The 65,451-nt window shown below is 44.4% G+C and overlaps 3 protein-coding genes and 2 long non-coding RNA genes across 8 annotated transcripts; 1 reads left to right on the top strand and 4 right to left on the bottom strand.

Annotated features, from left to right (window-relative positions):
* EREG (epiregulin) lies at positions 2,079 to 10,252 on the bottom strand. The gene is made up of 5 exons (XM_021396464.1): positions 10,074 to 10,252; positions 4,948 to 5,031; positions 4,395 to 4,518; positions 3,696 to 3,842; positions 2,079 to 2,489 (listed from the first exon to the last, which is right to left on the bottom strand). Exons 1-5 carry the CDS (start codon positions 10,117 to 10,119, stop codon positions 2,429 to 2,431), a joined length of 462 nt encoding a protein of 153 aa, XP_021252139.1. The 5' UTR covers positions 10,120 to 10,252; the 3' UTR covers positions 2,079 to 2,428.
* LOC110398627 lies at positions 6,701 to 8,806 on the bottom strand. Its single transcript, XR_002438504.1, has 2 exons — positions 8,474 to 8,806; positions 6,701 to 8,351 (listed from the first exon to the last, which is right to left on the bottom strand). It is a non-coding gene; the product is annotated as an uncharacterized LOC110398627 (long non-coding RNA).
* Positions 10,426 to 20,146, top strand: LOC110398626. Its single transcript, XR_002438503.1, has 3 exons — positions 10,426 to 17,709; positions 18,251 to 18,380; positions 19,736 to 20,146. It is a non-coding gene; the product is annotated as an uncharacterized LOC110398626 (long non-coding RNA).
* Positions 24,661 to 35,009, bottom strand: EPGN (epithelial mitogen). 2 transcript variants are annotated; one of them, XM_021395149.1, is made up of 4 exons: positions 32,410 to 35,009; positions 27,208 to 27,328; positions 26,410 to 26,562; positions 24,661 to 26,121 (listed from the first exon to the last, which is right to left on the bottom strand). In XM_021395149.1, exons 1-4 carry the CDS (start codon positions 32,495 to 32,497, stop codon positions 26,067 to 26,069), a joined length of 417 nt encoding a protein of 138 aa, XP_021250824.1. In that variant the 5' UTR covers positions 32,498 to 35,009; the 3' UTR covers positions 24,661 to 26,066. The 2 variants fall into 2 exon arrangements, with proteins under 2 accessions (XP_021250824.1, XP_021250825.1); XM_021395150.1 differs by having other exon boundaries at positions 27,208 to 27,325.
* MTHFD2L (methylenetetrahydrofolate dehydrogenase (NADP+ dependent) 2-like) lies at positions 35,150 to 61,893 on the bottom strand. Of its 3 annotated transcripts, none has more exons than XM_021395148.1 (8): positions 61,501 to 61,660; positions 57,091 to 57,275; positions 55,990 to 56,112; positions 52,205 to 52,357; positions 51,342 to 51,449; positions 46,939 to 47,031; positions 43,550 to 43,675; positions 35,150 to 36,643 (listed from the first exon to the last, which is right to left on the bottom strand). In XM_021395148.1, the coding sequence occupies exons 1-8, from the start codon at positions 61,626 to 61,628 to the stop codon at positions 36,531 to 36,533; spliced, it is 1,029 nt and encodes a 342-aa protein (XP_021250823.1). In that variant the 5' UTR covers positions 61,629 to 61,660; the 3' UTR covers positions 35,150 to 36,530. The 3 variants fall into 3 exon arrangements, 1 of the variants encoding a protein (XP_021250823.1); XR_002438130.1 differs by lacking the exon at positions 35,150 to 36,643 and adding an exon at positions 44,121 to 44,368 and having other exon boundaries at positions 43,545 to 43,675; positions 61,501 to 61,893; XR_002438131.1 differs by lacking the exon at positions 35,150 to 36,643 and adding an exon at positions 44,121 to 44,365 and having other exon boundaries at positions 43,545 to 43,675; positions 61,501 to 61,891.

Here is a 65,451-nt window from a genome sequence, read left to right as displayed (position 1 = left end):
CCCTTCCTCCCTCCATCTTTTCTTCTTCCATCCATCCATCCATCCATCCATCCATCCATCCATCCATCCATCCATCCATCCATCCATCCACCCATCCCTCCCCCTCTCTCCCTCCATCTCTCCCTCCTTCCCACCCTCCCTCCATTCATCCACCCACCCATCCTTCCATCCATCCACCCATCCATCCTTTCTTCATCACAAACAAAGATTATTGCAACTGACCCAGCCCATATGTGCAATGAGTGCGTGACCTGTAAGTCTTTCCAGCCTGTTTCAGCTCCTCTCCTCCCTGTGCCCCAAATCTGCCCTTCTCACGAGCAGTACTGAGGTGAGGCACTCAGTGCAATCAGACTTGCCTCTGTGGGGATGACAACCAGCCATCCAAACATCCTCCAGCCCTGTGACGTAACCCAGGATCACCAGGGAGTCTTCCTCTGGCTCTCGGCACACTGGTGGAATCGCTGGCTGACACACTGCAAGGAAACCTGCTGGGGGGACACATGACTCACAGAGGCTTCAGATTGCCGAAGCACCTCCAGTGACATTACCACGAAGTATGCAAGACAGGACAGCCTCTGGCCAGAGAGAGGTCGGCCTCCCAAGCTGCATGCCTGCACCGGAGAGATGGAGGTGGTGCCAGCAGAAACCATGGGAGGAATGAGGGAGGTTCACTCTCAGAGAGAAATTACCCGGGTGTGTCAGAGGACCAGCCACGCAGTTGCGGGGCTGGTAGCCGCAGTCCGGCTGGCACGCTGTGAGCTGGCAGCCCGGTATGTGGCCCAGAGCTCACCGCTTGCTCAATTGTATGCAGGAGGGAAGAAAATACAGGATTTGAAGGGCTGCTGTGGGTTGGGATTGAGATGAGCAACAGCGAGGTGGGGAAAGCCCAAGCCAAACTAAGGCCGTCAGCTCAAAGTTAGACGTAAAAAAATAGTTCCCACCAGGGAGGCTGTGCAAGCACAGGGCTGTGGCTGCCATCAGCTGTCACCTGGCAGAACAGGTTCGTCTGAGACATTACAAGAGAAGGAGAGAGGAAGTGAAAAGCTGAGGAGCAGATAATGAGGGCCTGCGACACATCACCCAATTAGCAGGGATTGATTTGCAGTGCTCTTCTAAACTGAGTACCAGGGAGACCTGTACTGCCTCAACACAGAGGCTCCAGGAGCTGGTGGTACTTCTGCTGGAGGGACCATGAGTGCTGGAAGGTGAACAAAGCATACACTGAGGAGCACAAAAAGCACCTTGGTGCCAGGCACAGCCCTGGAGGCCATCAGGGCTTTCCTGCTATGCACTGCCAGAGGAATCCGCCACGAGTAATATCAGGCTGTGCTCAGATCTCATCTTTGTGTTGCTAAGCAGACCTCCTTCCTCCTCATTGCTGCATCCGCTGCCCACTGAGGCACCTGGGCTGGAGAAGTGCAACAAAAGCAGGCAGAACCTGGGCAGAACTGTTCCACTGCAGCCTGGCTCTGCCCAACCACACCTTTGCTTTGGTGCTCGTCAGTGAGAAGATAACAGAGAAAGTAAGACAAGGTCAGGAAGTGAGTACTGAGCTGGGCAGAAGCAGAGCTGTCATTTCAATGACTCATCTTTTCCAAAGGAAAGGGTTTGGCCACATGTCAGGGCACTGGGAAAACCCACCCCACCTAACCTCCCGACTTCCTTGGGTTCTTGGACCACTCAAGCGAGAGCTCAAAGTCTTGGCACAACTGCCTTCCCTTTTGGTTTGCTGTGGGTGGAAGAGCTTGCGGGTCCCTTTGGTGGCAGTCAAGGACAGGCTGACACAGAGATGGGATGGCACAAGGCAGGCCTAAGTCATGCTACCTCCGAGTTCACTTAGAACTGTTACTGGACAATATCGCAGAAAAACAAGGCCAGGCACCCTTTTCATTTGCTTCACTTCAAGAGCAGTTAAGAAAGGACAGCATTTATGGTGATGGAGAAAGAGGCGGCTCTGCTATCTGCTAGGTGAGCATCATCTCTCTCTCTACAGGCATGGCACCTTCTGCAGTAGTATTCTTGCTTTACAACATCTCAGCCAAGCCACGCTTCACTTTGATCAAAACACACAGATATTCTGACTTTGTTGAGAACTTTTATTTACAGGTGTAAAATTGTTCTGAGCATATTCACAAGAATAAATATAAAATTACTCTTCAGAGTAAGAAGACAACTTTTTACAAAAATATAACTCTTTTGCACAGAACCACTGACGTGGGGTTCTCATTAAGATATATTATTATTTAATAAAAAAATAAAACACTGAAAACAAAATGCTTGACCTATACTGATTGGATCACCAGACAATTGAAATTTGTAAAAGGATATAAATATTGCAAATATCGTTAATAAAAATAACATTTAAATAGTTGGGGAGCCACTGAGTCCGTCCAGACGAACAGAATGCTGCAGGAAGTCACATTGTCTTCTACAGGGCACCAACCTCCTTGTACTCACTGGTGTTGGTGTGTCTCTTCTTGTTTCGGTACCTGAGAACAGAGAGAAGTGTCATTTCTGGAAAGCCAGTCATCTCAAGGGGCTTTTTAGGGAACAAATGGAGGGAAGGAGGAAGACAGAGAACTCATCATGACCTCTTTGTGTTTGTTCCAACTCTAGTAGCTGGGCTCTGCCTCTGCTAGTTTCTGGTTCTGGGATAACTTGCATGCAGAACCTCATGTCTCAGTTTTGCCCTGAAGATTTCACACCTACGTTAAAATCTTGCTGCTAGTAGTGGGCTGTGAAATCCTGCTGCATCCTTGCCTGCACAGGGGCTGAGTGCCCCAACCAATGATACCATCTTCTCTCTGAGATGAGATGTGCCATCGAGACCTCAGGCAAGGAGGAGGAATTAAGGCAGCTACCACCTACCTATCAGATCTGTGAAGCCAAGATCTCCCTCTGGGGCTGTTCTGCCTTCTCGGCTCTCTGACTACACCTTGCAATTAGTTATTAGCACAAATAACAATTCCTGTTGCTCTTGTGTCTGTTGGTGGAACAGATTGCTGTTCTACATGCTCTGCAGCTAGCAAAATGATGCTTGCTAGATGGCACAGTCACCACAGCACAGCGGACAGCATTAGCTATTATAGGATGAGAGGGAATGGCCTCAAGTTGCACCAGGGGAGGTTCAGGTTGGATATTAGAAATAAATTCTTCTTAGGAAGAGCGGTGAGGCATTTGAACAGGCTGCCCACAGGGGTGGTGGTGTCACTGTCCCTGGAGGTGTTTAACGAAAGGATGGATGTAGTTCTTATGGACATGGTTTAGTGGGTAATATTGATGGTAGGTGGATGGTTGGATTGTATGGTCTTAGAGGTCTTTTTCAACCTTACTGATTCCATGATTCTATCCAGTTGCTCTCCAGTTTCTGATGACCAAGGAAATGGCATTACCAAGAGAAGAAACTAGAGCTTTCCTGCTCCCTGCCTGCTCTCTCTTTTACTCTAACATGCCCTCTAAGACAGGAGAACCAAACTGCTCAGTGATCCAACAGGATCAGAATGCATCTGCAGGCACTTGTGCCTCAGCATGAACTAGTCTTCCATTGGGGTTATGCAGTCAGCACATGTTTTTTTTGGATTGTGTCAGCAGGTTTGCTCAAACTACCTCCATGCAATCACGAGAGTGTAAGTACCTCTGTCCAACTGGACGTCTTACTGCACACACTGCTGAGCCACAAAGAAAAAGTCTCTTACCTCCTGCAGATGTAGTAGCCTGCGATAGAGATGGCGATGAGGAAAAGCAAAACGAGGATGACTGTCAGTGCCACATACTCTGTACTGAGGGGCTGTCGGACGAGCTCTGAATGCACACATCTGACACCAGAGAAGCCTACATCGCACCTGAGGATAAGAGAGACAGAATTGGAGAAATTGCCACGGGGTTACATTTCAGCATTCCACAAAGCATGCTGTGCTGCTGGCTGTTTCCTTAGGGGCAAGCAGTTCCAGCTTCTATAGCCAAAACCCTTGTGGGTCTAGGAATGCAAATCCTTCAAGAAAGTGAGGAATACCCTTAAAGTGCCTAGGGGGTCATTGTTTAGGAGACACCTCACTGCCTTGCCTACAATTTGGACCTCTCACTATTGTAAATGAAGATGAACAATGGGAGGAACATCACAATGAGTGTGCCATGCCTACGGTGGGTTGGTGACTAACCTCACCTGTCTCAGACTCTCACTCTGGTTTCACTGCAGCCAGCTCATATGTTTCATACTCGCTTAAATCCAGCTGAGGTCTGTAACAGATACACTGGTTCTCTTCAAGCTCTTGTGAGCATTTAAACACCTTGCTGGGTTGGTGGTCCCCTAAATGTCAGCAAGATCAGAACCACGTGCAGTTCATCCCAAAAACCATGTCAAGGAGGCTGCAGGGCGCACTGTGCTTGGTCCTTACCTGCAGTAGTGCTCATCCAGGTCCACTATGTACACACACTGTCCGTGGAAGCAGTAGTCCTGCATTTCAGGCTTGCACCTGGTTATCCCAACTTGAGCCACACGAGGACTGTTCTCTGTCTGGACTGCAGAGAGATTTGGTTAGCATCTCATCAGCTTCATTTTCCCTTTCCCCAAAAATATGCAAGCATTACAAGTCCAACAAGCCTGGCTACCAGCAGAGCTGCAATGCAGTGGGCACTGCAGCAGGTGAGCCTTCTGGGTAGAGTTAGACTTACACTGACTCTTCCCTTAGAAGACCCACATCAGCTATTTCTGCTTTCAGAGCAGTTCTCATCTAAGACACAGATACTATGCTGAAAAGTTACGCTAAAGAGAACACAGGCTTTAAGAAGTTTCGTGTTCAACATCAGCAGATACTCTGTGGGATGCTGGGAATGTGGTTCAGTGGTAACCTGTGGGTAGAGTTGAAGTGTTTTCCGGAGGCTGCCAGCTTGAGCAAGATGGCAACCAAAGACTTGCTATTTGCAAAGAGGGCTGTGCAGTACACTTACTTAGTGCTGTCGTGCAGTTTTCCATTTCACCAGGTGCACATAATGGGATCACTGTTGTGCCCATGACTGCTTGCAATAGGTAACCTACGAGAGAATAAAGTCAGAATTAGGTTCCTGTTGAGTGTAGTTATGCATAGGCACAACATGGAGAACTCCTGGAGTCATGGCTGTCCCTGCACAGCGGACTTCCCAGGACCCAGCAGTCAGCATGGTAGTGCCTCAGCATGCTGTGAGGGGTCAGTACTTGGCCAGGCTCAGGGCCCACCACTGCCCCAGAGACCATTTTCTGTCCAAAGGAAGATCAAAACAAAGCTGCTCTTCTGCAGGAGACAGCTCCCTCAGCCTCACTGCACTCTGCCTGAAATGCTGGACAGTTTCTGTACTGACTCCTCTGTCTGCTATTCAAATGAAAGTCCACTTGGAAAGAGCTAACATGAGACCCCAAACTCTCTTCACCTGCTCACTGGATCTGAGAGATGTTGACCCACTTACAGGTCCTGGGCCAGTGTCACTCATCTGGGGAGTGCCCTAGGAGGAAGTGGGGACACTGCTGTCCTTCCTCCACCACCCACACTGCAACAAGAATAGGATGAGAGGCAGTGGCCTTAAGTTGCACCAGGGGAGGTTCAGGTTGGATATTAGGAAACATTTCTTCTCAAGAAGAGCGGTGAGGCACTGGCACAAGCTGCCCATGGAGGTGGTGGAGTCACTGTCCCTGGAGGTGTTCAAGATCCATGTGGATGTAGCGCTGAGGGACATGGTCAGTGGGCATGGTAGGGATGGGTTGGGGCCAGACTCAGTGATCTTAGAGGTCTTTTCCAACCTTAACGGTTCTGTGATTCTAAGAATTGCAGCTCAGCAGGCCTGGCATGGGTACCAGCCACACTGAGAGGGACAGCAGCATGCGGGCAGAAGAGTCTGGCTACATTTCCCTGGGGAGCAGGGGCCCTCCTTCCCTTCTCCCACAGATGCACCCTATAATGCATTTTGACATCTTTTGGGGTGCGTGATGCTGCACAGGACAAGATTTCCAGCACTGGAATGAACATTTCCAAGAAGGATCTGAAGGCTCCATGGCTAGCCCACAAGGAGCAGAGAATGCTTGTCCCAGCTGACCATAAATCCACTTTGGGAACACCCGGGCTGTGGTCACTACCCAACCCGTTCAGACACCAGCCCCATGCCACAGCAGCCTGCAGGTGGTGTCTTCGGGCTGTGTGCCTCCATTAACTCATCAGCTCACACATGGCTAATAGGTGGAGCGTGTCTTCATAGTTTCTTGATCACTCCAACTGAACTCCACTTATTAGAAAGTTTCATTACCCCTCAGTGCTAAACCTACAGTGGTTTAGGAACTTCCTGCAGCTCATCCATGTCTGGGTGATCAGCAGGGCATCCTTTAAGATGCGGTTCAGTTAGATGCCAGAAAGGCAGAACATATGCCTCAGATGGACAGCTTTTTTTTGTTCTAAATACGTTTCCTGCACAGCCAGGTTTCCACTGGGCTTTAGAGAAAGGACACAGACTGGGTGCACCTAATCAGAGCTGCAGTAGCAGGGCAGTGACATGAGGGACCTTAGAGGAGTGTGCCAGAGACGGCTGCTCCTGTTTCATGACTCAGCAGGAGCTGCCTTGCACTCTGACGGGGCAGGACCTGAAAGTTTACTTTCAGGGTGGGATATTTTTTTTTTTAATTCTTTTAATTTTTATTTATTTATTTTTACAGCACTCTGAGTTCAGTATAGATTTCATCAGGAGCAGCAGGTGGTTGGGTGGATGGGTTATTTAAATCAGCAGAAGGTCTCTGTTCAGCCTACACACTTCTGCTTTGGCTTGCATGCTTCCTCCACCTGAGTGTGATCTGAGCAGTTCCTTTTCAGTCCAAAGCTCTCTGTTTGACAGATACCAGAACCTGGCTGAGAAACCCCAACCAAAGAGGACTGAAAGTACGACCGAGAGGCAGGCCAGCCCTTCTCTGTGCCCAGAGCACCACTGGAGACAAATCACTAGACTCTGTAAGGGACGGACTAAGGCACACCTGCTGACACAAAGCTGAGCAAAGCTTGCCCCATCCCAGCAGCCAATAACCTCCACCTGACTGTGGGCACAGGCCAGAGGCTGGAGCGCAGGTGTGGTATTTGCTGACACCCAGCAGTATTTTCGGCATTTGGGCAAAGTCCTTCCTGCTCTGCACCATTACATTTTGCCCTTTCCCCCATGCACATAGTTTGCCTCTGACATCAGTGGGAGGGGGATCCTGCAGGAGGATTAGGGATCCACATGCTGCAGTAGCAGAGGAAGACCTTTCCCAGAATAGTTATCAAGTGATGTATATCAAACGTAGGACCTGGGAGAGGTATTTATATTTTTATTCCTTTGCTGTTCACTAAGTAAATACTCCGCAGGGTACAAGATAACAGTAATGAGGTTGTTGGTATTTACTAATGCCTCGCAGGAATGCCAGTGCTATGCTGCCAGCACGCAATACCTGGTCAGGTCCTGCGGGTATCACTCTAAGATTAACTCTGTTTCTGGAATGGGGGTATTGCTGCTGTCTGCTGGGCCCTTCATGAAGGATGGAAGGAAAACAAGAGACAGAGAGTGGCTCCTCAGCTTCTTACAGCCTTTGCCAGAGGTGATGTGCTATGGTAATTATTGGGTCAGCCACTATGGTTTCCAGCTGCACGAAGAGGGATGTACATACCGAACCAAGAACTAGTCCCTCTGCAAGGTTCACAACACTTTAAGGGGAATTATTAGGTTCCTGAGAGGCGCTGGGTCCTCATCATCACTTCAGCTGGTTTCACTTGTCCCCAAGATCACTGGCCATGTACTGATTCACTTGCAGAAGACTCCCTAATGCTATTTCACATTTGGCACCTCTGTGCTCCTCCTGTACACTTGTTACTTGGGTTGCACTACCAAAGCAGTGCCAAGCACAGCGGTGCTCAGGTGACGTGCCCCCGGTGGGTTTCAGCCCATTTAACTCAAGGGAGAGATCCAGCTGTATCCCCATCATCTGGTTTCACACACTGAGAGCCCACCTGACTGCCTAAGGCCTTCTTTGTGCTGAGTAAGCAGGGAACATGGGCCAGCCTGTACAATGGGCTCCGTGAGCACTACTACCACCATCATCCAACTTCAGCACATCACCTTCAGTCTCTTCCTGCAGTGAACCTCTTTGCCCCACCACACACCTCTCCAGGCCACATCAGACCAAGCAAGCCCCTCTGGCAGTGAAGGCCAGGTGGGTGGCTGTGCTCCAGGTGAGGATCACAGAACCATAGGGTTGGCCATGAAAGCCTTGCTAGTGGCTTGCTCTGCTTCAACGTGTGGCTCTGCAACTCTGCCCTTGCACCAGCACCTCTAGAGTTTGGGTTATCCATGTACGCTGAACACATGGCCTGGGAAAGAGGAAGCAGTCATTTGAGATCATTTTAACCACTGCAGAGAGAGCACACCTCCTCATCCTCACGCTTGGGACATAACACCTTGCTTCTGCTTGGTGCCCCCATGTGGGATGTACCTGTGCTGGCTGTATGGCCATGCCCAGCAAACATGTGTCTGGCACTCCTCTTCCTGGGATGAGACACGCCAGAGGCACAGGCTGCTCTTCCCACCCTGTAAAGGAGATGTTGTCAGCTCTCTCCAACCCCAACTCCTCTATGTACGCACGGTGGTACGGAGAGAGATCCGAACAAATCCCCCCTAGGGCAATGGGCTGAAGCATCTGTGCATGTCTCTGGGAAGAAGTGTCTGCACTTCGTCGTGTTGCATATTGCACACACAAGTGCAGAACTGCAGACTCAGAGCCACGGATGCCCTAAAGCAGCCCTGCAGACAGCAGCCTACATGGGATGACCATCACTCCAGCAGTGCCTACACAATCCCCTTGAACTCTGGGCCAGGACTTACCCTTAAGAGGAGATTATGCAGATAATTACTTATTATGTACACCAATCATTTCAGCACCACTTCCACCCCCATGCAGACCTGCACACCAATGACTGGATTCACATACCATCCCTGCTTTCCACCACCAGCATAGGACAGAGGGCCCTACACTGGAGGAGGAGAAATCCATTATTGCTTCCTGTCAAACACACCACCTGCTGCTGTCTTCTGTATCTCCAGGCTCAGAGACCTCTGCAGTCAGCTCAGATGTGACACAGGAAACCTCAAGTTTCCCCCGAGCCAATGGCAGCCTGGATACAGAGCTAATGATGGCCACTGGAGTTAGGTCCTGCCTTGGGACAGTGAGACTCTGGAGCCTGGCACAACAGCAGCCATCACTCAGACTTCTCAGCTGCACCATGGACTTCTGCTTGGACAGCTGACCTGGTATAGAAAGGCAGTGAAGTGCTCCCTGCACTTGCTATGAGGCCACCTCGCTGTGACTAATCTGTCCCCGACCATTAGACTGTGCCTGCCCCGGAAATACATCAATCTGTACACAAATCCATGAAGAAATACCAGTTCCTTCCAGTACCAGCTGTGCGCAAAGCACAGCTGAGTCACAGGCTAAAAGATGTTGAACCTGCTGTCACTGTAGCAGCTGAGCCACGAGCCCTATGGAAACACCTGGCCAAGAGGAAAGACAGAAACTCCTGCTACAATTGGTCTTGGGGCTGGTTTTGAGAGCTGACTGCCCCATTGCCTCAGACCCTGAGCTCAGCACTGTGGGTGTGAGAACACTCTTTGTGATGAAAGTGAGTGCTGCAGGTCTCAGCCCTGCCTCAAGCGCTGCTGCACGCAGTGTGCATCACCCCATAGGGTCACTGCCTCGCAGCCCCAGTGGAGCTGTAGGGTGGCCATCAGCTGCGTGCTCTGGGACTCTGGGTGCTCTGAGGATGCCCTGTTTGGTGCCAGCTGTCAGGGGCACATGCAAAGCGAGAGGAGCTCGCTACAGGTAAGGAAGGGAGAAGTGGCAAGACGAGGGGCCCACAGCCTGCTCCGTGGCAAGCAGAGGTCCCTCTATTTGACCCCAGCACTGAGCTCACCCAGAGCAGTAGGACAGGACGAGGGGACTGAGCAGCTCCTGCTGCCAGGCTGGGAAAGGGGAACGAGCACACACCTTCCCCCGTCACATCGCACACCCCTGTGCATCCAGCGCTCCAAGCACTCACCGAGGAAGAGCAGCAGGCTGCGAGTCCACGGGCCGCCGGCGTCCATCGCTGTCGGGTCGCTGGTTGAGAGGAGAAAGAGGAGGAGAAGAAAGGAGAGGGAGGAAGGCGGCGGCAGAGCTGCGGAGCGCTGTGCGGCGACCGCGCTGCCCCGGTCTTTATGTGCGGCGGAGAGGCGGGGCGGCGCGGTGATGAAACCCGGCCAGGCTCGGAGCAGGTGCCCGTCCCCGCCGCTTCCTCCCGCAGCGCATTCCGTCTCCTCCCGTCCCCCCGTGCCCTGAGGCGATGCCCCGAGGACCGGGGGCACCCTCGGCCCGGACCCCACCCCTCGGTGCACGTGCTGCCCTTATCCCTCTTTCAGCAAACATTGCTGCGGTGGCCCTCCTGGCTGTAAAACAGGCTGCCAAGCGGGCCCGGGGGCTCGTGGTCACGGCTGAGCGCAGCATTCCTGGGGCTCAGGTGCGGGGCTGGGCCAGCGCAGGTGGGTGCAGAACCACTCGCATGGGGCCTGGGGATGCAGCATACCCCCAGCGCTGCCATACGTTGACCAACAGCATGGGTCAGGCAGCCACAAACTCGCTGCCCTCCCCAGTGTCCCACCTGCTGGCATTTCCCATCGCCCCTCAGCCCACGCATGCCATGAGCCGGGGCGCCAGGCGCAGAAATGGTCCGTTAGGTTCCAGCACAGGCCGCAGGAATGCAGCACCTCGCCCCCACCTCCACCTGCTGGAAGGGCTGGAGGCCACAGTGCACCTCCAGCACTCGGCAGCGTGGGCAGCCTCTGTGCCATCTGACTCGCAGTTGGCTGGGATTAGTCCTTCCTGCATTTTGCTGAAGGCCATTGCTGCGCTCCATTGCTAGGTGAAGCATGACCTCATTGCCCACACCATCAGAGTTGGGGGATACACCACCTCACATCTTTCTGTACGCGTGCCTGACAGATAAAATACTTTTTGCCTGAACTGCTCAGCAGCGGGAGCTGTTTCTTTTCCTTTTAAAGCAACACCATTACCTTTTTCTATCATCAAAAAAGGTAAGGTTATACTCCATTTATTGTGGAAGTGATAAGCCTACCTCATAGTGCAAGGAATGTGACTGCTGATAGCAAGGTGCAGTTGAGTAGCTGATAACTCCAGTATTCATAGTTTCTCTACTGCACTAGTGTTATTGATACAACAGAGTTCACTACAAAAGATACTGCAGAACATGACAGGGCATGCCTCCATGCTTGGATTCCAGTTCTAAGTAACAAACACATTAATTCAGGGAGTTTGGGAACAGATCTGGTACTTAGAGGTCACACTTCTGCTTACTTTGAGAGTGCTTTCTTAGATCCACAGAAGCATGGAGATGCTGAAAGTAAAAACTCAATGCATTACTACTTCATTACGTCAACACAACCTGTTAACTATGCAAACATAAGAGCTGGCAGGATTGAGCATCAAAAGCTCTGCAGGGATCCAGAGTTTGCTCCATGAGGAAGTGGGACATGATGTAACCTGAATCTTTTTCCAAGTCCATTTTTCTCCCTGCAGCACTATGGCCCCAATACGATCACTTCATTGCATTAAGGTGAGCAGGTGGTAGCTTTTCTGATGCCACATGACTGTTTATGTTGCTTCTTTAATTGGGGCTGATCCCCTTTATTAAGGACTTTATTGTCTGCTCTTTGGGGCTCACAGTGAGTAAAGGAAGTAATTGCAATCATAGGAAAACGTTTCTGCGTGTGGGCATTTTCCAGGATGCTTTAAAAGCAACATCATTGCAGAACTTCCACTTTATAATTAATTTCACCCTTAAATTCCTGTGTGATTTATCCTCTGAAAAGAGAGCATTTAATTATAGTTCTGTACCGGTATCCAGATACCAGGTAACGCTGACACCATTGAATCCATTCATTGGAATTTCCTCTTTCAGGTTTGAATATATGGGCAACAAGTACCACATATAGATCTTTGCTTCATCTTTTTGTAATTCTTTCTGTCTCGTGGTGTATATTTCCACATCAGCCATCTCCATTTGCAGGTTTCACCATCCTCTTCCCCCACATGGATGTGCCTCTTTGGATACTGCCAGCACACACTGTAAGAACCGATGTTCTGATTGCTACTCTTCACATTGGGTAGCACCTTCCTGCACTGATGGAGCCAATGTAAGGCAGATTCATTACGTCTCGTGGATTCAAGGGGAAAAGCAGAGGTTAGATGTACATTTTCCTTTGCTTGAGAATGCATTTCTTCATGGTGATTGCCTGTAGAAGAATACAGGTGCATTCCTAATAGTGAACTGTCACTTCATGTATGTGTTCTTGCATAACCAAACCCATACATGACAGGTGACTCCTACTTTCTGTAGAACCCACATCCAGTTTTACATGTTGCCATTCTGGGTACAGATATGCATTGCTTTTTGTCTGTTGAGAACGCCACCTATTTCCAAAAGCAACGTATTTTTGTTAGAAAGTGTTTTTGAAAATAGAAGAAAATCATGACCTTGCCTTGAAGCACTGGACACTTTTACATGAGAAATAAAAAGGTGAAAATCTTGACCACAAATGGCATAAGAAGGGAGATACCTAATGGGGATCCATACTTGAGATAGCCTACAGGAAATGGAGTAAGGAAAAAACCTTGAGCCAGACTTACTCTATAGAGAGGTCAGCCTCAAATCTGCTACGTCTGTGATGAGTCATTTAGGGCCAGTGTACTTAAACAACCAAGCTCTCCCATAAACGATGAGAGTTCAAAATGCTATCCCAAGGCTGAAAGAGGCTCTTCCTGGAAACGCAGGATGAGGTCAAAGCTCCTGGACAAAAGACATTTGGCTGTTTAAAATAACAATCACCCCAAATTTAGTGGTTTCTTGGGCAACTTCTTGGGTCAGCATTAAGCGGAAATTGGAACAAAAACAGAAAAAAACAAACAAAAGAACTCTAAATCCCATCTATCTTGATGCATCTCAGAAGATGGAAAGGTAAAGGTAAAGGCAGCTTTTCACTCTGTAGGAAATTTCCATTCCTCTGAGCAGCTCCTGAGTGTCCCAACACATGCCGCCAGCAGGAAGAGCTCCTTAGTGCTCATCTGCTGTTTTCCCTTTCCTAATTACAGCTCTCTGCAAAGTGGTTCATCCACCTCCAAGGAGATGGCGGCTTCTTTCATTTACAGGATCTTTTCACAGCTTTTGCCTTGATTTGCCGCTAATCAAACTTGTATTTGTACCCTTGTGAAGGGTACACTGAACCAGGTCCCATCCATGCATTTAGTCAGTGCAGATCCTTGCTCCTAATCATTTGTTAAGACTTTGAGTAGGACCAAGGTGGAAGAGCAGTGGTTTCCCCACAGCAGGTGGCAAGAATTAAGCTACTAGCCATTCAGTGTTCTGCCTTCCCCTAACCTTCATCTGGACTCATAACTGGTGCTTTCGTGCATACGTACAGCAAAGGCTCAGAGAAGCATGACACCACACTTCTGAATTGCCTTCCTCGTGATCTAAATGGATTTTATTGTTAGCAAACAGCAAGCACCATGACGTGACAGCATGCTGCTGGCAGCCAACCTCGTGGCACTTCGGCTTGTTGGATCTGAGCACAGCAACCCTCTGGGAGCAGAGAAATGGCAGCAAGAGCCACTGCTGCAAAGTGGTGTGACTCAGCGGCACTCATTGCCTCCCGTTGGCTTTCACCACAGCACTCAGCCCCAGCTGTGGGCTCTGCACCGTTTCCCTCCTCTTCTGCATCCCTGCCCCGGACAGCCTGGGGAGGACAGAGGGTAAGGAAGATGCTCTGTGTAATGCCACCATCAGAGGGAAGAAGACAGCTTGCCGTGGCCTCCGCATTTTGGCTGTGACTCAGTGGTGAGTGCCACTGGCACGCTTGGCCATGTGCACGGAGATGGGCACTCTCAGCACAAGGTGTGGCACTGGGGATGATGAAGTAAACAGCAATTCACTGGAACCAGATCAGCCAGCACTCATTCCCAACGTAGAACCTAGGAAAGCGGCACAGGTCCGCGGTGTATTTGTTTGGCCCAGTGATGGCTGCTAGGCACAGGAGCAGATGCGCTTAGTGGAATTCCCCCATCCACTGGCATTATGGGACACTCCTATTACTGTTCTTATAATTACTGTTAATCATTACTATTACTGCAGTGACCAAAAAGAAAGCAGTCGGCATCAGGCCGTCATTGGAGCAGCGTTGTCATGGAGGGATGATGAGACAGCCCGCCCCAGGGAACCCATAAATGTGGTGCCCAATTCATCACAGCAGTCACATTGCAAAGTAGGACACTGCAGTGCCCAACGAAGCTCCCCTACAACCTGAGCAAAAACAAACCACAACATTCCCTTGGGCTGAGCTATAGCAGCCTCATTTGTGTCTGCTTGGAGCCAGGATGTTGGCATCATGCTCTGTCCAAGTGTGGCTGGAGGGTGAGGAGCTGGCCAGGAACCCAGCACTCAACAAGATGTTTCCCTTCTATATTTTCACTCTGCAGGTGCAACCTGCAATAGAATCCCATGTGTTTGGTCTTTGTGAATTTCACATCACCAGCACCAAAAGCCAGCTGTGAGTCACACGATACACGGGAAGGCCCAGGGTTTGGGTGGGAATGACCAAGAGTAACTGAAATCATTTTCCAGTCACCTTCCCCTCCCATCCACAGTCTGAACACAACCTCAGGTATCCAGTTTCCTGGAGATGGTCTCTAGGTGATGGATCAAAGGAATGGATGAGAAAGCTGGGTCATGGGCTGGGTACCAACGGGGAGCTGCAGGGAGAAACTGGTGGCCTCTGTACAGCTGAGAAGGGTGGAGAGCTCCATCCTGCACAGGACCCCTTTGCTCCAATGTTAATTTCCTTCCACCACAATCCATTCCAATGTGAACTGAAGTTAAAGACGAAATGGCGGGTGAGGGAAGTGCACTCTGGGAAACACTGGACAAAGCAACTGAACAGACTAAGTTTTCTGAATCCAGTTCAATTCCTCAGCAACAATGGTCCTTCTGAAGGATATTCAGAGGAAGCAGGCATCAAAAAAACAATTTAAAAAATTTTTGTAATATTCCAAATGGAAGCTGTGCATTGGATGCTTGGGATGAGACAATTTCAGCCACCAACTTGCAGCATGCCTACAGCTGCGGTCACCCCTTCATACATAACACATGTTCCAGCTCCACACCCAGATTAATCCACCCTGCCCAACCAGGCATACAGGCAGCCTGACATCAATCACAACACAGAGCATTAAGCTAGCACCAGAGATGGCCTGTGCTCAGGTGGAACATGCCAGGCAGCAGAGCTCATGCAGAAAACAGCCCAAGTTTTTTGCTCCATCCACACCTCCCAGCCCTCCCTGCTTTGTTCTCGTAACATTCCCATGCGTGGACCAAGGAGAGCAATTTCCAGGAAGGACTACTGTATGCAAAGCTAATTGCCTGTCTTTCCAAATCAACCCCTTTAAAGGGCACGTGGGTTAGCTACATCAGAAAAGAGGTCTCTGCGCAATTCTCTCTCTCCTCTCCCATAGAGCACTCTTACACAACGCACTGCACACGGTGGCATGCATCTGATTACATTGGAGCAACTCTGATGACCATGTGCAGTAACCATGTGACATGCCAGCATCGCTGACTGCATTGCAAATGTGGGAATTGTCCTTTACATAGATCTAAATAAGGTTGGAGCCTCTAGGCAATGGCCTTCGATTGTTTACAGTTTTCATAAACAGGATGCTAACAATTTGTAAATATCCATTGGAAATCCATCAGCTGTGGATTTCCAAGTTCACGGTGGACCAGTTTGGTATATGTTCATCTTCAATAAGTCTATCTCTACCAAAACTTTATTGGTAACATTGCACGACCACAACAGCTGCCTCTAATGGACCTGTTAGAGCATGTCCAGAAGAGGGCCACCAAAATGACCCCAGGGATGGAACATGAAACACCTTCCCTACGAGAACAGGCTGAGAGAGCTGGGGCCGTTCAGCCTCGAGAAGAGATGGCCCTGAGGAGACCCGAGAGCGGCCTTTCTAATGGGGAAGGGGGGTGACAGGAAAGAAGGGGACAGGCTCTTTATCAGAGTCTGTTGTGATAGAACACAAGGAAATGGTTTCAAACTAAAAGAGGAGAGATTTAGATTGGATGTAAGGAAGAAATTTTTTTTACAGTGAGGGCGGAGATGCACTGGCACAGGTTGCCCAGAGGGGCAGTGGAAGCCGCATCCCTGCAGACATTCAGGGTCAGGCTGGAGGGGCTCTGAGCACCCAATCTAGTTGTACCTGTCCCAGTTCATTGCCAGGGAGTTGGACTAGGTGGCCTTTAAAAGTCCCTTACAACTCAAATGATTCTATGATTCTAATTGCATGTACCAGTGATTCTACTTCCTAGCTTCCACACATTGATTCTGGAGTTGGTACATCTTCAGAACATTACCTGGGGAACAAGGAATCAAAGAAATAAAGTACTATTGTTGTCATCATTTTCCATATTCAGAGATAGCAAGGGAATTACACAGCTCTAAATTCCCATTGCTATGCCTTACCTAAAGGGTTTGTTTGTTGTGTTACCTTTTGTTCTTCACAAAAACATCCCTTCAGCTTAACAGAGATGGGGACACGTGAGTGTCCATACTAGCACATGCACGTGGAAAAAGTCTCTCTCTAAAATTTTCCTGGGACTTCCTTGAGTGTTGCAGAAGAGAGTGCTTTGGTGGTCACTGAGTAGGAATCAGCCTGTAAACTGGTACACTGTCACTCCTAGCACAGGCATAAATAACCCACTGCTGGGCTTGCACTGATGCAGAGCAATCTGACAACACATCCTCAGCTCCAATGCAAGTGCCTTAAGAAACTGTAACTCCAGGCAACAGCTGTAATTGGTTAAGGTCAGGTAACAGCAAAGCATTCAAGAAACAATAATTGATCTAACATTCAATGTTACTTGAGCACATGAAGTAGTCCTCCTAAGAATATATTGTTATAAAGCCCTGATGCCACTTGTTCTGTGTATTGCACTATGAACTCAGTTGGGCTTCAGACAGCTTTGCAGATAAATCAGGAGGAAACTAACTTACACCCACTATGAGTGTATCTCCAGCTAAGAAATGAGATAATTCAATGCCCTTGGGGAGATACGAGAAGCATTTAAAGCATAAAAATTGCTCACCTTTCCCTTACCTGGTAAAGTGATAAACAGAAACAGTACTGCTCAATAGTACCTGAAAGTCTGATGCAAGCCTTCAAAAGCAAAGGAGACTAGGAGACGGAGGCAACCATGATGCAAGGATGTACAGCCCCAGTAACACAACATTCCAAATCAGCAGCCACCAGGTGCTGACATAACACAGTGCATATGATGAAAGCTGCAGAAGAGCAAAGCATTCCTAAAACCACTTGGTTAAAATTACTAACACCTGAAACTGCCCCCAGCTGTTTGTGGGTGGGAGAGCTGAAGGAAGCAGCCAGCAAAGCAAAGGCAGATGGTGTGGTGTATGGGGAGTGGGTTTTAGCTGTGGTCATAACTCTATCCCTTGGGTGCCCTCACTGCCAGCTGGGAGATGTCACATGCTACACATGGTGCTCTTGGAGAAGAACTAAGCCTTGCTTTCTTCCCTTGTCTGCCTCTTCCCCCTTAGCACAGGCAGGTAAGTCTGCAGCTTGTGCCTTGTACCCTGGCAGTCTATTGCCTTACAAGAGATGGGAGAGTTGTGATGTCTACACAAGATAGACCCATGTTGGAGCTACTACCCAAATCCTGATATATGGAAACTCTTGTCTGGATCTGCGTTAAATCATATGGAATTGTAATTCTGTCATTTATATGACAATATCATTTTGTATAAGGCTATAATCCCCTGGGAAATTTAATTTGTGCGCTCGAGATTTTGTGTAGAGCATGAAAAAGCTCAGTGTGTCACTGACTTCTGCTCTGGCTGAAAACAGAGGTTTTACCTCTGCGTGCAGCAGTCAGCAGTCATTAATAAGGAGTGATTTGGGGCTCTGTGCTGCATCCCTTACTACAGCTGTTACATACATGAGTGCAGAGCTCTGCACACCAGACTGGCCCATTGTTGGTAGCCAAAGGCAGGAAGCAGACAAATGTATGTGAGAGGCTCGCAGGGCCACAGTCTCCCAAGAGATTTTCCATATATTGTTCTTTAGAGGATAATGCTATGTTTTCTGCAGAGCTTTCTGCACATCTGTGTGAACCTGAGCTCTACATGAACAAAGGTATTTTTGTGAGAAACTGAAGATAAACCTGATGTTCAGCACCCCAAGGATGTAAGTCAGCGTCTCGGCTTTGCAGCAGCACAAGGTACGTATGCGCATTAAAATCAGAATTGATCTCTCTTACATATGGATAAAATGTTAGATTTTGTAAATATTTGACTATATATTTCCATGTCAGTTCTGTAGGAACAGGAGAGGCAGAATCAGCAAACACATAGCAGATGCCCCTGCATTCTCCAGTGTTACAGCTACCACCTGCCTGCTCAAAGCCTAGTGAAGCTGATGAGAAAGTGACCCACATTTTGACAGGCTCTGTCCAAACTGTCCCCATATTTAGAAAAATACTTGAGTTCTGTCCTCCACCCGGGGGGTTTCTAACCTTCCAATAATATGAAGAACACGCTTCCACCTCTGCGTTTCTGTTACAGAGAAGCATGTTGGCCTGCACCTCTTATAATTCTCCTCCTATATCTCATGGTGCTTTGTAATTAAAAAAAAAAAAAGGAAAAGAAAAATATATACCTTAAGAATCCCATGGCACTCCAAAGACAGAAATGTCTGAACACCCAAAGAAGCAGACAATGCAGGTAGCCCAAGTGCACATCCACTAAAGTCAGCAGAGGTTTCCTGCAGCCTGCAGCAGGGCTGGGAGCCAGGCCAGAGCTGATGGGGAATCCCAGATCCCCACTTTACGATTGATTCTCTTAAAAATCTTACAGTGGAGACATTCAGTTTCTACATTTCACAAGCACTGAATGGTTTTAAAAGCAACCAAACTAACCATACGTGGTACCTAAATACCCCTTTCAGGACTTTCCAGGCTGTAGTTTGAAAATAACACCTGAATGACAACAGTGCACCAGAGCAGTTTATAGCTGTTTCCCACACTGGCTTATATTTCCTCTGCCTCAATGAACTGAGAGGTCAACCCAGCACAAACTGCCCTGGGTAACACCCAAGGCCACGCAGCCCAGTCCAGCTACCCCCAGACTCTGTATGGTTTTGCTGAGGTCATGGGCACTGCTGTGCTGATCCCAGAGAATGTGCACGTGTGTGTGCAAGGTTGTGTCCCCTGCCTGCGTCACTGCCTATTCTTACCTGGAACAATCAGGAAGAAACTCCTGGTGTTTCTTGGCTCCTGCACATATTTTTCATGCACAGGGGAGCACCCAGCCCATAGAGAACATTTTTTGCTGCTGTAATCTTGATGGAAAAAGCAGTTAGTGATGGAGGAAGGCATTCAGATGGCTGAGAAGTGCCTGAGGGAGGAGAACATTCAAACATATTTGCACATGAGAAATCATGAACGTGCCACCAAAAAAGTCAAGAGAAGCATTAACATGGTGAGGGGAAAGGGCAGGAGAATTTCCAGTCCCGCAGCTCCTTGGGAGTCTGCTGCTTTGTAATATACGGTCCAGTTTCTCCTGACTTGTTTTACAGGATCAAGCTGGAAGTTACGAATCTCACAGGTCCATTAAGCTCAGTGCCTTTTGCCAGGCTCAACTCGCCTTTGTCATCACTTTCATGCTTATCTTGAAGTTCACAGTTCTGCCCCTTGCCATGAGGGCTGCAAGATAAATCAGCAAAAAGTCCCTACTTGGAGATTTCCACAGCCACCACTCCACCTGTTACAGCCATCCCTGGACTTGGTCCTGTGCAAAGACCCAGATCTGAACAGAAGGTACACAAAAGGATTGGCTGTCATGGCACAGCCACCAGGCACTCAGCTGGGAACTGTGCCTGCTGTTATTTTCCTCACTGGAAAAACAAAACACAATTAAAGCAGGCTGGCTATTCTTCTAGACCCACGTTATTCAGCATAAGGGCACGGAGATCAACACCAGCACTGCATCAGGTGCTGTGGCAGAGCCGCAGTGACTGCATCCAACAAATCGACACATGAGATGCTGAGGGTTTCCAGAAAGAACAGATGTGAATGAGGCCATGTGGTGCCTTCCTCGTGTTTTGCTGGCTGAACAGCATCCCTCAAACAGACATTCCTCCAGCCCTCTCAGATTGGATGTTAGGAAAAATTTCCTCTCAGAAAGAGTGGCGAGGCACTGGCACGGGCTGCCCAGGGAGGTGGTGAAGTCACCATCCCTGGAGGTGTTCAAGAACTGTGGAGATGTGGCACTGAGGGACATGGTTTATGGGCATGGTGGGGATGGGTTGGTCATTGGACCTAGTGATATTAGAGGTCTTTTCCAGCCTTAAAGATGCTGCGCTTTCTATGATTCTATGACAGAAGCACATGTACACCATAGTCTTGAAGAGGGGAAAAAGGCACAAGAACTGTTAGTCAAAAACAGCATGTTTTGGCTGTTTGTGGGTTAGCAAACCAGGGATGCACTGAACACTCCAGGTCCTCCCTGTTATGCAAAGACACCACAGTGACCTGCTGAGCCTACGGGTTGCCCCACAGCCTTCCAAATTGGAATTAGTGTTTACTGGACAGCTTCCTCAAGCAGTGCTCATTCACATCTGCCACTGGGCTCTGTCAAACAGCTGGCAGAAGTCAATGACGTGGTTCATCATGGGATTTTTCATAACAGTGGGACACAAACACACTTAGCTGTATGTACAGAAATGATGTCAAACAAATTAGCTTTGCCTGAGTTAGTCAGATGCTCTCACAAAGCATGGTGCTGTCTGCTCATGTCGCAGCCTTGGCTACGCTGTTTCTCAGGAGCTACAGAGAGGTGTCTTTGCACAGCAGCATTAAGCAGGGCAGAAAGATCCCTGAGCTCCTTGTCAATTGCAGAGATGGCCTTATTGTCACAGTGGGTGAAAAAAAATGAGATGGAAAACTCCCAAAAGATGGAACTCCGGAGTTGAACTGTTCAGTGAGCATTTAAAACTGCTTTTGCCCTGGTTTGTGAAATTCTCAGGCAAATTATTAATTTTTTTTCTTCCTTAAGTTGAAATGTGAATTTGTCTGATTCGATGCATACAGCAATCTTTTGGGACCGGCTACAAAACAGCCCCAGGGTGGCTGAGGGAACTGCTGCTCCTCTGCAGATGTAACAGCCAGACACAAACCGTATCTAACATTTACAAATGAGCTGCAAGGAAAACTCCATGACAGGGAGCATTAAGTTGACATTTTCCCGTGCTGCTTCCTGCCTACATTTTGACTTCCTTTTCTATGTGAGCTTTTATCCAACTGAATAAAGGAAGACAAAAGATCTAGACTTTGAGCTATGGAAAAGTGACCAAAAGTTCTAACAGATTTCCATCCTTTCACTAATGAGAAGCCCAGCAGATGGCAGCCCTGCCCCAGGTGGGATTTTTTTGGTCTCTTTCAGGCCATACACCTCTCCTGTTTCCCTTACAGCCACCTGTGTCCAGGGTGGGTGGCCTGAGAGCCCAGGATCTACACAAGCACCTTGCCTTGTGTGATTTAGGTCAAGCGACTTTGCTTTCCCAGGACTCTGTTTCCTCCCTCTAGTTCCAGCTGACTTCCTCCAGAAGAGGCATTCTCATCTCACTGCAGTTATTCAACCTCACCTTTCTTGTAAGGGTCCGCCTCCCCACATGGCCACGAGCACACAGACCGAGTCAAACACTGCTCTCCATCCAGGAGTCTGTGCCAGAGCTCCAGTGGTTGGATGCTCCTTCTATCTGCACAGCAATTCCAAAAAGGGCCTGGAAGAACAGTGCTCCAAGCAATGCCACAATCAACATTTTCCTGTTCTGCTCAAACCAGAGGCATCAGTGGTGCTGTGACACGTCCTTCAGCTCTCCAAAATTTGCTTCTCACAGGGCCTGCTCGCTCCCATGCAGTTCAGTGAGAGTAGGAGCAGCCAGTCTTGTCATAGTACAAGGTTTTATTGCTGTCATGATAATTAACGACTACTTACAATGAGCTTTTAATGAGCACCTGCACTCTTTTTTTCCCCTGTTTGTTTGTTAACTGGGTCATAGAGGAGATCCAAATGATTTCCTGGATTTGCAGTACAATGGAGACCTCTACAGGTGCTTTCCTCCTCAGAGCCAGGCTAACGTGACGTGTACACACATCACTGCAGGTGCCATCAGAGCTCTGCAACAGAGTGCTCATAGAACTGTGCAAACAGCACTTCCAGCCTCTTTGATGTCAGGTCCACATACTCAATCACACCTTTGGGCCACCCAACGCTTTGAGATGTAAGCAATAACCCATACATTCCCTCCATGCACTCGTTGTTTGTCATGCTCGCCCTTCTAAAGGCAGCTATGAAGTAGTTTTGCTCTGAGCAGGGAGCTCCCAAGGAGCAGGACCATTGCAGACCCTACATGCAATAGGCTCAGACTGCAGACAGTGTTCTTAGCACACAGTCCAGTATTATATGGCTCAGACTTGACGCTAGGTGGCCTTCTGCCATGCACATCAGCACTCATCGGGTGAGTTATTTTAACACGCACAAGAAGCAGCTGTTCTGCCATAACGAATAGTATTTTGCAAGGACAGCCATTTTCCTACAGGCTTGTACCCCATTGTTTTAAGGGGACCTTGCTGGGGTCAGGTAACTGCAGGCTACATAGATGTTTCAGATGGAAACGAGAGTTGGATCCTGGACTGGTACCCGAGCCCCAGCATTAGTGGCAACACACATGCAGATACTGAGAAGCAGGCACCTGTGCAGCAGGGACAGGGCTTGATGGCCTAAGGACAGACAGCCTGGAGTGATGAACCACCAGAAAATGTGGTGTGGTTCCAGCAGCCAGGATCAGACATGAGATAGGTGCGGTGCCCTTTGGGAAGGCAGTCTCGGCCTTTACTGTCTGACTGTTGGCTCTACTGAGCTGGTGTCCCCAGCAAGCTCAATGCAAGACTGCCCAGGAGCCACACAGGCACAGGGTCTCCCCCCGAAGAGGAGAGCATTCTTGGCACGTGCAGCTTCCAACTGTGTGCCATTACAGAAGGAGTCTGATAAACGAGGCAGGAAGGATGGTCCCACTCCTCTGCCAGGCCAGTTCTGCAGGAAATTCCACACAGTAAGCAGCAGCAGGCAATACCAGCCCAGCAGCATCTGTCACTGATGGAGGCAGGGCTCAGCACAGCCAACTCCACAATGCAATTTGAGGCAGCACGGACTTCCTCAGCGTGGTCACTGCATTGAGCCACCAATCAATGGTGAGTCATTCCTGCAGCGATGCCTCAGACCCAGCTGGCCAGATGAAATCCTCAGAACTTCAGCAACAACTCTTCTCCCACAGAGGCTACAGCCTGTGAACGCTCTGTAGACCAGCAGAAAGCATAATCTGGGTGGGTGCCACCCCTGGGTGGGCAAGGTGTTGACAGCCTGTTCCCAGGTCGGGCTTAAGCAATATAGCACCCAGGTGGGGAGGAACCCACTTCCGGAAGCCTCAATACCATTTGGAAAAATAGAATAGAAGATGTAAAGCAAAAATACACTTTCCCTTTCCTCTCCCCACCTTTGTCTCTCTGTTTCCCTCTCCTTGCACTTACACCAAGACTCATTTTGCATAGAAGAGGCCCATCTGGTGTTCTGCTCTTGAGCTTTTCTTCCATTAGCTTAAAACCCCAATCAGCTTTCACAGGCTGCCCTTACAGAGCTGCCTCAGTCCACAAAGCAACCAGAAAAAAATACTGCACAATTGAACTTTCTGCCAAATTGAAGCACACTTTCCTTTCCAGTTGGCTTAAATATTTAACAAAACATAGAAAAAGCCACTATGCCTTTCTCTAGGTACAGAGCATATCACTGCAATAAATAAATATCTTTCAAGAAGTACTACTGGATAATCAAACACATCAACGAGAGAATTCACAAATGGCTAAAACACACACACAAAAACCATCAGGAAAAGACATTCTGGAGAATAAGATAAACCTGAATGACAAATGCTTTGCAGCTTTTCCTCTTTTCAACTGACCAGCAATTACAGCTTTCTCAGAGGAAGATATCTCACTTGTGCTTTCCGGATGCTATGCAGTTTTTAATAGGCATTTCAGTACACTCTCTGCAAGGTGTGCAAGGGGCGAGGGCTGTTTTTTGCTCACCTCTTGCCATTTCGACAGGTTTTAATTCACATCTAGTTGCACTTTTACTATATCCATGTGACACAGGAAACATCAGGGTGATTACTTAAAGCTGACTTCAAAAGCACGGAGAGCAGAAGTTGCCTCTCAGTGAATACAAAGAAGTCAAAAGAATGGAAAAGAGCAAGCGGCACAAAGAGCTGAAAATGAAAAGGCTGAGAGTGGGGAAAAATCAATGCAGTGCTTCTTACAAAAAGCTCCTATCAGTGTGTGGCAGAAAGAAATGGTGTCGATCTCCATCTAGCTCTTCACCGACAATCCTTCCTGTATTCTACGCACTCAGCCTGTTGCACAGGGAGTCCAACCAAACACTGTGATGTGCTGTTTTGGTTTTTTATTTGTTTGTTTTCGTATCAGATGAAGAGCCCAGAGTACTCAGCTAGACCAGGAACCCCCACGTGAAAAGCCACCAACTTCAGAACAGCCAGCCAAGTGCTAGAAGCACATTTACCCTTTCAAAACCCAGTCTTTCATATACATCTCTGCACTACCTCTGCAATCTTATAAATACACAGCTTTTTTTTTTTTCTTTTTATAAAAGAATCACATTCATCATTTGGTAAAAATGAACTCACGTAACAAAGAAATTGAACTTCCCAGCAACGCACCTAAATTAGGAGCCTGTATCATTCCATAACAATCACAAAGATTGCCAAGGTGCCTTACTGTCTTTTCCTTGTAGATGACTAAGCATGGAAGTTGTGTCTACAACATGCAACAGCTGAAATAAAAAAAGTATCTGGGAGCCATCTCCAGTCTCATTAGCATTGGCAGGCAACTCCAAATGTCAGTGAGAAAGCACAGTTAGCGTCACCATCCTTGGAATCAATTTTCTTCCCTTCTCCTTGAACAAAATCTTCTCACCTTGCCTTTGCACTTCTCTTTAGGAAAGATAGAGTAAAACAAGCACCTGATAATAAATAACCTGTCTGGCCGGGGTGGAACAAAATCCCTATGCTCATTTCTTTCTTATTTCAGTGATCACATTGTGCATGTAATATGAGAAAGGAGGAAAACGATTCTGCTTCCTTGGCAAAACTCTACCAAATTTCATAACATAATTCCAGCTTCTGTAGGAACTAGAGTCTCTCTCTGAACTCACAGTGCAGCAAGGCAATGTTTGCTTTGAGTTTCAGGAATGTAATGAGCCTCCCTACGATGTTTGGGAGGAGTTGAGTTTTTTGTCATGACTGCACTCAATAATCCATTGGAAGAAAGATGTCCAGTTCCTTTTGAAAGGCGGTCAACGTTGTGACAGCAGAATCCAGACAGCTTCTCATCAGCACATGATGTTCAGAATACAGTTCCATTGTGAAACAAGTCGTCGTTCTTCTCCAGAGCGGAAAGAGGAAAGAAAAAAAAAAAGACAGGAAAGAGCAGAGCAGAATACTCCAGTAGGGCTTGAAATGACTGAAAATAGATGAAAGAAATCAGTCCTCCCCTCAGCAAATCTGAAGCACAGGAGAGTGTTGAGAAGGCTGCAAGCATTCTCCGCTGTTCTGACCTGCTCATCTAGCAACCTTCACTAAAAACAGTAAGTCTTTCTTCAGAAGCAAATGGAGCCCATCAGTTCTATAGGAGCTCCATTCACGTCCTCACTCTGTCATTCCCTTTATTTCATCCCATCAGCGAGGCTGGGGCACCGCTAGACGGCGTGGAGTGGCCCTCCAAACAGAACTGCCTCTTGTTTCCAGACACACCGATAAGTGTCTCGATGCCAGGGCTTCACAGCGCTGTCTCTCCCATGCAGACTTTGTAGGGCGATTTCAATTTCCTGCATCTAAAATAGAAGACATCGTATCATTTTAATCAGACAAATCTAAAACCATAGGAGTCTGAACAGAACTCAATCTAATTGCTTAACTCATTGAAGTAGCCCCAATGAAAGCCACTTTTAGTAAAATTGTACCATGCTACACAACTGATCAGACAGCAGAAGTATTGAGTGTCAGTGCCTTTAAGATCACACAGCAGTAACAAGAACATACTCCCAGTGCTCTTGTACAACTCTGCTCTCCTCCTCACCGTTAAGTCAGATTAATGCAATGAGGTTACATATTTCCCATACCTCTTTCTTACGTAGCAGTAGATGATTGCAAGTATCCCACTTGTGAGTATTCCAATGCCAATTCCCACAGCAATGTAGCGCTCATAAGAATTATGTGCATAGGAATTCAGCGTTAAATGTTCACACCTCTCCCCGTTGTAACCTGCGAGGCACCTGCAAAATAAAGATACACCATGCAAAAACTATTCAGAACTTCTGCTTTCTATCTCATAAATACATGTTAGTTTTAAGTAGTTTTAAACAACATAGAATGAGTCTGAACTAGGATGGGCTGAACGTGGTGCTTGGTCAGAGCCTCTTCCTCAAGACTACCAGTTGTCCCAGTCCATCTAGTTTGAAGCTAGCTCCAGTACTGCAGTCACAGCACCAAATGCCATCTAAACATACCCTCATAGCAGAGGGTGTGGACGAAGAGTTGTGTGCTCTGCTGATCCTCAGCTGCTGTGATTTCCAAAGTAGTCCAGTACTTTGGAGATACTTGAGCACACCATGGTCCTGATTGGTATGGAATTAGCTGTGAAGTGATGGAGCTTCAGCTGACATCTTCAGATATCTTGGCCCTTTCACAATTCTGATGTGAGATACCATCAAGTCAACACCTTTCCCTCCCCTTCCCTTGGTATCATAATAGCACTCCAGACTTTGCCAAACTTGAAGACTGAAAAAACTTCATTGACACATGTAAATTGTGCTCTGCTGAAAATTAGTCACATTACAATAATAACCTGTAGCAGACAAAGAAACAACGCCACTGTTGCTAATTCTCTGAGAAGGGTACTTAAAAATAATGCTCTTTACTTGCATATGGGTTTTCTCAGTTCGCTGTGGAAAGCACAAAGCCCATTAATGCAATAGCTGTGGTGTTCCTCCAGACAGGTCTGCATGAGCTTCAGGAGCCTCGGTTGCTCTACATAGTCTGCTGTGAATACAGAAAAAAAGCCATGTTACATTTAGAAAAAGTATAAAAATGAAAGCATTTGAAAGTATTTTCACAGCTCAAGATGAACAGACATTTCCTACAGAAACACACTTAATATATGTTTGCTGTGATGTGTCCCTTGAGATGGTTCACACGCTGCTGATCAGAACAAACTTCTGTGACATGTCAATTTGGATTTGAAGGAAGAACAAATTGTAAATAAATTACTTCCTAATGAGGAGTGTGTACAAAAATGATTATGGAAGATTCACCCTGGCCAACACCGGCATTATCCAACGTGCAATCCATCAGAAAAAATATCCCAAAACATCAGGGGTTAGGGATACAACAGCAGCATAGAATTATTCTCAGTATGTTTCCTTGTTAGAATTCAAATGATAAATTAATTTTCTCTTTTCTTCCAATCCCAAGACAAATTATTGCACTCCCACCCATCACTGCTGCAGCTATAATTGAGTGATGAATGGTTCTCTGGGTTAGGTTCTCTGTACTCTATGTTAGCAGAGTGTCCAGTTATGGTTTTATGTAATCAACACTCCCCAGGTGGCCTTACCATACGAGAGCAAGCCAGGGCCACAACTACTCAGTGTTTAAACTTGAGGGTCTTAGTATTCCAGGAGACTGTTTTAGAGATGACTGATGGCGATTTCCTAACTGAGCATATGCTAACACCAGCTTTCAGTGATGACCACAAGAAAAACAACATCATGCAGGAAGGTGACAAGGTCTGCTCAGTGATGAAGCAATGGGGCAGCAGCAGAACCTCCTTCTGACTAAGTGCTGAATCAAGCTTCTGAGATGGTACACTGAAGAACAGACAGACAGATATGTATGCCTCCAGCCCTCCTGCGGTCAACTCGAGATGCCAAGACACATTTTTCAGAAGCAACAAGCTCAATTCCCCCATTTCCTGAACAAACTCCAGTCTGAGTCATTCCTTAAACAGGATCCAACTGTGCATTCAACTTGGTGACATTTTGTCCTTTGTGCAACTGCATCCCAAACACGACAAGTGACGGTGAACAGCTGCTCTACGCTATGACATGCTGAGGCACTTCACAACTTCAGCCATGAAATCGGTTTGGATATCAAAGAGGTTTGATGCTATCACGGCTAACCCAGCTGAACACCACTGCTTTGAAAATGTGTCCTCTAAAATCTGAGAGAGAAATCTGACTTGGAGAGACTTAAAGAGAACAAGTGACAATACAAATCTTCTTGGAAAAGCACAGGTTGGCTAGCTCCTTGTTTCCAGAAAAAGCTGTGGAAGTGGTAAAACCCAACTTGTTTTGAAAATAAAGTTGTTTGGACTGAGAAAATGGCATGATTAAAAGAAAAAAAAAATTCACAAGTGCATCTTTACGGTGGGGATAAAGCAGACCTACAGCTAGAAACGGTGCTAGAAGATATTCATCAGATGCACTTCTTGGCTCAGTTATAAAATGACACACACACTGATGGAGGGGCCAAAGTTTATGCCCTATTCTCTGTATCACACACAGCATAATGAAGTAAAAACGCTACCACTGCTAGCCTGTCCCCATCTACTGGAACCAGCATACTGACTCTGTTCAGAAAGCCTCATGCAGGGCAGACACAACCAGGGCCCCGGATCACGCTCTCTGTGAGGGAGCTGCCAGCAGTGATGGCACACGAGCTCCAATATGGAGCTCTGGCAGTCATTCAGCTGGCATAGGAGCACTGCAGACACACTCTAGAGAAGCTTGCCAAGACTCTGGGCTCAATGGCCAAGAGCATGATCCGGAAAGGACCAGGCCTTGGAGAGGACCAGGCCTTGGAGGGGCAGATTTAAGGAAGACAAGGTTGATCTTACAAGAAGAGATGCATGATGCTACTCAGTCCACAGGATGGTATGATGCTCACTGCTGGGGAGAGCATAAGACAAAACACATGACAAGCATGCCTGCAAGGAGCAGCGTGCCAAGATCCAGGATGCAGGAGAACTGCAAGGGCTGATTTTCACAGAGCTGCAAGGGAGAGCTTCCAGAAACAACCCATTCACACTCATTCATGGCTCTCCTCTGCTTCCAGCACAATGAGGCCAAACCACACAGTATGAAGCAGTTCAATATGACCCTCAAGTAAAACCCTTCACTGCCCATTGCAGCCACTCAACGTGCTGCTCTTCTACCAGGCTCTGAGAAGGCATCTAACTGCACAGGCATAGTATTGCCCTTAGGTCTCTGCCATAAAGAAAAAATAAATGGCAAAGGTGCAAATACAGGTGTCAGACCTGTGGGATGTGCAGCTGCCTCTGCTCAGACCTCAGCCCGAGCATCTCCTGGTTTACACCACTTCTGCCGAGAGATGGCAGCCTCCCATCCACCAGCTGCTGGAGGAAAGCTGCTTTCGTGTGAACAGGAAAACCACTTCCCCTTGTGTATCGTGGCGATTAGCATTGTCTTCAGAAACAAAGGTCAGCCCAGAACAGAAGTCTGCCTAGAAAGTGCTGGAGACAAACACCTTGTCGCACAGGCTGCAGCCTCCAACATTGTCAGTAGCAAGAGCTTCATCCAGTGTTGGTTGCAAGATCTGATCTTACGTGTACATGAACAAATCCTAAGTGATAATTATTCTGACATTGCAAAAGTACAAATGATGACCTTCACAAGAATGATGAGTCTCAAAACCAAAGATTTTCTAACCCATCCCAGAGCATGATGCTAACTCCTATCACGTTACCCACCTCGATACTAAGCAAGCTGTTGAACAAACATATGTGCCTTTCAAGTCCCGTGAGGAAAGACAGACAAGCATGCTGTGTAAGCACCTGACAGCTGCCTGCAATTGAGTCACTCAAACAGATCCACCTGGCAAGATATGACACGAAGTTAAAACCTGCAGGTACCTGAAAGCCGGGGCACGTCAACACAGACCAACTGGCAACAAGAAGAGTGAGCCACCAAGGCCATGAAGCTCAGCCTTCAGTATGGTGCTCAGAGAAGAATGAGAGCATCAGAAGGGGAGGGAAGGAGTCAGCCCCAGGTTTGGAACCTCCCCTACTGTCACATAGAGGAAGGCTACAAAGACCTCCCTTCCGATGAAACTGTGCCTGAAGTTCTCTATTCCTGCTTAGCCAGCTCCCAGCCAAGCATCCTCTCCACCATCATTATCCCCTCTGACCGATCCACCTTGCACCTCGAGTACTGTGTTCAGTTCTGGGCCCCTCACTACAAGAAAGACATCGAGGCCCTGGAGTGCATCCAGAGAAGGGCAATGGAGCTGTGCAGAGTCTGGAGCACATAAGGGTCTTATGGGGAGCAACGGAGGGAACTGGGATCGTTCCATCTGAGAAGAGGAGGCTCAGGGAAGACCTTACAGCTCTCTACAACTGCCTGAAAGGAGGCTGCGGTGAGGTGGGGGCTGGCCTCTTCTCCTGTATAACTAGGGATAGAACGAGAGGGAATGGCTTCAAGTTGCACCATGGGAGATTCAGGTTGGATGTTAAGAAAAATTCCTTCTTCAAAAGAGCGGTGAAACACTGGCACAGGCTGCCCAGGGAGGTGGTTGAGTCACTGTCCCTGGAGGTGTTCAAGAAAAGTTTAGATGTTGTACTGATGGACATGGTTTAGTGGGAACTATTGGTGATAGCTGGATGGCTGGACTGGATGGTCTTAGAGGTCTTTTCCAACCTTGGTGATTCTATGACCATGGAGCTTAATGTTTCCTTGCCCCAGCACAGGTGGGATACCTGAGATATAAAATAAGGAAACAGGACATGATCTTGTAGGAGGGATGCAAATGGATTTGTTCTTCCTTGAGCAGAAAGGAACCTCCTACAGAACACTGTCAGTTCCTCCAGTGAGTACTACCCAGGAATTCAGTTTCTTTGGTGATTCTTTAGGCATTTCTTTCTCATCTTCTTGCCAGAAACGCCATTTTCTGGTTTTTCAAGGGCTGCAGATAAGGTCCACCTACACATACCTTTAGCTACCTGTGCAAACTTATGCTTGATTGCTTCTAAATTTGCATTATTACCTCCGAGGGAAACATTCTCTAACTAGAATCATGGGTATCTAGTTGATTTGCACAACTGCAACTAGCATAAATACACATGGAACAACTGCAGTCATGTTGTGCTCCTGTAAACAAAAATCTCTTATTTGTTAAAATCTGACCCATAATTCCTGCTTTCTAGAAACACTACAGGGTACTTCTGGAGCTACAACACACACTGCTAGTTGATTACATTCCTGTGTGCTCTGGAAGAATCACATCACAGACAAATCACTAAGCCAGGACAAAAGTGCTGCACTGCCAAGTCAAACTGCTGCTGTCAAAAATCAACAGCAGCTTGACTTCTCTAGGTCTGTATATATATTACACAAAATAACAGTGTAACATTTATAGCATGCATATGAATGCACATATATCTGCAAAACTGTACCACTATGAGAAACTAGATACAAGAAGAGAACAGAGCACAGCAGCTTGACTTGTTATGGGAAAAACAGAAAGCATATGGATCTGCTAAGAAAGCTGCAAAACAGATGACCTAAAATTAGCACAAGATGATTCGTATTCAACATGTTCTTTTAAAAGTACAAAGACATTAATAAGTATCACAGTTCAAATCCTTTCCTCCTTTACTGACCTGCCAAAACCTCAGGTTCAGATTGCACAGCTCTCCCAAAGCAATGACATCATTAGCACCTGAAGTAACATCAAGAATGCAGCTGACAGGATAAACACAGCACTCTGGGCTCAGATGTTGGCAGGTAAACAGCTTGAGTTCACATTTCAGTCGGAGTAGAAAGAGAAAAGAAAGCTAACACTCTGAGAAGGGCTGCAGAAACCATGATAGCCGAGAGCAAAACTGCAACAAAGAAAAACTCCTGAGTAACAGCAATGAGCGCGTCATCACTGTATGTTGGTTTGCTGCATTCTCACTTGAGTGCATAAAGACTGAGACTGAAGGCAGCTAGAAACCAAGCATTACTGAAAACAAAAATGACCATCAGAAGTGCAGGCAATCTATTCCAAACAGCCTCAAAATATCTTCTACTCAGTGGTTAATAAACAGAACAAAGCACAAATACCTTCAGTGTTGTTTTTTGTCCAGCTATTCCACAGTTCTGTGCTGAGGGATGAAACAGTGAGAGCCGACTCCTCACTCAGTGCCCCCATTGCTGTGTAATGCAAACAGATGCTTACTGAAACAGAAAAACTCAGTGTGGCTATTCAAGGTTCATTTCACTCACTTCATGCAGCTCTGATGCAATGCAGAAAAGCACAGTTTAGGAAGTCCTTGCCTCAAACCTCCTTTTGTTACAGAGCAACTATTATGACTGTAGGGAAAACAGTCATTTGCAGAATCCCCAAACACCATCCATTCTGTTCTCCATTCTATTATCTATGTAACTTATAGCACGGGTACCTGCAGCGTACTACAGACACTGTTGCACCTATTTACCAAAGAAATTTCTTTTAGCAGGGTCTTGGTTCCATTCTATCCTTTAAAATCCTGCCCAGTTTCAGAAGAACTGAAACAAATCTGCTTCCCACTGCTATGGTTCCCACTCCTACAGCTTATTTCAGAAAGACTAAACCCTTCCTCAGGAAAGCCTGGTATACCACAACATGGAAAAGCCCCTCCAAACCCACCTTTCAGCAAAATGTAGATGAGCATTCCAAATGCCATGGCAAGCAGCTGCTTTAGCACCTTTGCAACTCTCCTTTGCCGGTGCTCGTTGGCTCAGCTTATCTGCGCTGCCGTGTTTTCTCTTGCACTTATACGCCACGAAGCGTCATTTGCTGCTCTCACCAATCAAAAGAAGGTGCGTCTGGCAGCAAGCTAAGCCCCTGGGGCAACCACACATTTATTTAGGAAACTGCTATTATCTAGCACTGGGATCAGGTTTTCTCTTGAAACCCCAGTTTCCTATCACCCGTGGGCATTGTTGTGCATGCAGGGATGCAGTTTTAGAGAGACTTGGCATCTGCCAGAGCAGATCAGTGACATACAGCAAAACCAGAAGGTAGTAAAACAAACAAACAAGGGATCTATCATGAAAAGTGAGATCTTCGATCCCTCCGTGATAAAGTCTTACGTTACTTCCAGGGGGCTGGTCAGCATTCAGCACGCTGCTCCGGATGCCAGGAGCTGGGGTCCAGCCCCTGCTGTGCTCTGGTTCCTCCTTCACTTCAGCTCCTCCTCATCCAGAAAAGGAATGGTGAGAACAGACGTGCAGAGATTGGGAAGTGATCAGACACAGAGATAACGGTGATATTCCCCATCGGTGACTGCCAGCAAAAGGCCTTTGATCGCAGCTGGAGCTGCGCAAGGATGGCCACCTGGGGCTGTGCAGACACACAGCGACAGTGATCATACTTTTTACATTAAGTATTTGCAGGTCTTTAATACCTGACACACACATTTCTTAACGCCACTCTCCACAGCCCTAAATGCTGTCAATTCCTTTGTCGCAGGCAGCTCGGAACAAGCAGGACTGGTCCCTCCGCAACGTCCTTATGTAGCACTGGGGCAGATCACCAGGAAGGCCCAGCTCAGAAAAACGCATCAACAACCCCAAAACTCTTCACTCTCACCCCAAGAGAGCTGCTAACTTCACCCCAAATTTCAGTTTCTCCACTGTGAGCTTCAGAAAGTGAAAAGCTTTTCATGACTTAATTTTTTTTTTTTAGTTAAAACCTTACGACAGATGCTCTAGCAACTCCGGTCAGCTCAAGATCTCCCTCTGCACCACGCTCTTTGGTGATGTATGGGATTCAGTGTAACCACTTCATAAGCTCAGGGAAAAACACAAGCTGGTTATGCACACTTTAATTATGTGTTCTGCTGCTCGTGGGCTGCATTCCAGGAGGCTTTTCCCTTCCTTCAGTATCCTGACTGGCTGCATGCCTGCACATTGATCGAGTGCAGCCTGTGCACTCCTCACTTGCCAGGACCGGTGTTTGTGCTACCTGCAGAACCTTTGCTATCAGACCCAAGCAGGGTTCCTTTCAACATACTTTTACACAATGGAAGTTTAATCCAGCGTGAATGTGAGCAGTGGCTCTGTCATTGGGCAATGCACTGGGTGCGGCAAGAAGAGGGCAGCAGATGAGGCTATGGCTGTCCCCACCTGGCCTGGTCTTGGCACATGAGCACGCTTTGCAGGCTGGAAATAGGAGTCACAACCCTTCTGCAGGTTGCAATGGAGAACACTCTCACAGATGCGTCTGGCATCTCTGGAAACAACACGCTACTGAGTGAAACCTTGGTCCTGCTGGCTTTATGTCATGCTAACTCACTCGTGGGAGGTGAAAAGAGAAAAAGCTGAGGATGCACTATAAGCTGCTGGGAGGATATGACAGAGGCAGACTCATTCCAGTGACATAAGCAAAGTGCCTCAAGTTGTTATTCTGCCAAAAATGCAGACTCCATTTTTAGCTAAAGCAAAGTAAACGAACACGGATTTGGAAAAGCAATGCAAACAGGTGAAATAAATGAACGAACAATCAAAAGGCTGCTGTTGTTCCACTCTTTAGATAGAAAGGAAAAAAAATCCAACCCAAACTGTACCAAAGTTTCTCACAGAAAGATCAGCAGAATGGGCAAATTGTATTCCATCTGAGCTAATGATGGGTCGAATGATCTGGGCATTATCTCCTCATACACCTGGATACCCCTAACATTCTCAAAACCCTTCATTTTGAACAGATACGCATGTGTCCACACACTTAGTAATGGATCGGTCAAGCTTTTTTGGAAAAAATGCATTTATGCAAAACTCTCAGAAAGAGCATCAGAAGAAACAAGCAGCACAGAACCAATGCTCCATCTGTTTGTTTTTTTTATTTTGGTATGCACTTTTTTTTTTTAAATAAACAGAAGTAGTATTTTGCCACACCTTTTTGTTTTCTTCCCTTTTCAAGTAACCTTCACTGTCAAACACTAAAGGCTCTTGATTAAAGTAAAGTTACTCCAACTGAGATAAAAATATGGAGACAGCAGTCCAAAGTGACTCCCACTGGCTTCAGTAGGAACCAGGATAGGCTCTTCAAGTCAGTCAGCATAAGCTTATTAAAAGAGGCATCCTAACAGTAACACGACTCTCTTACATTGCACGAGACTATTCTGAATCCATCTATGGAACTCAAAGTTTAGGGTACAGAAACACACTGAAAATCATCCCTCTCCCATTAATTTTTATGATTTCTATTTCCTTTTACAGCAAGCATCTTATTATCTCACATAGTCCTCTCTAAGAAGCAAAATATTGTCAACAAATACTCACAGGGCTCAGCCTTACACCATGAATTAAGAACCCTTCATGCTGCTTCAGAAGACAAGAGAATAAATAAATGGCTTAAATTCCAGTACAAGTATTTCTGCCATGGGTAAACTTTTGCTTTTCTCTTCCTCTTCCCCTTCATGTCATATGCAAAGTACATACATAGCGGCTTTAACAACATTCTATCCAATTGAAGTCTAATCCAACCAAGTCACTTACTCACAACTTTTTTATGGCATTATGCATGAAAACATTGTCAACCAAATTCAGACATGGAAAGAAAACAATTCTGGCCTCACAATTGCGAGTACCTCATGTACACCTCTTGCATATGTTTCAGAGGAGAGTTTAGCCAATTGTTAGCCAAAAGTATAGAGGACAGCTTTAAATGTGTACTGAGCATTTGTATTCACTGCCAGCACTATTGTCTAGTAGCTGAAACAAATTCCAGCCTTTCGTTCCTCTCAGACTCCAGATCACTGCTATCTAAATGTCTTCCAATTTCAAATTACACCCAGAACATTCCACATTTTCAACAGATATTCACCATGTTGAAACCTAGTTTTCATACAGATTGAACATATCTAATGCTTAAATAATCTCTGCAATAGCATCCCATCTCAAAATATACAAGCATAATTCAAGCTGTGGAATTCAAGTTTTGTTCCTCATTTCCACACACACAGTTGACCAACAACACGGTACCAACAAAGTCTGCATCGTCCAATTCAGCGTTGCTCACAGTAAGTCAGCAGGAGGTAACACAAAGCATCGTAACATTTTGTAAACCATCAAGTTCAATACAGTTTACATGAAAAAATAAATACAATGTAGAAATAAATATCTTTCTAGTAAAAAATAAAGGTTTTGTATATCAATAAATAGAACAACTTGCATTCTTCTTCTGAGACAGCCCACTTCCTCTAGTAAATGAGCTTCTTAGCAACTATCAGCGTGTTCTTCAGAAGCATTGCGACAGTCATAGGTCCCACTCCTCCTGGCACTGGAGTGATGAAGCCAGCCTTCTTCTTCACTTCTAAGAGAAAAGAGAGAAAAAGATTGACTAAGAATGTTTCCAAAAACATTTTACTCATTCATTTCTCCAGATAAGTCCAATTGTCCACAAGCTTAAAGGACCATGACTTGGACAGTACTGGAGAATATGGGAAAAGTTATGGCAGAAGTCCACTTACAGCCACGGAAGTTCCAGGATGAGTTTGAGGGACACGGTTCAGCGGACATGGTGGTATTGCTCTGACAGTTGGACTAGATGATCTTAGTAATCTTTTCCAACCTTAATGATTCTATGATAGGATCCAGTCAGGACCAGGGTTGCAAGGTAGTGCTCTTCATGCGAACATCATTACCCAGGCACCAGATCTGGGGTATGTTTTCCCCTATCTGCTTAAAGCAATCTGCCTGCAGAAGGCTGCCTTCTCCCCATGGGAGCACACACCTTCACCCAGCTTGTGGTCAGTCACCTAAACTGTGTGTTTCTGAGGACTGCAAGAAGAGCAGGAGTCCATCAAAAAGCACAGCTGAGCACTGGCACAGTGAGGTTGCCTCTTCAGCCTCCTTTCCCCACAGCAACCTGAAGCTTCTAACGAAGATACTCTACCGTCAGAAAAGGAAGCTTCAGAAAGCCAAAGTTGGAGAAAATACAGCTTCCTGGTTGGTTTGTTTTCTGCTTCTCAAGATGGGCAAAGAACAAAACACAGAGTTGTGTTTGCGGAAAAACAAATTCCCATTGCAACAGCAGCCATAAATGCCCCACTCTATCAGAGAAGGTGTGGTTTTATTGTTGTTTTTTAAACAAACAAACAAAAAAACCAAAGCAAATCAAACCACAAAACAGCCTTACTATGGTGCCTACACTGAACGTGGATTGGGAGGCACTGATCTCACTAAAGTGAGAAAGAATAACCAAATTATCTGTAACTACTATGCTGTCAGGCTGCCCAAAGTTAATATGTACCTTGAATGCGTGTGCTCAGAGATAGATACATCTTTTCTCTTATTTTTTAAAGCATTTATGGAAAAGCTGTCAAATTATCTCTTTGTATGACAACTAGTATCACATAACAATACAACTTGACTTCATATTTGTATCTACTCTGTAAAATGTAATCAACTGAAATTTTAGGTTACTTTTGCAGGATTTATATGCACATGGCTGGGAATTCATCACATGACAAACTGTAACAAGCTGCCATTCGCTAATAATGGTTACTGCAAGTGGAATATTACTGATTGCTGAAAAGATTTTCACAAGAGCCACCATGAGTGTGCATCGCACTATCTCTGCCTTTTTTTTTTTTCTCCTCCTTTGCTTGCTTACAAGTGATCTCCTGAAAACTCCCATTCCTCTGTTGCCACCAAGTGTCTGAAATAAAGAGGGGAAAGCAACTGCAAGCAAGTCATATAGATGCACTCTATGGTGAGCATTACTACTTGAAAAGGAGCTGAGAAGAGCTGTTAATTACATTGGGGAGGGCTTTAATTACTCTGCTGGCTGTACCACCAGATATACTATTAAAATACTCAGAAAGTTTAACAAATTGCAACATGCACTGCTTTTTGTTGTTGTTTTGTTTTTATTTTACATGCAAGTTGTAAGAAATAAATTAAGGTCTCATATGACAGTTATTCTTAATATTCTCAAACACTCTTATTTGTTATTCTGAGCTACCTGCTCTTTGAGATTGACATTTATGGTAAGTAGTTACTGCAGATCCCTAACTCAATGTCATAATCATTGAAATGTACCCACATCTGAAGTGAACACCATCGTAATTGCCATGCAAATTGTTTCAGCCATTTAACATTGAAATAAGTCTATTTCCATGGCAATGTTACATGCTTCTCTTTGTGCTGTTATTCGGAATACTCTTATCTTAGTTACGAAGAGCTGCAGTTCACAGCTGGTCCTAAGGAAAGCCTTCCAATGTACATCATGCACAACATCATTACCTCACGTGTTAGGAGCCGTACTGAGGAGCACAGGTAGTGTGCTGCTCTCACAGGTTGTCTCACAGGTTGCGGAGGACTTTCTCTCCCCATACTCTATCATTATGGAAATCACTGTGGCTCAGCACGGCAGAAACCATAGTTTATATCTGTATACAACCACCTGGATACCTTACTCACAAAAGCTGATCCAGATATATACAAAGACCGCTCCAAAAGTAATGCCTCCTGTTTTATTGTTTTGGCCCACAACATCAGAGGTGGATGTTGGTTGTACAGCAATAGAGGTTGAACTTTCCCACGACTACTCCGCATGCAGGTTCTTGTTCATTACTGAACAAAATGCATAGCTAATGGTGGTAACTATGTTGAAAAATAGCGTTTTGTAGCTGAGAATTTGCTCTATCCAATAGTGTTATTGTACTATTTGTACCTGTTGTAGCTTCCATGGAAATAAATAGGAGGCATTACTTTTGGAGCAACCCAGGTAAATGAGTGACAGGTGCCCGTGTTTAGGAATTACCATCTGATTCATCTCTACCTAGAAGAGTAAATATAGATCAGATTAACGCAATTCTCCAAGACAAACGTTAGTGACCAATGGATGATAATAACCTCAAAAATGTGAACAGATTTTCCTTTTCTTGTGAAGTGTATAAAGCCAAAGCAGTCCTAAGGCAGCACTTCGGTGTGACCCACCTCATGTCAGCAAATCAGGTGCTGCACCCTTGGTTCTTTCAAGAGGTCTCATTTCTGCTTCCCAGCAACGGTAAAGCTCTAACCTAGCTTCTGGAGACTAGCAATTTGTAAAACGTTGGTACACAAATGAGGTGCCTATGGGGAAGGAGCTGCTATTTTTCAGCTTCTTTAGAATCTTCAAATCTTCCTTTGATTCTTCAGAAGAAATGAAATGTAGATTATTTCCTTGACAAACAGGCTCCACTGCTTTGGAAGCAGCTCTTCATTCCTCTGTTCCTTTAAAGCAGGAACATCAGACACGGAATGGGGTTCATCACACAAACCCAGGGCAAGTCTCAACCTGAAGGTGGTTCTGAGTCTGGTGCATCTGCACTGAGTGATACAGAATAATTCCTGCCTAAGCATTGTTTGCACTAGGCTTTATTAGTCCCTGTACAGCTTCTCTGGGATTACTGCATCCGTGCAGCACTGCACAAGTGTGAATTATGTGCTCAGCAATTGTAACAGATATTCCCATGATCTCCTCCACACAGTCTGGGATTTTTCTTACTGTGCACTGTGGGATAGCAACCTGAAAACAATGATCCCATTTGTCAAAATTCCTTTCATTTGATATCACCCCTCTAATGCTCCCCAGCAGAAAATTAAGCAGCACAGCTACTTTCAAATGCAGCTAATTAGCACAGACAGGTGGGTGGGATATTGCAATAGCCTTGGGATAATGAGCAGTGGCAGAAGAAATTAAAGATCCCAGTGATCACTTCCTTAGACCCCTGCACGACTTGTGGCCTCCTCTGTGAGAGAGGACCTCGACTTCTCCACCCCGAAGCTCAGTGCCACCCAGGCAGTAGTGTTCCATGGCCTCCTGGCAGCCACCACCAGGAACAGTTCCATTTAGCAAACGGTCTGTCCACAGCCCTCTTTAGAAGCTCAAGTATGCAGGCACTGCAGCTGGGATCCTACTGGGAGCCTTTGGAATTTGCAAAATAATAAATGATTTCTTGCACTGACAGAGCATACCAACAGGCAGAGCTTACTCTGAGTTCTGCCAAGCAACAACACAGTGACAGTATTACACAGATTGGACTCTATTACTTATATAAAGAATCTAACTTCTTCAAAATGAACTTAACTGAAAAAAGTAGTGCAAGCAGCTGGAATATCCACTACCTGAACAAGTTTCAAGACACTTGTCAGCTCACCCAATAACTTGGTAGGAATTAGTACTGTAGTTTATCAGATCAGGATACATTTCCCTGGTTTTTACTAAGCTTATGCACCTTCTGGTACACTTGCTCCATCCAGAAGTGAGCCTGGTCCGTTCTGTACACTTAGGCTTCATGGGCCTCTCTAGTTAATTTCCAGCTACCAGTAGCCAACTTCATTTCTGACAATGTTTTTGCCCGATACCACGAAGACTTGCACATCCCATGAACAGTGCAACACAATTCAGCAACGATGCCACCTTCTCACAAGCTGTGAAGATTGGAGTGACACCTGAAGTGCAAAAGCTCCTCCTCCCTTGTTTTATACAGCCCTTCATGATCATGTTGCCAGAAGCCTTAAGAAGGCAAACTTCAGCCAGCTGCTCCCAGCAGCACAAAGGGGCGATGTCAGAGTGTTTGGCCAGCAAACCAAGGAAAGTTTGGGGGAGTTTGTGGTGCGCAGCTCGGGAAAGCAGCTCTGTGCTCCTGGAATATGGGCAGGTGCACCACTACCACTAGGCAGATAGGGTGGGAGCAGCACGAGGTAAGCAGCTCTGTGTTCTGGAGCATGGGCAGGTCACTGGGCAGGTTGGGCAGAAGCAGCGCAGCGGAGAGCAGCACTGAGCACCTCTATATCAAGGATCAGCTTCGGCAGTGCTGTGCCACCACCCTGCTCTACAGTGACTCCTGGAAACAGTGCTCCACCCATAAGAGCTGTTCCAGTTGCATGCTCTATGCAAGCTGCACAGCTGACCTCCAAATGCACAGTGTTTTCCTGTCCTGCTCCTCTGGATATCTTGGAATCGCACATAATAGTGCTCTGGGCACCTTTAACCACATGGAGCCCAATGGGACATGGCTCACACTGCTGCAACACTTTAGAATGCAGATCTCAGAACTTCAAAACTCATCTTGAACAGCTATGCAATCCGCTTGGCCTGTGCTAAGAATATTTTTCTCCAGGTATTTCTTACTTTGAGTTTATGAACAAACAGTATTAAAAAGACATGTATTTGAAATGTCATCTACTTGTTGTTAGAGATGAAAATAAAATTCTGTTTCAAACCCACTCCCTTGAGATCAGAGGATAGCATCCAAGTATTGCTAGGATATGACAACCAAATCACAACAGTTCCCACCCACCTACTGAAGCGTATTTGCACTCCCAGAGGTTCTCAGCCAAATGACCTGGTTAGGTCAGCCATTCCCATCCATTTATTACAGCAAAGGTTGACATGGGATTGCCCAGTTCAATCTCTCACACATCCCCTAGCTCCCACCCAAAATGTTTTCCTACTTCAGGAAGGGTATGATGAGAGAATATACACTGGTGGGCTACTTTACATTATACAGCTGATGTATGCCGTGCCAGCTTACGTACCGCAAAAAACATTGTGACATAGGCTTAAGTATAAATTCAGTCAAGTGATCAAAAGGAGGAAAAGGATAAAGCGATTTGGTACATAAATAGCCTAGCTTATTCCATTTCCTAACTGGCAAATAGAGGACTTGGCAGCGGTGACATGGTTTGCAGAATTTCCAGCTGCATACACAGGGACAGTTCTTTTTGTTGTTAGAGATTTAGTGAAACTTTCACCGATACCAATAAACCAACAACAATTTCCCTTTGGCAATGCACAGAGAAATGCTACTTGGAGTTGCAGTGGCATAATCAAGGTTGAAGTTCCTCCCTCCTTTTTGGATCTTCCCTCCCCCCAGGTAAAATCCTGAGAGCAACCCACAGCAGACATGACAAGACACATACAGCGCATCGCTGAAACTCTGAGTCATGGCATGGCCACTGAATCAAGCCCTACATTGCGTTCAGAAGGTTATGTATTTAAAGAAAACAAACAGAAAGGAGACATTGTCAAGTTTCTGAAAGTCATATTCAAACATGCTAAAACAAATGACAAAAAAATAAATTCCTGGAACTCCTCTCTACTTTGATTTAGTTCAGTTCTGAATATGGAAAATCATCTTTTACTTCTGATAGCACAGGGAAGATAACCACACAAAAATTTGTCCTGTAGAAATATATTTCTGCTGGAACTATTTTACAAATGCAGCTATATACTTCCAAATACACGCTCAAAGCATCACTGAGCTCATGCAGGTCATTTCATAGACTTCAGCAGACAGATTTACTCATTGAACATTATAATAGGCAAGAATGAAGCAAATGATATAATTCCAAATACATCCAGTGGGCTATAAACATTCTGAATACAATTAAGCTTCGAGACATTGTGCCAGCCAAGATGTAAATAACTATGAAAAAAACCAACAAAATGGTGGGTGATTTTCATACTTATCAAAATAAGGAACTGTTGAGAACCATTAATAATGTGGGTGAACACTGTCTAAACTTCCCACACACAGCTCTGCCAATAAGCTTTAATTTTCAGCTGCAACAATCCTGCTATTCCAGTCTGGAGCTCCTCCAGAGCAGAGAGATTTAATCCAATTACACTATGAACTCGCTCTGCAACACATTCAACATGAAAAGATCAATATGTAACATCCTACGTTATCTCAGTTGGGCTTGCCTGGACCAAGATTCTCAAGAGCTTGAGACAAACCCACATTAATCCTCAGCCTAAAGGATACTTCTGAAGCAGAAGTGAATATTCTCAAATACAAGTTTGAATAGGAAGTGTGAAAGCAGGCTTGAGAAATTGTGGCATAACAGTATTTGCTATGATCAGTGGGAAACCATATAGCTGTGAAAAGGTAGAAACTGTGGATTGGTTTTTTGTGTGCACACATGCAAATACTTCTGAGAGGCTTTAGAGATTCTCAGAGGATTAAAGAAGCCTGGAGACAAGCATCTTTAGAACTGCTGCCACCACACTGCCATAAAGCTCATCCGTTTCTCTCAAAGGCTGCTAGTATCTGCAATCAGAAATAGCACTGCCCCTCCTAAATAGCGTATCATTTCTTAAGAGCAGGAATATGACCAAATTGGTTATTGAGAACAAGCACTCCTGTTAGTGCTATTTGAGACAGCCTATTCAAAGTATTTATCATCAATGAATCCAACAGGTTCACATAAGGAATGTTTCACTGACCTTCAAAGTCCACATCCCCAACTAATTTGGTCTTTCCAGTTAGAGGATCATGGATATGATTGATGCCTACATCTATCACAGCTGCACCTTCTTTGACCATATCGGTTGTAATCAACTTCGGGATACCTGAAATCATCAAGATACTTGATTAACATGGCCAAATAATCTTAGGTCATCAGTTCCAAATTATAAGTTCGCATGCACATGCATATAACCTCCCCACCAACCTGAAAAGAAATAATATACATTTCATTTAATAATTAAGCATGGTGGGAGAACTTGACCTATGCCACCAGCTTATTTTTCATTCCTGTAATATATGAATGAGATAGATAACAGGAAAAAAGTGTCCAGGTCAAATCTACCCACAGGAAACTGTAAGCCCAGTCTGCAAGAGAGAAGCAAAGCCTTGCAAGTACAAAATCTCAAAGTTCATTATTGGACAGACTCAGAAAAATGAAGCATCTCCTCAAGTATTAAGGTAAATAAGTATCTGAGTCCAAAGTCACTACATTCTATCAGAGAGCAGAGCATATAAAGCCAACATCTGCATGATGTTAGACCATCATACCTTAAATGCAACAGCTGCAATCTTCTCTGTGCAGCTGCTTTAAAAGACCTCATAAATTTCATTTCTTCTATGCAGCCTCCAGCTCTGAATGATAGGAGATTCAAGCTCGGAAATAAATTCAATTTTTGCCTTGCTTCTTGAGCAAGCAGCAAGCTCTATGTTCTGTGAGGAATGTCTGCCTCAGTCAAAGAGCATCTCCAAAGGGGGATTCTGAGCTCGCCCTGTGGCCCTCCCTCCGAGGGAGCCTTCTCTCAGGTGGAAAAAAAATAAAAAATAAAAATAAATTAAAAAAAAAAGAAAAGGAAAAGAAAGCAAACCGGTATGTTTTGAGACCAGTGTTACTGGAGGCAAGCGCTAACATACGAGGGCTATGGCTCCACTTGAAGCGCTGGACCTTGGCCAGCTTGTCATTTGAATCCAGGCTATACAGGAGCCTTCTTTGCTCTCCATTTCTCACTCCCCCATAGCACAGCACCTTGAAATTCTGATTTTAATGTTGAGCAAACCAAGGCCTCATTTTTTTTCCTATTCTGATGATAAGATCTGGCTACATCTCCTTCAGCACACTCTTATGCAATCAATTGCAGGCTAACTGCTAGCTGGATAATGCCTCTGTCTGATGGGGTTAATGATCTGTGCATGATAGGAATGGGAGCATATTAACGGAAGTTGCACAGTTACACCCTTTGTAAAATGGCTTGATAATAGGCCAAATACTTAAGAACAACAAATAAACTAACCCCCAAAGCAAATGAACATATCCATTTACTTAAGCCTGCTTTGCATACCAAGCAGGGAGAGATAAGCATTGGAGCAGCAATTCCTAAAATGCAGTGATTGAACAATGTGGGAAATTTTTTCTTCACTAGCTTTGTAGAAAACAGTGAATCACACTTTAAACAAACAAGTCCTACATAACCCCAGTTTAGGTATAAGGACTGTAAAACACCAAGAAAGTGAACCAGCCACAGGCTGAATCAAGCAGTCCAGAAGTTTAGCAGCTTCCGTACAGAAGGGCCACAGGTCATGTCCTGAGGGACAGGGCAAGAAGGAAACATTAAGCAGTGGCCAGAAAGGCAAAAGTTGCGTGGTACAGAGCTTAGGGAGCTCTGGCAGGAAACAGACACTGACTTCAGGGAGGGATGGCCTTATGATGCAACAAGTTGGGAGGGAATGAGAGGGAAGGAAAGAATTGCATCAATAGTTACAAAGAAAAGCTGCACAGCCAATGTCTCAAGAATGGGAGCAAACAAGAGACAACTTCTGAAGACAGGCATTCTCAAAGTCCAGAGTAAAAAGATGAACATCTGATTTGACATATTTGACAGCCATGGATGAAAGCAAACAGGAAATACCTCAGAGACAGAGAATAGGAATCTTGCACACATACTGCACAGAGTTTAAGTAGCAAGGTTTTGGTAGTAAGGGGCTTTTCCATTGTATTTTCTCTCTCACTTCCTTTGAGGAGAGACAGTGGAAGAGTGGCAGTGGGCAGGGCTGCATGCTGTTTGAAGAAATCCAGAGCTGGATTGTGCATCACTTCGAGACTATCTCACATTGTGTAATAACTGTTGTATCATGCTCCTCTTACAAAAGAGGCAGGGAGAATAATGTGAAGAATGAACACTGCTAAATTGCTACTGAAGTGTTTAACTGCAAGCAAAACTGATGACAAACTGTTCAGCATGTAAAAAACTTTGAACTATGATTAAATCAGCAGAAGTGAATGTTGATATTACTGGTTTATTTCCAATTAGTACACACGTTATTATTTTTCATTCACTGCTTGTGAATTCTGGTCTGACCCACAGTTGGCTAATAACGTGTGGGAGAACTGAGCCACTTCTTGTTCCCAACCTGGCACAAGAAAGAGATGACATTGCAATGAAGCCCTAAAGGAATGGACATCTTGCTTCAGCAGAAAGCAAGGAGCTTCAGACCTGTGACTATCTGTCTTCACCTGGAAAATAACTTCAAGATTATGTTTTGGGGACAGTGAGGAGGGAAGAAAGAAGCAGAAAGGAGTAAATATACTTGTATTTCTCCCCATTTGTGGTCCTCCAAAGCAGTACAAGGGAAGGAAGATATCTCAAGTTGCATGGGATACAGAATTTTTCCAAAGGCTGGTTTAAGTTCAATTTATATTTCCATTAATAGATATCAGTAAAGTAAAAACAAAGATTGCTCAGAAGCAGCACTGCTTATTTCTTTATCCTAGAAAATCTGAACATAGTATTTCACAGATCTTTCAGAGCCCTTCCTTTTGGCACTTAACATTCTCTTCCTCTTGACATGATAATTGTAAACAAAAAACTCAGCCACGAATAACACGTCTGTGTTACCAAAATTACCATTTAATTCGCTACATTTGCCCTTAATTCTAACAGCAAGAGAAATATACCATTGTTTTTTATGAATGCAGCCTCCAGCTGATCTAAAGAAAACCTCCTGCCAAAAATTAGATGACTCATGATTTTTGCACTGTACAGAGAACGTCTTAATCTACATAATTATACCTGTATAAACTACACACCAACTGGTTCCCAATCTGGAGTTCACTCTGAAGTCTCCCTAAGGGAAAGGTGTCACACGTGATGAGAAAGAGTTTATGAGTCTACAAATATGAAGGACAGGAACAAAGTGCCAGATAACTTGTCCTTCTTACAAGAAATCCTGCACACTATAACACCCTTGGCAAGCATGGACACCACTTATTTGGTAAAACATGTGAAATAGCAAGTAGAGCCACCAAAAGACTCCAAGCTTTTCTTCTTAGGTTTTAAACACTGTGATCAGTTGTATTAACTACTAATATTACCTGCAGCCACTATGATAATGTCAGCAAGTTGAGTATGGATCTTGAGCTGTTCCTTTGGTGTATGTCTATGAGCAATGGTCACTGTAGCATCTCCTGAAACAAAGATTGACAATAGATAAATAGAGAGGGCCTATATAGCAATTAGTTTCAGGTACAACTGACTCATTTTGGTACACAAAGGACAGTAAAGATGACCACCAGGTTTGTCTAGTGATGTGTCACTTGTTTCAGCATAGGCAGAATGCTCACAACATTTGCATTTTACACATATAAAAAAGCACTTACTCTTAAAAATGACACAGAATTAATTAATACATACACTGTGGACTGACATTATTTCTTACTGATATTCCTCCTTAGAAGAATGAGCATGGCTGCTAATCTGACCAACAAGAGAAGATGACAACCAAGGCTCTTCTTGACCTAAACATATAGACAATGAGTTTAGTTGCTATGAAAACAGTGAAACTCCAGGGCCAATTATTTCATAGATTCACAGAATGGTTTGGTTTGGAAGGGACCCTTAAGGGTCTAGTTCCAACTCCCCTGCTACAGGCAGGGACACCTCCCACTAGACCAGGTTGCTCAAAGCCCCATCCAGCCTGGCCTTGAATGCTTCCAAGGAGCAGCTATCCACAACCTCGCTGGGCAACCCGTTCCAGTGTCTCACTACTCTCACAGTAAATAATTTCTTCCTAACATCTACTCTAAATCTACCCTCTTCCAGTCTAAAACCTTTTCCCCTTGTCCTCCTTATATCTGCACTTATAAAAAGTTCCTCCACAGATTTCCTTTAAGTCCCCTTCAGGTACTGGAAGGCCCCTATGAGGTCTCCTCAGAGCCTTCTCTTCTCCAGGCTGAAGAGCCCCAGCTCTCTCAGCCTGTCCTCATATGGGAGGTGCTTCAGCCCTCTGATCATCTTCGCAGCCCTGCTCCGGATCTGGTCCAACAGCTCCATGTCTTTCTTGTGTTGGGGGCTCCACAACTGGACACAGTACCCCAGGTGGGGTCTTACGAGAGCAGAGTAGAGGAACAGAATCACCTCCCTCAACCTGCTGGTCACACTTCTCTTGATGCAACACAGGATACAGTTGGCCTTGTGGGCTGCAAGCACACATTTCCAGCTCATGTTGAATCTTTCATCAATCAACACTCCCAAATCCTTCTCCCATCTAGACAACAATGGCACATGAGGGTCAAACAACCAAATCCCTCTGTTGACTGGAATGCCAACAGATTTCACTGCAGAGAAATGTTCTTGAACCCACATGCATAACACAACCAAAAGCAGCATCAATATTTATATGATATGTACAATTTCAGTTGGATAGACCTGAGAATGTTTATCAATGTTACCTCTTCAGGAATAAATACATCCAATGCCTATATTTTCCCACACCCTCAAAAATACTTTAAGTAATCATTTTGCTTATGTCAAATGCAACAACAGGAATGGAAAAGACTGAAAAAGGTACTGGGATTTTGCAGATGCCCGACCAGCTCTTCTATCTCCCGATAAAGAAAAAACTGCTGAACCTGTACTTTACACCAGAGTAGGAAGCGTTTGAAGTTATCACAAGTGTAAGACCACATCCTTTCGGGTAAACTCAAAAGCTCTGGGGCCTGCTCCTGCATGCACCCACACTGCTTGGCACAAAGCTACAAATAAGTCCTGCCAGTAAGACTGGAAACGCCTTGTGCAGATCAATAGAGATGCTGAGGAGAGACCACTATGCATGAAACAAAATGTCATCGGATTAGGGCCTAAAATATCATACAGAGTCCAGCAGCATGGGTGGCAGTCCCTCTGAAATTGCTGAAAAATGTAAAGATAAAAGCTACTGAAGGGGATAATTCCCAGATTCTGATGCCATTCTCCATCAACTATTTGTTCTACTCAGTGTTCTTGTGTTCACCTCCACCTTCCATCCATGATGGACTCATAAGCCACATTATTCACCATTAAATAAAGGTTTTTGCCATCTCAGACATTACCACCACAGATGCTTCCTCCGGAATGCATCTAATCTGACTGTCTAATCTGGGCCTCTTATCTCATTAACTCTTCCTCAAGAATCTCATCTTCAATCTGTCTGTGTTCTGAATTCACTGTTCTTTTCCCTTATCTCTCATCACTCTTCTCCTTCATTTATCACCTGTCCTCCTTCAGTCTCTACACTCATGGAGAAGCAGATGAACACATTTGCAGTTAATGTCAACAGAGAAGCACTTAAGTGCATATGCAATTTCTTGACATAAGGGGAATTCCTAGAAGTTAGAAGTCTTCCACCAATTTTCCTATAACTTCCCATGCACTTAAATCCTTCAAGAGCTTGGAATAAACAATTGCCTTCAAACCACCTCTGCACTATCTTGTGGTAGAAACATCCCAAGCAGTACATAAAACCTGCATGTCTACTTTCCTTCTTCCCCCTCCTCTTTCTTCAATATCACCTATTGATCCCCAAGGTAACTAATAATAATAAAAATAAAATTAGAACAACAAAACAAGGGGAACAGGACAAAGGAATGGAATAAGGATGGAATAAAAAGGAGAAATCTTCTGTTACTTACCTTAAACAAAAGATAAGAAAGATGCCCTGCCTGAAACTACAACCCTCGCTACCAAAACCATACATAATGAGGTTCTTTTGACCTCTTAGACTGTGTTCAAGGGCTCTGAGAGAAAACAATGCGTTAAATCCAAAGTTATGAATATTCACAGCTTCTAAGCAGTAAAATCAGTACTATTTTCCTTTCCAGAACTTAAGGATAAATGTGCCTGTGATCAGCTCCTGAAGCCAAAGAATTGCTCTCATGACTAGAAAGGAGAGGAGGGAAAAAAAGAATAGTCCCTACCTTCAAAATAGCTGTTCACCTCAGAAAGAGTGGGTTTTCAATTTCATTCTAATTATGCCAGAACAGAGAATAACTTAATAACTCTGACAATGCTACTTCTGCTGATAGAAGACAAGAGGATATTAGCAAATAAGGGCTAGCGCCATATTACTATGTTAAGTCACTAGTTTATAAAGTAGAAATAGTGTCTTCATCTGTCTATGGAGAATACATTGTTTTATAAGGCCACAGAACCTTTTCCTATCTGATCAAATATTGCCACCTGCAGGACACTGCAGTTTCTACATACAATATGTCACAGATGAAGACAGACCGCAGTTTTTCATTTTTGCTTACCATCTGCAAAAAACTTAAAATCTACCCAAAAAAACACCTAAATACCTCACTTCACCTTAAAGTAAAAGTTATTTCACCACATCAGTCCCAGCTGCAGATGAAATCATTATTTCAGAAATCAGAATCCAGACAAATTATTGTGAAACAGAACATCCATTCATAGCCTAGCAGACCCCTGGACTTGCTTTCAAGAGCAAAGTCAAATTACCACAGAGAACAGCCTCAGTCCCAGAGTGTGAGACAATGGAGCTGAGCCACAGATCCAACTAAATCAGAAGACGGAAGTTAAAATAGCAGTTATGGCAAGAAAACTCACTGAAATGCACTGCCAGTGCTTCATGGAGCCCAGTACTCACAGCAAATGGCAAAAATCCCACTAATTGTCAGAGGAATGGGGATGAGACCAAAATTATGTGCTGATGGTCATTATAATTCCAGCACCAAGACAAGTTTCAAACAGCAGCTTTCCCACAGAGGCTGAAAGGACAAACCAACTCTGCAATTAGTAAGAAGCTTTCAGTATTTCATTATATTAATAATGGATTTCACTCCATTCTTATTAAATACATCTAGAATTAAACATCAGCATTTACTTCATTTGAACACACCACTGCAGCAGTTTCTAACATCAAAATGAAGCTGTACAGTGACTATTTTATTTACTTTATTTGTAACAGTTACAGCAGCACATCCACACTTCTGCAATTAAAATTACTCAAAAATATTTCCATTACGACTTCCAGTGTCCAAGGGGATACAAACTGCACTGCAAGTAATGCCCTCATGATTCAATGCTAACAATATTTAGGACCACAGAATGGTTTGGGATTGAAGGGACCTTTAAGATTATCCAGCTCCAACCTCCTTGCCATATGCAGGGACACCTTCCACTGAATGAGGTTGCGGGAAGTCCCAATCACAGAATCGATCAGGCTGGACAAGATCTTTAAATTTTAAACAGAAGCTGTTTCAAAAGGAGGATAAAATGAGGACATAACACCAGAAAAAGCCCAGCCCAGAAGCTAACCTTTTCTGCTGAGAAACCACCAGGAAATGCATTAGTTATTAATTCCCTCACTCCAGTTGCTAAAGTCATACAAAAGAAAGGCTTTCTCTTTATCCAAATCCTTCGCTTAGCTTTATTTTAACTATTTCACCAATTGTTAACATGGAAACATTAAGACACCTGACAACACTCACAGACTTACCTCCAGGCCTTTCGTGCTCTCCATCAGTATGCAGAAGCATTGAAATGGGCATTCCAACATTCTTCGATCTTCCAGCTACAACAATATTTTTCCCAAATGTTTGTATTCCTTATAAGAAACCAAAACAGAACACAGCATTTTATTCTGCTGTTTTGAGATACCAAAACCATTCTTCTCAGTGCCAAAATAATAATTATTTGCTATTGTGAACTGCTGACATCAGTGTGACTCGGAAACCCACAAGGCTGAACTTCAAGCACGAACCCACAAAACAACAGTCAGCTTTCACAGCAGAGAAACAAAACTGGCAAGTAATTGAGTTTTCCTGAATCATCCTTTGTAGACTTAAAATTTCTCTTTCCTGGCCACAAAGTGAAAAGAAAGCTCTCTCGTCCATTGTTAGGAGCATGTTTTACTTAGAAAATAGCATCTGTTTAATCCATCTTTTTCCCTTCTAGTAATCAACTGAATATTCTCATTTCTGCTCTGTATTTTCCCCTTTACCCTACAGGGATTTACACATTTCAGTCTTTTATTTGATAATTAAAAAGGAAGTGAGCACAATTCCTTAAAATTCCTTGCAATGTTTAACAGTAGAAAATAAGTTACTATTTGAAATACTCTTAGTCTTTGACATGAGCTACCATCTACACTTAACTAATACTTATAATACTGGCAAAATATCCCATCCTCTTTGGCACCTCATTATTTAGACTGATCCTCTAAATATTGGTTCTTCAATGAGAACAACACATGAAGACAGCCTACATCTTTTAACTCACACCTGACTTTATCCTTCATCCCGTTTGTGTTTTAAAAAAAATAAAAAATAAAATTAAATTCAATACAGATGAATTTCCTACCTGTCCGCTTTATGATTTCCCAGACAGCAGCGGCAGTGGCAGGTATTACAGAAGGCTGATCGAGACACAGACGTCCAATGTTAATAATATGAAATCCATCCACATCCTTCTCGGGTGCAATAGCATTACAAACTGTCCGTTCATCTATATGGTCTGGGAAACATTGCTTTCCAGTTACACTTCTTTCAATTGTCAAAGGTCATCACTCCTATCTGAATCATTACACAGAGTAACACACAAGCTCCATCTAGCTAGACTGTCTCCCCTCAAAGATGGAAGTTGCAACCTCAACCTTTAAAGTCTAATGAAAATTAAATGACTCAGTTTGTAACACTGCTAATGCAACAGATTCGGTCCAAATTAGAGGCCGACACTAAGCTGTGAATGACAAAAATAACTATAAAAGCAGAAGTTAAAGACAGACATCTCTTCTACATTCTGGAAGTGTTATCATCTCTTGGCTCAAAAATAATTAAAAATCATAGGAAAAAAATTATTTTAGTGCATATTACCCATCCCAAACAGCACAAAGGATTTATGTCCTAAGTTTTAACCAAATGTAAGGAAATCATGAACTAATTTTTTCAGGTCTAGCCTTCAGTTTCCATTTTACAACACAAGTGGTTTTAAGAATTTGTTAATCAATGGCATCCACATTCTACTTTAGAAAACTGAGAACACAAATAATTGTTTGAAACTGATGAGCTCAAAACATGAAAAATCACTTAAATGATGATATCTGATTACAAAGAAGATATACATTAACCAGTTCCACCTCTGAAAAGCTATAAAATCAAGTTTAAAGGCTGCACAGATTCAGACACCCCAGAGGAATAGCTCTGTAAACCACGTCCCCATATTGACCCAGAAAGGAAGTTCTGGGTGAGAAATTTGTCTAGTGATACTTGAGTCAATTTTAGTCTACCACTTCATTGTCTAATAACTTCCCAAACTTTTTCCAGAATTACACTCTATGTTCAGCACCATCTCAGAATTTTTATTTCTCTCTCTTCTGTTATGAAAGAATGTCCATTCTAGCCAAGAGCTTGACAAATCTATATGCTTTGGGGAAGGTTCATCCTCTAGTGCCATACCACCAACATCTGCCTGTGACAGCGTGGGCCAACACAACAAAATAGGAGGCATTACTTTTGGAGCAGCCCTTGTTAACCAAACTTGCAAGATGACACTGGCCATTGCTTGCCTAGTTACTCCAACATGCACTCTTATTTACACAATAAGCATGTGCCTCCAATCTAAACATACTAGAAATGAAGTCTGGTTCTCAAAAGAGAAGACTGATGAAAATAAAAATATGGAACAAAAAAAAGATTCTGAGAGGTATAGACAGGGAGCAAACAATAAACTGTTTCACAGCACAGAAGGATGTGATATTTATCACAATTTATCCCACTGCCGCTTACAACTAAGAAAATGTCAAGTTTTTCACATTGTATCTCAAATAAACATCAAACATGTCTTGTTATCTTCCAGGCAATTTAAAAGTTAGAGCAAAGTCTCGACTAAGCCATTACCACATCAGAAGTATGGTGCTCCAAAGGGGCACAGAAAGGAAGTTTTCCTCAGGCAAAGATGGTAATCCTCAAAGTTAAGTTGCTCCAGCTCACAGAACTGAAAGAACAAAGCTATCCTCTGCTTCTATTTTTATCCCAATGTTGATCAAAAGCCACACCTGTGTGTGGCTTATTGTGAAAAAAATAAATAAATACCCAACACCCCACACAGCAACCCCAACTGTGGGGCGAGCAGCCACTGCTGATTAAGTTTCCACAACTTCTGGGCTTTGTATCCTTCTATTACAGGACAAGTCAAAAGGATTTTGGAAAAGGAGGTACATCGGTTTTCTGCCCATTTCTCACTCAAGTTGCTTGGAAAGAACTCTGTTTCAGCAGTAATAGTAATTTAGCAATCAAAGTTATATCCAACATCTGCTGTAAAAAGAATGTCCTGACCATTTTCTGTTCATGATGGCTTGGATATTTACCTTTACTAGATACCTATACAAACAGTGTAATGCTGAAAATGTTACATTGTTGATCAAACGACTGTAAGGTTTTGCTAAGGTAGGCAGCAGCCAGCCCCAAAACAGCAAGTCTCACAGGCTGAAGGAAGATTACTTACTCTTAACGTGTTTATGGTGATAGACATACCATAGTTAGTAGGGATGATCACTCAACTACCTGAGAATTTAAAACACCCAAACATACCAGCAACAAATATTTAAATTGACACAGCTAGAATTATGTTCTGATCCTTCCTTGTCAAATGCTCAACAAGTTTAAAAATGACCAAGTTGCAAGGCTCAAGTCTGTTAATGAACTACGTATCACTGCATACTTAAAGCAGACTGCTCAGGAGGGGATTGCAATATTTTATATCTATCTCACAAAAAAAAAAAGTACTCCTGCAATTGGTACCCAACCATTTGATGGAGGGTCAGTGCAACTAAGACGCATACAGCAATACCTCCCACCCCTGGGGAACACAGCAGTGGATTGGGAATCCAGATGGAGAGTTTGTGAACTATGCTCCACACAGAGGAGGTTGCTAGGTTGTCAGTGCTTAAACCTTTGCATAAGTTCTTAATATTGAAGACAATTTGTTAAATCACCTGTTTGCCCTAATCTGCTCTTGTACGGACAGATGTTTCCCAAACCAGCCCACGTTTTCAAGAAGCTCCCGACACTGTGTTCAGGATTTCCTCCTCCTTTCTTGTGCTCTACTTCCACCTAGTGGCCAACTCACTGCAGCAGGTGGCAAGCTTGTCCACAACCACCGGTTCTCATGTAGTACAAATGACAGAACTTAGTAACGATGAACTCTGGCTGTAATTACAAGCGTGAACAAAGCACATCCTTCAGTTCCTCCATGAACTCACTGCCCCATTGATGTTTTGAGGATACAAAACAAAGGCTGTGAGAATAGCTTGAAAGTTAAGATCAAGACTAAGAACAAGGTAATCTCTTTGTTTCCCCTAAAAACTGAGCTTCCAGTTTGCAGCCGTTGGTGGTGCTTAGAAGCACTACCTCACAGCCAAAAAAAATGACAGCTCCTGCCCTTCAGTGCCCACAGTCTAAATATGTGATAAAAGACAACATTTGAAAATAAAAAAAAGAGGGGGAAACTCAACATACCACTCAGTTTACTACAATTACTCTTGTAGCTTAGACAAATCCCTGTGAGAAACCATACACTGTTTTAATGAAGTTGATTTGTAGATTGATACGAAGAAATTTTAGCAGTGACCAAGTACCATATTGCCAGCTGCTGCCAACTGATTCATAAGAGTGAGATTATAGTACAGAAGATGAGTGGGGAAACAATCAACAGGAGCATGTTAGAGGGTTTCAGGTCTTTAGCACAATGCTCATCTCAAATATTGGTGAAAGCACACAACAGGCAAACAAACATCTAAGGCACAAGCAAGAATCACTCTGAGATAGACTGTAGCACTATCTGCTAGCAGCATACCTTGGCACAATGCAGGGGATGAACATATGGCAAAGGTTTTGGTATTCAAGACAAAACACTGCAACAGGGTAGGAAAAAAATAAAATCAGAGAAGTTAACTTGACAAAGTTGAGGGAAGACTTGCTACTTATACAACAAAAAAAGCTATCTTCTCATTTAATCCTTCGTTATATATTTGTCCTCTTTCTGGAGCCTCTGATGTCACTACGACACATTTGCAACAGCAAAAGCTGCCAAACATTTTCCTCTTACATTAACCATATGTGAGAAGTGGGATAAGAGATAGCACCTACCTGGCAGAGGCAGCTGAACTAATACACCACTAACTGCTGAGTCCTTGTTGAGTTTTAACGTCATATCCAAGAGTTCTTCCTGAGAAATATCTTTAGGCCTCAGTATGACCTCACTAGAAATTCCTGACAGAAAAAGACAGACACTTATTCATATCAGGAAATTTAGAGAGAGCTTACTCATGTTGTATAAAAATCTGTTCAATGTTAAACAATTGTCTTGAAAAACCACAGAGGACTGACCAAAATCTCCCACTTTCACTCTCTGGTCTTTAATGCTGTATTTCCAGTTATCAAGTGCAACCTCACAACAAACTCACTATTTTGACACAGAAGCTTCAAAATTAAAACAAAGATGAAAAATATTTGGAAAATAATGCATATAATAATTTGTCTATAACTATGCTTCTGAGAATTATGAATAAAACTAAATGGATCTAGCTTTGCTAAGCAACACTGGCACCATCTGATGGCTCCTCTCCAGGAAGAAACTTAGAACAGATTTTTCAAATCACAGGACAAGATTGCAGCTCCCCCAAGAGCAACAAGATAGCTTTCCGTTTAAGCTGTGGTGCTTTTCCATTTAGAGGTGACTGAGTCATATTCCAGGTAATCAGTCCCTCAGCTTTACAATTGGATTTATATCTGAAATTCTGCCCTTCACATATATGGCTGTGAAACTTTGGTTTGGGATGAGATTGCCTGGCTTTACTGCAGACCTACAGCATCCAACAAGCCAGAAATTCCATGAGATGCCTCACATACAGATGAAGGTAAATATTATTACTGATGTTATGGAAAAAAAATGTTATTCCCTAGCATTCATCTTTAGTTTGCAGTCTCTAAAAGTAATAATGCAAACTATCTCCCAACAACATTTTAAGGTGTACCATTAAATTTATGCCTACCATGCACATGACACAAGAATTACTTCCTTTGTATACCACTGCAACTTTCTCATGTTAGGTAAATCAGAGAAGGTGAGACAGAAAACAGTGTAACATGAAATAAAGATCCAAAGGGGTTTTCTCCCTCAATTTTAGAATTTTTAAAGAACAGTGTCCTGTGCTCACCAAAGGAATGCTTATATTACCTAGTACATACCTACAGCTGCAGCTGCTTTTACCTTATTTCTGACATAGATATGACTAGCTGGGTTGTCTCCCACTAATATGACAGTGAGATGAGGTCTCTTGTTCCCACAGGATATCCATGATTCCACATCCCTTTGAACTTCCTTCAAGACTTGTTTAGCGAGCTTTGTCCCCGAGATAACGGTTGCTTCATCACTAAAAAGACAAAAGTACATACAATAGTCACATCTAGTAAGTCCATAAGCATGGCACTTCCAAGTACGCCAGCTACTGCGTTAAATACTTGCACATGCTTTGATGCTTGAATTTGATAGTAGTTCGAATACTATTTGAAAAAATACACAGCTTCCTGCAAGGAAGGCAGGGGGAAGCTGAAGGAGTCTCGTGCCTTGAACTTGCCTCAGCACCTGCCAGCCACCACTTTTTCTCCTCTCTCATTGCTGTCATCACAACCCCAAGCAGGGATGTGGAAACGCCATGTGCACCCCATCAACCTGCAACAAGTGAGAAGCCTCCAGCATGCACTGCTTTCAAACGCTACAATACTAACATTGTAGTATCAGGTAATCCAGCCTTTAAATAAGGATGTGCTTGGTTGGGAGACAAAAGCAGGAGGGAGTGCAGGAAGGAGACTGGTGCAGGAAGAAAGCCTTGAAAGTACCCAGACCCCAGACTGTGGCTTCATTTAGATAAGTCATCCACATCTGACTGACGGATGAAGAAATCCAGGCTATGCTTATATTACCAAAGAACAGTTCATTGAGGACTCTGCTACATGGGGAAAAAAAACAAGTATCCAAAAAAACACTGTTCTGGACCAGAACTAAGTGTATCCAACTCTTGAATTTCTCTTACCACTCACTCCCTTCGAATAACAATTTTGGAGCAATAAAATGACAATCATACGACACTAGAAATGAACATGTTGATTTTGATTTTACTCCAGCTTTAGCTACCTCCAAGGTTATCTTTGGCACTGCTTAACTTGAACTTTTTTTTTTGAAAAGCAATGCATGTGGTTTTATTCTTTTCCTGTATGGTCTGCCCCATACTTTCTCATTTCCCACTTCTCTCCTTGCCATAAGTTAGGTTTAGGCCACGTATGGCTTTGGCACAAGACATTTATTTCCAAGTACTCCTTAGGCCAAGTAAGTAGTTAATGCCCAACAACATAGCAATGGCATAAATGTTTAAGGATACAAAGAGCTAACAACCTTTTGGTGCCCAAAAAAGATTTTCAGTCCACATACGAAGACTATTTATGCTATTTTTGCTCCAAATGCATGGCCGAAGTATATATTTTCCTCCTCTTTGGGCAACTGATTTTAAATTCAGGCCTCTTCCTTAAAGATATAACCACATACTCATTGAGTAGGTCTTGAAGATCTGCCATCACTGAAATTGGACCATATTCGCCCCACACTCCATCCTCTCTGCCATCAAAATATGAAAAATCCAAAGCAAATGAAGAGAACCACAGTGCTAAAAAACAAAACCATATGCACACACACAAACAAAAGAAAACACTCTCTCTCACATCCTACAAGCAAGGATACAATGCACATACTGTATCAGAGCCAGGAGGTGCTGTCAGCAGGCTCCCCCACACTCAGACCTTTCTGAAGGTAGCACAGAGCACATTTCACAAGCTTAAGTAACAGTAAATTACGAAGGAGAAAAACTAAAATGGAAACTTATTCTGAGGCAGTCCAGGTACAAGGTACCAAATCAGTGCCGTGTTAGTTCACGCATGCAGAAGAGAACAAGCAACATTCTGCCTTCGCATGAGGGTGCACGACAGTCCTACTGTCTGTGAGCTATCCCTTTTCGATGTTACAGCAGACACACTCAGAAGACAAAAAACGAGGTATCAACTCTAGGAGTAGGTCTATTTTTTATATTCCTAACTTTGAGGTGCTTGGGAGTGAGATGCTAACGAGCAGACACACTTACAGCAAACAGACAGGAGAGTGACCTCCAGTCTCAGAAAGTATCTCACTGAAAATTAAGTACAAAGAAAAGAAATACTTGGCCGAAACACTGAGTTTGCACTTTGGAGACTGACCGTGAACCACGGAGCAAGTGACAAATCTTTGGAAAACAGAGCACCTCAGGGTGTTACAGATAAAAAGCTCATCAAGTAATAGATGCAGTGTTATCAAAGGAAGAGAACTGCCAACCTGAGCACAGTCCCATTCATGTACACCTTTTTTTTGAGCAGGACACAGTAATTCTATAAAGCTTCAGCAAGCCAGTGTTCCAGTCATCACGAGTCCCAGGCTACTAGAAGCGCTCCATATACCCACCAGCTTGATCTTCTGTTGGAAAATGGCATCACTGTACGCAACCTGCCAATATGGCTACTGCAAGAACCATTACACATAGCACATATGACCCTTCTTTCAGCCTTCCCTGAGGACCACTTCACTGTCCAAGAACCTAGGAGTTTGGCCTCATCTAGCCAGTACCCAAACCTTTACAAATCTAATAGCAAAAAAACAAAAAAAAAAAAAAACAAAAAAACCAACAAGCACACAATAAATACTAGATTACTTACAATACAAAGATTACATTCCTCTTGTACACAGTTAGATACGGCAGTTCACGCACTACCACTCTGCTGGTCTATTTGTTTAAATGCAACAGAAAAGGCCACCACTACCACCTTGTGTTCACCACTAACACACTAACTGTATTTCAATTACACAAACTCAGATCTCTACCAGCACTTCAACAACTGCATCCAATGAAGACCACTGAGAGATACCCCAAGATTAGTTGTATTGATAATAAATTACCTCATCTGATTATCATGACAGCAAGTCAACATGCTATTCCTAGGAAAGATTTCAATAAGCAATTAATTGTGGCAATTACATTTCTTTTTACACCTCGTGTTCAGTTACTTTGCTTTCTGTTACTTGAACTTTGCCTGACACATCAAATAAGAGAAGTACCCGTGCTGGTGTTTTGCCTCTGCTTTCTAGGAAGGCACAGGTATTTATTATTTCTTATCATTGTTATTGATTTCTAGTGGGTTCAGAATTTCACCTGGAGTTCTACGACAAACATACAAATTCAGTATATGTAGAAATGTGCATTATGTCTTGTCTAACAGAAGTGTGATTTCATTTCCTAACAAAAATCACCCTGGGAAGAAGTAAAGAGTTGTACAATCATTTTGGTAGTAGTTTGCAGAAGCAACAAAAAACCTTCTGGTTCAGATTAAGACTGTAATGACTTCCCACCTGTGCAAGTCTGATCAGCATTTGGCTTTTCTCCCGTCTATGCCATACTCTGGGAAGAAAACAGGGCTGCACTTTCAAAACACACAGAACAAAACAAAAAAGTTTTGCACTCTCTATTGTCTCTGCTATAAGAAACTACGGGACCAGAGTGCAATAACTTGCAATTAATACCTTGCCATACTAATAGCAGACATCTGTATACGTTTAGAAGCACAGCTAAACAGGAAAAAAGGCAATTCCTCAACATACGGGGAGAATGTCAGGCTGGACATCTGGAAAAATTTTATTCTTGGAAAGAGCAGTGATGCATTGGCACAGGCTGCCCAGGGAGACAGTGGGGTCACTGTCTTTGGGGAGGATACAAGAACCACAGAGATGTGGCACTGAGGGACATGGTTAGTGGGGAACAGTGGGGATGGGATGGGTTGGTCTTAGAGGTCTTTTTCAACCTTAACAGTTCTGTGCCAATGCTTCTCAGGTTTAGAATCTCATTTAACTCCTTGAACAGAGACAGGACTCCAGAACTACACCCAGAAGTAAGGTATCAGGTACAAAGGAAGGATACAATGCAGCAAGCCAGTTCAGGCACTGCAATTAACATGTCCCCATGAACATATCAACATATCCCCATTGAATGCATCCCTGTGTAGCTCCTGAGTGGCGTGACGGCAGCCAGCAGCGTCACTATGCCCTCCACCTGCCCACGGACACTCTTTCCTGAAGCTTGTGTGAATTCACAACACAACATTTCACGTTCTGCATCTTTCTCGGCTGTGTTGCCAGCGACGTGCGGGGCATCACATAAGGGCGCCAGCTGCTAACTTGCTCCGTGTCTACACGGCAAGACCAAAAGCAGGAGCTGTCACAACAAGATCTTCCCAAGCCTACACACGCTTTATTTCCCAACGAAAGCATCGCTCACCGCTGTGAGCACCCGCTTGGATCTGAGCTGGAAAGAAGCTGTTCCCGGCAGGTGAGCACAGCAGCAGCACGCTTTCTTCTAGCAAAACCGATGCTGTACCCAAAGCAGAGCCCCATCCGCCCCGGGGAGGACCCAGACCCGCCCGGGGACACGAGCACCGGCAGGGCAGGGCCGGGCCGGGCCTCCCCTCCCTTCAGGCAGCACGAGGAGGAGGAGCAGGGAGGAGGAGGAGGAAGGCGGCGTGCCGTACCTAGCGGCGCTCCGGGGGACGCTGCCTGCGCGGCGGGATGCGGGGCGCGGCAGGACGCGCCATCGCCTCAGCGGGGCCAGGCCCGGCCGCAACGCGGCGCAGGGGGAGCAGAAGGCGGCCGCGGCCATAGCGCTGCGCCGAGCGGAAGCGCCGCCGCCGGGAGGGGCCGAGGAGGGCGGTGCCGGTCGCTGTGACAGGCTGGGGCGGTGCATTCGCTACAAGACAGGCAGTGAGGCCCTGGAGCATGTCCAGAAATGGGCAACGGAGCTGAGAGCGGTCTGGAGCCTAAGTGCTGCGGGGAGCGGGTGAGGGATCCGGAGATTTGTCCCCAAGAGAGCAGTTCCTTCATCACTAGAAAGACAAAGTACACAAAACAGTCAAATCTGGAAAGTCCATAACCATGGTATTTCCAAGCGCCCATCTACTACATTAAATACTTGCACATGCTTTGATGTGTGAATTTAATAGTAGTTCCAATACTATTTGAAAAATATACAGCACAAACCCGCTGAGGGAAACAGGTTTCCCCCTCCCAGACGTGCAGAGCAGTCACAGGCCGCTGGCACATACAAGAGCTGCTCGCCCACCAATTCCCAGCATCCCAACACACATCAGCAGCCTGCTTTGACATCTTTCACTTGTAGCCCACATGGCTGCATATCTGTCAGTTCCGTCTTTGCAACAGACTTGAGAACATTGACAGCCTTAAGGTTTTTTGTCTTGAGGAATTTTTCTACTCTCGCTCTTTCCAGAAATCTCCCTCTGCCCCTCAACCAGTGTACAAACTAAATTAAATCCATGATTGGTATAATGTGAGCACAACCAGCACACTATCATAAAGGGAAAGGACTTATTTTTGCTCTTAAGAACGCAATTCTAATGCCTTCAAATACCTGTATGGAGACCACAGGCTTCCTTCTGTTCCCTAAAACAACCTTGTAAGCACATCTTTTTGTAGGACTAACTTAATGAACAACTAGAAGCTAATTTCAGCTCTAAACGAGTCAGTATTTGACAGGCTTGCAGCCAGTTCAAGTCTGTTTACACATAGAAAGTGTTATCTTTCCTGCAGCCCTTTAGGTATGAATGGATGTAATAAACTCCTCAAGCTTAAAGAGATAATGAGGCATCTTAGGATCTAAGGTAGACCATTGGGTGCCATTTCCTAACCCACACCTCATGAGCCATTCACAAGTATCTCTGATGATTATTTCTTACATAAACAGCCCATACCCAGTCTTCTATCAAAGCTCAGGCCTTGAATACAACGTGTGCAACTCCTGAAATGATGACCACTTTCCCCCTTAAAGGACATGACTAAATTAAGTTAACTAAGTTTACTGAAATAAAAATGTGAATTCAGATGCGTTACTAAATAACTTTACTACATGCTACTATATAACTAGTGTTGCAGGATTAGGGTGGCCATGACTCAAGCGACTGTACGAGCAAGGAAGTACTGCAGAGTGTGTGTATGGAGCAGTTCTGGGTGGACGGTTGGCAGGGCCTAGGGGTCCTTGGGTGGGGCGGAGCCCAAGGACAGAAGTATCAGGAGGTTAACTGTTGGGCACAGGGGGGTGGTTGCTGTTTGGCTTTGTTTGTTCAACAAGTTGTAATCACCAATCAGAGGATGGGGCTGGGGTAGCCCCACCAAAGGCAGTTTGCCTTTTTTTTTTTTTTTTGCTGTGATCATTCTAATTTAAAACAATAACAACCAGAGAATTAAACTCACTACACACAGAGCAGAGATCCAAAATGTTGATAAATTCAAACTGATTCTTCTGCTGTTATCAAGTCCTTCCTGCCTTACTGTTCTTCCTAGGCAGTTACAAATCAGCACTTAACATAGCTTTCTATATTTGCATGTAAGCACCTTAAAAATATACCAACAATTGCTGTTACTTGGTTATCATATACAATGCATCTTGCGATAAGGGAATTTATAACTGGATATTTTTTCTGCAAATGTCTTCTGCAGTCTGTTACAGCAGGTTGGGTTTTTAACTCCACATCTAATTTCCAATAAGATGTTCTAATGCTGACTGCTTAATAAGGTTCTACTCCCTTTCCCCCTCATGTACCCAAGTGAATTTTAGTGAGTGTATCTGCAATAACTCAACTTTTCCATGCACTTTTTCCACTAGAAATTGAACAAGCTTTGTGCAAAATGTTGTTGGTGAGCTTTATATTAAAGTGCCTGATAGTGGTCAATAAAGATTTGGGACTTTCTTCACTTCAAAAAAAGCATTTAGGAATGCATTTGCAACAGAATAATATCACAGCACAGTAAGAGATACCAGTATGACAGTTCTTCCTAGAATTAAGAGAAGCATATATATCCTTTTATTTGTTTGTTTCCATTTTCCAGAACTTGCATGTGAGCCCCAATTCCCTGCCTTGTTGTACTTGTTTGTGTTGCAGAACATTTGATATAAAATTGATGTGATCAGTTTGCAAGAGTAGAGCTCCAACATCCAAATGCTCAAAGTCCTTGTTTTATGTGTGTGGATTAATGTACTATCTTTAGAATTATGGTACACAGTTTAAATACATTTGCTAAGCTTGCAATTAACAAAGGTTTGACAAAAAGATATGGCAATGAATATCATTGTATTGGCAAAAAATAGACTAATTTAAACTGAATGAAGTTTTAAGCCATGCTGGAGTTCAGTTTCTCTGACTGGAGCTCACAAGAGAACAGAAATATGCAGAAGACAAACACACCTCACTCTTCTAAATTCAATGGTCAGAAGGGCATAGTGGTTTTTTTTTTTTTTTTTGGCTAGTTAAGTTGTACAATGAACTGCAAAGACACTCCATTTATAGCGACAAGATGTTGTCTAAGAATTAATAAGAAGTGGGTGACTGATCTACTACATGCCTAGAGAGTTAGTGTGAACAGTTAAGCACACTCAAAGTTGTTCATCATGTAATCCTAATGAAATCCTTTCAAATTAAGATTGTTAACACAATTAATCTAAACTGATGCATTGTGCAGGGATTGTGTTCTGGTTATGGATCCCTGGTCTGCCAGAGAATTTTGAAGATCATGAATTGATATGGAGATAGTGTTGAATTAATTGTTGTTAGTTATCTCAAAATAAATGCCTTGACTGGTGGGATACTTTTGTAATTGAAAGGCCTTACTTCCATTATAGAAAACATTACTCTGTTTTTTCACAGCTTCTTGTGAAGTTACATACTTTGAAAACTGCATTAAAAAAAAATCAAAATAAGATGATTAAGTTGTGAATAAAAATTTTAGTATGGAAATTTCTAGTATTTATCCTGTTATATGTTATTTATCAGCAGTCACAATGAAGTGTTAGAGCTTACATACTGTTCTCACTAAACATGGATTACACGCTGAAAATATTTTGGATTAATAGATTTGAAGTAAGAGGCACAGCTGAGTTTTAGTAGTACTCTCTGTTTATACAAACTGAAAAGTAGACACACAGAAGTGTATCCTTAGGATTCCAATGCATATGTTAAACAAGAAAGTCATTTTCTAATTCACAAGCTCAATATATTATAATTTAAGTAGCCAAAACAGAACATGAGTTAATGCAAGAGAGACCAATGATGCAAATTACACGGTGAGACGCAATCAGAAGGACCAACATGATGGAAAAGATGTTGCAAAAGAGGTGGAAAGACCAGCACAATAGCAAGATGCTATAAATGAAGGATAGTAAATTGCTCACCCATATCAGAAGATTGTAGGTTTGCAGGGAAAACTTCTACCAAGGAAGGAGCTCCAGAAAGAGATCCTTCCTCTGTGGCAGTCAGCCCTTAAATGAAGCCTAAGAGTCATGGAGCCTGGCTCCACCTCTTCCAGTCACGCAGTGAATTGCTGTCATGGTTTTATGATTTTCGGTTATTGGTACTCCACATCATAACATCATGTAGTGAATGTACCTGGTTCTCAGAAGAGAAGGACTACTACAT

The sequence above is a fragment of the Numida meleagris genome, chromosome 4, assembly GCF_002078875.1.
Source record: "Numida meleagris isolate 19003 breed g44 Domestic line chromosome 4, NumMel1.0, whole genome shotgun sequence".
Lineage (NCBI taxonomy): Eukaryota > Metazoa > Chordata > Aves > Galliformes > Numididae > Numida > Numida meleagris.
The sequence above is the reverse complement of the archived record's forward strand: the minus strand, read 5'-3'. Positions and strand labels throughout refer to the sequence as shown.

Bases quoted from the DNA above. Each gene is read 5' to 3' on its own strand.
- EREG (XM_021396464.1), bottom strand. From the start codon at position 10,119: ATGGACGCCGGCGGCCCGTGGACTCGCAGCCTGCTGCTCTTCCTCG. The intron at 5,032-10,073 runs GTGAGTGCTTGG...ATTCTCTCGTAG, and splicing joins CAGCCTGCTGCTCTTCCTCG to GTTACCTATTGCAAGCAGTC. The intron at 2,490-3,695 runs GTAAGAGACTTT...CTCTGTTCTCAG, and splicing joins GGCTACTACATCTGCAGGAG to GTACCGAAACAAGAAGAGAC.
- EPGN (XM_021395149.1), bottom strand. From the start codon at position 32,497: ATGGGGGCACTGAGTGAGGAGTCGGCTCTCACTGTTTCATCCCTCAGC. The intron at 26,563-27,207 runs GTAAAGAGCATT...TTTATTTTGCAG, and splicing joins CTGAGAAAACCCATATGCAA to GTGCCTCGCAGGTTACAACG. The intron at 26,122-26,409 runs GTATGGGAAATA...CTTCTATTTTAG, and splicing joins TACTGCTACGTAAGAAAGAG to ATGCAGGAAATTGAAATCGC.
- MTHFD2L (XM_021395148.1), bottom strand. From the start codon at position 61,628: ATGGCCGCGGCCGCCTTCTGCTCCCCCTGCGCCGCGTTGCGGCCGGGC. The intron at 51,450-52,204 runs GTAGGAAATTCA...GTTTCTTATAAG, and splicing joins GGAAATCATAAAGCGGACAG to GAATACAAACATTTGGGAAA. The intron at 36,644-43,549 runs GTCAGTGAAACA...CTTTTCTCTTAG, and splicing joins TGGGGATGTGGACTTTGAAG to AAGTGAAGAAGAAGGCTGGC.